This window comes from Ostrinia furnacalis, unplaced genomic scaffold (assembly GCF_004193835.3).
Source record: "Ostrinia furnacalis isolate ACB-3 unplaced genomic scaffold, ASM419383v2 OfSCF1743, whole genome shotgun sequence".
Taxonomy (NCBI): domain Eukaryota; kingdom Metazoa; phylum Arthropoda; class Insecta; order Lepidoptera; family Crambidae; genus Ostrinia; species Ostrinia furnacalis.
In genome coordinates this window covers 789,620-861,357 of record NW_021131982.1, presented here as the reverse complement: position 1 = coordinate 861,357, position 71,738 = coordinate 789,620, and the positions used below count along the sequence as shown (strand labels likewise).

General features: G+C 38.4%; 2 protein-coding genes and 1 long non-coding RNA gene across 4 annotated transcripts; 1 reads left to right on the top strand and 2 right to left on the bottom strand.

Annotated features, from left to right (window-relative positions):
• Nucleotides 1-13,723: 13,723 nt before the first annotated feature.
• LOC114353570 (uncharacterized) lies at nt 13,724-14,632 on the top strand. Its single transcript, XR_003655941.1, has 3 exons — nt 13,724-13,991; nt 14,285-14,400; nt 14,530-14,632. It is a non-coding gene; the product is annotated as an uncharacterized LOC114353570 (long non-coding RNA).
• Nucleotides 14,633-25,581: 10,949 nt separating this feature from the next.
• LOC114353555 (protein prickle-like) lies at nt 25,582-46,488 on the bottom strand. 2 transcript variants are annotated; one of them, XM_028305604.1, is made up of 3 exons: nt 46,264-46,488; nt 27,010-28,202; nt 25,582-25,970 (listed from the first exon to the last, which is right to left on the bottom strand). In XM_028305604.1, the coding sequence occupies exons 1-2, from the start codon at nt 46,453-46,455 to the stop codon at nt 27,165-27,167; spliced, it is 1,230 nt and encodes a 409-aa protein (XP_028161405.1). In that variant the 5' UTR covers nt 46,456-46,488; the 3' UTR covers nt 25,582-25,970; nt 27,010-27,164. The 2 variants fall into 2 exon arrangements, with proteins under 2 accessions (XP_028161405.1, XP_028161406.1); XM_028305605.1 differs by having other exon boundaries at nt 25,582-25,974; nt 27,014-28,202.
• Nucleotides 40,169-42,572, bottom strand: LOC114353554 (uncharacterized). The gene is made up of 2 exons (XM_028305603.1): nt 40,430-42,572; nt 40,169-40,348 (listed from the first exon to the last, which is right to left on the bottom strand). Exons 1-2 carry the CDS (start codon nt 42,544-42,546, stop codon nt 40,291-40,293), a joined length of 2,175 nt encoding a protein of 724 aa, XP_028161404.1. The 5' UTR covers nt 42,547-42,572; the 3' UTR covers nt 40,169-40,290.
• Nucleotides 46,489-71,738: the final 25,250 nt, after the last annotated feature.

The following is a 71,738-nucleotide window of genomic DNA, read 5'->3' as shown; positions in this document are numbered from 1 at the left end:
ACAAAAGTAAAGAAGGTCCCGTAGTTCATATAAAATCAAAATTATCTTGATTGTATAGACTAATTGAATTAGTACTTACAAATCGTCAAATGTTCTTAAGAGCTTATACATGTCTCATTCTTTTGCCATTCATTCTCAATTTACCTACCTATAATATTTTTTATGCATAACAAGGCAGGTTTTTGACTACAATCGCACCTGGTGTTAAGTGGGATGCAGTCTAGGATGGTACATATCTGCCCTGTAAGTGCCTATCACTCTCGCCTTGAAAAGGCCCGGATTATTAACCAGTTTTAGTGTAGTTTTAGCTTGTTAACCGATCGTAGCAGCAGTTTTAGCGACGAGCGCACATTTCTCTAAACCCGAAGCTCGCTCGGCAATTTCTCTAGAAGCAGGCGCAGTTAGCGCCGTGGGAGCCATTGTGCGCTTGTCGGAAGGCTTGCTATCTGCCATTTAAATAATCTCACTGTCACACTGGTTTTAATCAAGACGAAATTCATTTAGACGACGCGATGATTGCGGACAAATTGTGATTCTTTTGCTCGTGTATTTCCCATTTCCCAGTAATGTTTTTCCTGCTTTTCCTGGGTTTGTTGATGATGGTCAGCTCACGCACACGATGTGTCGTTTGCGAATTTATTTCTGTTACCTATGCATTATGTTTGTTTACCTTCATTATTTTTTATCATTTTATTGTTCAACCATCTTGCTCGGGTCAAAATCGAGAAAAAATACGTTGGTATCAGTGTGTGAAAATAACGTCCTTCTGTTTTCACATAGGGAAAAGTTAAAAAATTTAAGGCGATTTATATAATATCCATGTGTCTCTACATTACCTTATTATAGTTCTTGTTTCTCTACTTTTTTCCGTGTTCTAGTAGTTCTTTGAATTTTGTACGAGTACCTCGGACCTGAGTGGGGTAGAGAAGTAGGCTTGGATAATTATTATTTTCTGATTAAAGATGTTGAATTTCCTGAACTTCAACTGAAAATAGTAGGTACATATCTAACTTGTATTGTATCTAAAATAAATAACAACTTTGACTGGTAGGCACTACCACTCCTAACGTTCATTCAAAATTACCTCCAATCTTCTAGCTTTCATTTAGTCAAAATGATGAAAGAAAAGTGTTTCCATCGTTACTTTCGATGCGAGAATCAATTGTCTGCCGCCATTAGCGATACCATCGAGACGAATGCAAACGTTTTGTTTGTCCATATCGTCCACGGCATCTCTACATCTATTCATAATATATCTGCTAGTCTGCCTGTCGCACTTTCACTGAAATCTGATTGTTTTTCAGAATTCGGTCGAGCGAATTCTTCGGACGTTACATCAGCGTAGACTTAAATCTTGTCTTACATTCTTTTGCTGACTAACGATCCAACGAACGTGTACGTCCTGAATTTATGAAGCTAGGAATGAAACTTGAGAGATTTTTCAGTTAAGATACTCGATAATAAAGGCAGTGCTCTGATGCTACGGCCTCATAAAATCATACGAGTGTCATAATTTAATTCTGAAGGGAAAATAACATTATAGGTAGGAAGAGTATAATAAACAGTCTAGACAGATTGTTGTCGCATAGTTGCTGTTCACTCAAGTCAAAGTGGACTCTGGTTCATTATGATCATCATTTCAGCCATAGGAGGTCCATTGCTGAACATAGCATCCCCTAATGATTTCCATAAACAGGGTGTCCACTGCAAATGTTCGAAAAAATTCCCTGACTTTTCCCTGACTTTCCCTGACATTTTTTTNCAAACCTGAAAAAAAAAATGCCTCGATAGTCAAGATCAAAGGTCTTTCTAGAGCATAAATTAATTAAATCCCTCATTTTACAATCACTGGGAAATTTCGGGAGACAAACAGTGTTTTGGTAGACAAAATCTCAATGTTTCCCTGACTTTCCAGGTGACCCCTCTATTTCACTGACTTTCCCTGACTGCTATGAGCTTCCCTGACTTTTCCCTGACTTTCCCTGACTTTCCAGAATGTGGACACCCTGATAAATCTCGTTACTTTCGTACTCTGGTTATTTGGGGAAATCTTTGGAAGCCTACGCATCAGAAGAGAGTTTACCTAATCTGCACACAACTAACCCAAGGTATCTATTGATGAGTTAATTTCAACTGAGAATGCTTGAACCTGCATCTTTGGTGAGGTGCAGCAGGCATCCCCGCGGGATCGAGTGATATTTCGGTATCGCGTGACCGCGTACTTCCGTGACTGTGTGAGTCTGATGTTTATCGCATGTCAATTATTGGCGATGGTCAGCTAGGAGCAGGGCTTTCGCGTGGCACCGTGACTCACTTTGATCTCACTGTCTTTGGGACGCAGGGGTTAATCATTTTGTATTTGGTGGGTACCAATAAAGGCATTGCAATAGTAAACTATAATGAGGGTAGAATCTTTTTTGTACGCACATTTTAAGTTTGTAAGGTAATTCGTCAGTCCTGTGTAGTTTTCCATACGTTACGATTAAAAGTAACAGTGTTTATTTAAGTTTTAGTGTGCTAAGTCTCTCTAGTTTCGACTTTTTGGTGCTTTTTTGTGGGTTCATGTGATATTAAAATCACGTAGTATATTTTCGGTCGCCATTTACTTTCAATAGTTTCGAGTATCAATGGTAAGTCTGGTATTTATGATAAATATTTCTGAAACGTATCAAAACACGCTAAATAAGGGTTCAATAGAATTCCACAGTAGTGTTTACCTAGCCCGCAATTGTTCGGTAAACATAAACACAACAAGTGCGGTTGTTTACACACGCGGTCACCGATTGTCGCCGCTCGATTCAACTGGTCAGCTACGGTCATTCAAACACAACTATTGTATACTACCTACTATATCTAATCGTTGAAATTGATATTTGTTTTTACTGCTATGAAAAAGGCATAATTTTAAATTTTTAGCTAGAGAAATGAGATGAGACTTTACTAAGATTTATGTGATATTTAAACAGTTTGTTAATTGCTAATTAGCCACCTCCAAAAAGCTATTAGAAAGATGTTAAACATAAATTCGGAGTGTTGTTCGTTTCCTAGTCTACAACTTCGAAAGCTGCCAAATTAGTAACATTATTGTTTTTAGTTCATAAGCAATCCTATCGTTTTGGCTTATCATACACGCCAGTTTAAATGCGAAAATTATGCAAAGATGGGCCCAATATGGCCGGCTGCTGACCGGCAGCCGAGTCTAGCTATATCTTAATTAGATCACTAAAGGTCAGGCTAGGAGTTAATTTCGCTTTTGTACCCATCCCGCCACCGCATTCTGATTCAATGCGGTAGATTCCTAATCTAATCTAAACTGCATCTATTTTTACACTTTTTATTCCATTTCCAGATGGATAGGATTGGAAAATTGAGACACTTGTTTATTTAAAAACGTAACGTTAGTTAAAGTATTAGGATTTTTGCAGTTCAAATGAATAAGTATGTACTTGTATTTATAAAACCATTTTTTTCAAAGTTTTTTCTTTCGATTTCATTTGCTAGTTGAGAACTTGAGAGGCAGATAGGTTTTCTTGTCATTAATTTAGTCGATTTGGAATCATTTTCTGCAATGTTTTCAGTTTTAACAGTGAAGTGCTTTATAATATTTTATTTACGTAAGTATTTATGTCAAAAAATTCCTCAACTCCATTGCAAGTTTAAATGCAAACTACCCGACGCGTGGGCCGCGGGTAGACGTACAAGGTGCGGTGACGACACAGCGGGGCTACTGTAGACTACGTCAGTATCGGCATTATCTGTCTCTCTTACTCATGCTGAAAGAAAAGTAGAAAGAAAAGCGACAGAAAGACCAAAAATTTGTGAAAACTATTTTGGCAAATGTGATGTTTAATTGGTAACTCTATATGTGTTATAGAATGCTGTTTTCCTAACAATAAAATAAAAATGTACCCAGCTAGCTCGTAGAGCTATGAGTAAAAGACGCCGCGTGACGTTTACGACTGTCTGCACGTGTGTAACAAGTGTCAATGAAACATTATTATGTAGGTACTTAAAAGTTAGTTAAGTTAAGTGCATAGGATTTTTCATGTGTGCAAGTGTTTGAATGCATGGTAGCGCTTTACTTATGGAAATGTCATTATGGAAATCGACTGCTATCAGTGCCTTAATATCATTACAATTGTAGAGGAACCGGTTTTTTACTTGACCATTTTGATACTAAATATTTGTCAATTTTCCTTTGTGTAAATGAGACGCCAGTAAAAATGATCTAGTTTCCTCCGCCCATTTAGGTGGTTTCAGACAATGGCCCTAGACTAGACGTCACGCTAATGAGGTCAAGCGTTTATAGACGACATTGGTCACTTCCCTCGTCTCGTTTGAACACGGTGTCGATAACGCGTGTCTGTATGACACGGTAAACATTGCTTTATTTTCGCTGCCACAATTCCTTGTTACAAGAACTGAAAATGGATTCTTTGAACCTAAACAAATAAAGATCAAATGTACGCAACCATAACGCACCATTCGGACGATTACTTCACGTTGTACTCGCAGACAATATGCCGAAATGACGTAGTCCTACAAACACGAGGGGCAGGCCATTTACCAGTTACCAAATCGAGCATTTCCCCAATTTTCTCGTGCCAAATGTGTAGTGATTCATAGATGGAAGCGACTTGGGTAAATCGCCGCATCCTACTTATCGCAATTGCGGTAATGGCGGACCTTCCCGCGCAAAAGTGACGTTGACGAGTGGCCAAGATGGCGTCACGTAAGCGGCGGAAAATTGCTTGTTACGGGAAAAACGGGCGGAACAGCTGTTTTATGCGTGTCTAGCGACTAGGGATATTATTCTTTCAGTTTTTCAGAACTGAAGTTGTATAATGATATGAATACAGACATCATCATAACTCCGATTATGAAATTGAATGAAGGTACCCACATCGGGATTTATATTGTGTGCTATATTGGCACAGAATTAGGTTAGTTAAGTATAGGCGGCAAATAGTTTTATGTTTAGGCAAATAAGGTAAATTCCCAGTATAGTGTCATTATTAAGTTGTGCAAGTATTGCATTAGATGGATGTGGAGCGGCGATGACGTCACTTCCTCTAAATGCAGGAAACGTGTGGGAGACGCCGGCCGGTTCCTAGCGCCGCCCCGCAGGGCTGCCGCATACCTATCCTATATCTTAGGTCTCTGTAGCTTACTGTCTAAGATTATCTTATTATCTAAGATTTTAACGGTCAATGTGTCAAAGGTGAAAGTAATATTCTTATGAATTTCATAAATCTTTGAATTGCTCCAAAATTATTTTTTTATCGCGCATGCAACTTTTTAATTGCGTTTGCTGTCGAAATCGTCTTAATAATGAACATTCTGACTTAGCTGTGATTTTTGCTAAACTGTTTCGTCTGTCAATTTGCCAAAATCGATTTCTCTGTAATAAAACAAGATACCGCCATGATTACCTTATGCCCGGCGCCGGCGCACGCTGGCCGGCCCACTTGTATTCGGGTCGAGTGGAACTAACGCGGGAATGGCTTCATCAGCTGGTGTGGATCAAACACGCGAATAAATTACACTTCTTGAGATATCAAAAACATGTATGATGTATGAGGTGTCACTCATCGGCCGTCGATCCTTAATGTATCAGCAGTTTTTTGTTGAGCTTGTCTTTTGTTTTACTTTTATATTCCGTGTGGCCATTGTCGGCGACCTTCTTCGCTATTCCTATTCGATTTTGCAAAGAAATACCGAAATATTCATCTTCATATCACGCTGAGCGAGTCTAGAGCAATACAGTCCAAATGACCATAGCCGTGGGAAACAATTTTGTTACTTACCTGCAAACCTTTTAAAAACAGGAGTAAAATGATATTAGTCAAAAGTTTTTTTTTTTACAAAAAATGGCTTAAACAAATTCACAGGTTCCCACACAGTACAATGGCATTACCCAATTGCCAATAGACAAGGAACCGCAGGTGTTAAAGTATTGTTTATGAAAAACAAAAATAAAGGACATTGCGGACACGAGTATTTTCGCACGGGGGTGTTCATTGATGAGTCTAAGTTGTAAAATCCTTTGTGCAGATTTATGAATGGGTTCGTTATAATGAATGGGTGTATTTCATCAATGGTGTTCGGACGTTGCCGTTTGGTATTCATTGTCCGTCTGTTACTATTTCCTTGCTTTGTCCATGAATGCGTTAACATAATTATGTCATCGAGCGCGAATGACACTGGAGCCGCCGAATCGTGTTTAATTTAATGAATTAATAACTTATTGTGGCATTTATTATCCTTATTTGCATTTAATATGTGGCCTAGGGGTAACAACTAACATCTTCAGGTTCGTAATCGGTCCAACTCAAACAATATAGAATCTATGCTTAATTAAGTTTAAATCTAGTTTTAGCTCCTACCTCTATCTAGATAATAAAATTCAAATGATGTTGCAAATCGAATTATTGTTGAAAAAATAATACATTTCATGGATCATTTACATTGTTCATGATTTCGATATTGATCCCACCGTTTTCTTCTTATTTTCAATGTTATACTTTTCAAATAATAGGTATTCTGTGTTTCTTCATACAATTCGAGTTGCTTATGAAACAAATTATGTAAATTCGTCCAAACCTAGTTGCTGTGTTGCCACTGGGTCAATATGGCCCAGTAACTATTGTTGAGTTTAGGTACCACAATGTTTTGTTCTTGCTTTTGTCAAAAATATGTCGTGAGTCAGGGATGGTACCTACCTACTTTCTTTCTGCTAGAAATTTGAACTATTTTTTCTAAGAATGATAGGACTATGTTATATTCTACATGCCATTTTTATAGCCCTAATTGTTTCCTCAGTAGAAATTAAAATGTAAAAAAAACTCGTTTTACAATCTGTACAGCCATTACTTTGTATTCAAAACTTGCAGGTGTTAGAAGAGATATGAAGACAAAAGATCTTTAAATTACCTTCATTTATCCTAAACAGATGTTGATCTTAGTTTGTTATCTATTTACAGGTGTTTTGGATTATCTTTTCGGTTCTAACTTAACAAAGACAGACACTATGACCCTCATTATTTTATATGTAAAATAAATGAATGGAAAAGATTTTGAAATTCAAGGTAGTTTAGTTTATCCCGAATTATCTACCAGCCGTGGGATGTTTCGTATGCATTAATTAAATGTGTTTTATTTCTACGGAAAAGTGCTTTGGGTATAATTATGTACCACGCTGAAGATATTTATAAAGAAGATATTAATTCAGTGCTGCAACGAAACATAACATAATGTGCTTAGGGAAGACATGGAGGACAAAAGTTTAGTAGCTATTATTTTAATTGTAACGGTATCTTTGTTGAACCTTAACCTCATCTGATAGTAAGTGATAGGTCTAAGAGCACTTTTACTCAGTAAATATTTATTTATTTATTTATTTTTTAGACATTCTGTCTCTATCTAAATATATAAAAGGAGAAACTGACTGACTGACTGACAGATCAACGCACTGCCTAAACGGCTAAACGTAGGCACTTGAAATTTGGAAGGGACGTAGCTTAGGTACCGTAGAGGTGCACTAAGAAAGGAATTCCCGAAATTCCCACGGGAACGGGAATTAGCGGGAAAAACGGGATTCACGCGTACGAAGTCGCGGGCGGCCGCTAGTAAATCTATAAGGCTGAACTCGTTACCTGCGCCCGCGCTTATCTAAAGCCTCCTTTGTGCTACGCCACGTGCGTGTCCGCTAGGTGGCGCTCGCTGATAAAGGTACAGTTAGACAAACCGAGGCAATTACAAAATGGGCATAGATTAAAGCATTTACTTTGATAAGTAGAGACATTATTAGTTAAGTCGTGGGAATTTTGATGGATTTTGTGCCGTTTTTCAGGAAGATCATTTAATTCAGTTTTTCATTAAGACAAGTATAAACGTACTTAGGCAGCTATGCCAAATTGAAGATTGAATTGGTTATGTCTACGTTTTGATATTTATTAATAACTAACAGCCATTATGGATCTTTCATGATATTTCCTGAATGGTAAAAATGAAACGGCTGAAAGTTTCCTTGAGCTTTCACTGAAAATAACTACTCAGCAACAACGTTTGGTCAAAGTATACTTAGTCGTTATTTGTTGAAAACGTTTTAGATCAATCTACCTACCTACAACTTAAATTTTTCCTTTTCAAAGCAAAGTTGCTTGTTGTTCAAACGTTTTTAAATAAATTTTTGACACTAAACTTTTATTACTTGAAAGCTTTTGAACAAAACCAAGCCTCTGCCTCGCCAATTAGTCTGTATCAGCCTTTTGTTTATGCTCGCGTCGGACTGGCCGATAAGATAGCAGGCCCGTGGGAAAACTGCCTTCTCACGGAGGTACAGGCACAAGGTACGAGGTACTGCCCCGCAGGGCGCGCGGATGATTCACTTATGACATAAGTAGATAATAAAAGAAAACTCGTGGAAATGGACCTTGCTTCGATACGACTTGATTTAAATGGGACTATTAGAGTAGTAGTAGTTTCATTCCCATCAGAAGATTGGAAAACTTTTATAGCGATCTTATCTATAAGGCTTTTAAGACGATATTTCGCAATATTGTGAAATACAGTATAAGTACTAAAAGTAATCATACCTAGTAAGAAACACATTTACCTACTTTGAGCTTTACATACACATCCAACCAACCAACATCAGAAGTTTATAAAAAAACCGGACTTATGTCTTTGTCCCAAATATATAAATACAATACATGTATACTTGTACGTAAAATACTAGCAAAGTATATTCATACACAAATATCCTTCAATATTAAATCACAATTTTCAAAACGTTCCCTACGAAAACCCAATGACATCCAATTGTTAAGACCCCGAACAAACTATGGTAAGAAAAATGTATTGTATGAAGGGGCGAAACTGTATAACAAATTACCTAATGACATCAAAGGCACAAAATCATTCCTATCGTTCAAAAAAAAGGTTAAACTTTATTTCATGAGCCAATTCTCGGAGTTTAATTAAATCTGTTAAAATGATAATTTAATAATACTAAAAATGGTCGAAGCAAATAAAATCAAAATAACTTAAAAAAAAAAAAGTGACTTAAGTACAACATTCTCATAGAAACTAGAATACGATACGTAATTGGACCTGTCGTTACGAATTATAACTACTGTTTTCTTAGTGTACCCACGAATGGCCAATATATTAATACCTACTCGAGTGACTGCTATTGTACGCGTCTGCTTCGTGCAAAAAATATTAAAATGTAAACAAATAAAATTGTATAAACTTTAAATAATCTATAGTTTTAAGGTTAATTTTGTATTTCTCTTGTAAGTGAATGTAATTCTTTTAGAGAAATAAATGTCTTAAACCATAAACCATACCTACTTAATTTTTAGCTTTTAGAACATCATAAGCTAGTACTAAGGTAAGTACTCGAAAGATTTGTAAAGTTTTCGACGAAGTTAAGCATTCCGTAACTGTTACTTCTTGCGATTAAGGTTTCTTTAAACGTAATCGGTGTTGGTCAGCTACTAGGGTATGTGTTACGAAATGATACATAGATTATAGTGTAATGACAGTCGAGTGAGTAAGGCCGCGATAAGGGCCTCGTAATTGCAAATATTGTCACTCACTTGCGTCACTGATCCGTTTTCCTCGTGATTAGGATATACGCAATGCTGTAGTGCAACTCGGTTTGCTAATACTTAGGTGTATATAAATATGTACTTACATTAGAGAGCTGAAGAAAATGATTGTAACTAATGTTTTGTTTAAAGAGACTGTGGAAGTTCGTTCGTTCGTTTCAGAAAAATGACGTCCATTGCTGACATAAAGGCCTCCAAAGGATTTCCTTAACCACCGTGACAGTGGTATAATGTAAAAACTTTTCACAATAGGCGTTTTTTACAGTAATCTGTGCATGAAAGAGAAACAAACATACCTACAACTTCAACAAATTTTACGTGTACGGTACATACCTACTCAAGACTTAGAATACAAATAGAAATCTCAAAAACTCTAGGTACCATTTAACATACAATGTAAACCAGGAAGATGCGTCTACGCATGTTATTATTGGCTAACGATGTAGGATGTACTCCAGCCAGTTCCAGTTGGCGAGAGCAGTTCCCTGAACCGATTACCTAGTTGCGCCGGAGCGGAGGATGCGCCGGCGATCAGCACAATTGAATTATTATTTATATATTACATAATAACATTCACCAGGAATTTTCCAATCTACTGCTATGGAAATCCATGAGGAATTCTTCATTTGGCAATGGACAGTCCTTAGGTTGAAAAAACAATAAAAAAATGCGATTTCCCTCTGAAATTTGTTTAGCATAAATCTTATGTCTTGAATGCATTGTATTGATGCTTTATTACTTACATATGAAAATGTGTCAAAATATTGTTGGTGTTGTTGTTAAATTGTTATTGTATTAACAAAATAATGACCAATCGGAATATTGGTGACGAATAACCACTGATATTAACGTCAATATTTACTTATTTCATAAACTCAGTTTAAGGGAAAATGCACCGCCAACTTATTAGGAAGTAGGACTTTCGACCCTGGATCCAATTCTTCGTTGTCTAGTGACGTACTTTGAGGTATTCAAGAAACACAAATAAGGTAATTCAAATAAGTGATTCTTCAGGGGTTTTTATTAGATAAGTAAGTGGGTGTTGCATGAACGATTAGTAGAAGTAGCGTGTATTGAGTCAGTGTGCAAATAAATTGTCTAATCTATGTACCTATTTAGTCACTCAGAGTTATTTAGCTTTTTCACGAGGCTTCTCCTGAATGGTTTTCAGTCTTTCCCTGAAAGTCATATTGCGCGTGCGTCTCTCGTTCAAGCATGATTTAATTTCCTATTTCACTCCCTTCAAGTTTTATTTTCTTTCTAATCTTCATAAACTATAACTGCTAAAGAAATAGACCGACAGAGAAAATACCTTTAGATGGATTTTTCCCTAATGAAATTCAATTTACTCGTGTCCACTTACTTCAAATGTATTGACCGATTTTTCCTGTAGTTGTTTACAGGATGTGGCGCATCAGGCGCGATGATGCCTGCTCCCAGCGGCGCCTCGGCGCACGCGCAGGTCCTGATTGTATGATTGCCACGTTATTGCATGATTGCCGGCGTCATGTAACATCCTTATCACTGACAGGTGACGCATCTGGACCCGTGGCTATTGATCGAGTTCGCGGGAGTAGCGTCCTCAATGCTGAGGGTCATGTCACTATATTGCGAGTCTGTTTAATTGGACCTGTGGGAGGCGAGGCCGTGCGAAGATTCTAGCAGAGCTGCGAAGTAGCGAATATTCTTCCAAAATGGTGGGTAGATACAATTTCCATGTTCTTAACCAACCTGTCTTTCTTTTACATAAAATCGACGGTGAGTGGGAGATCCTAGGATAGGCGAAGTGGAAAGAACACTGAGTTGTGATTTCAGCTTGTTCATAACAATGCAGACGTCTCCTGGTCTATAAGAAAGATAAATCCGATTTTTTTAGATGGAGTTGGAGGATATTGATTGAGCTACGTGGCGATTATGACCCAGAATGTACACATCCCTTACGAAAGAAGACCGACACCATAGACCAAAAGTAGCGACTTAAGTAGTTAAGTACCATTTTAATTAGCCACCATTTATTCTTATCCTAGCCCAAGAGCCGCAGCTTCCAGCGACATCTGTGTCCGAAAGCGGCAATTACCCGCAGATGCGCCGGCGCCGCGCGCGCGATTATATTTGCCATTTCAGCGCGCCCGCCCCCGCGCGTGTCATTGTAGCAAGATGCACTTACGAACTGCAATTAGGCTAATTTTCGCTCTAGAATTCGTTGTTAAGATGTTTAGCTAGAGTATGCAAGTTCATGCCTAATTATTTAATTTGAACCTATGAAATCCGAAGCAGATGCTATCCATCTATGATGAGGCTTGTCCAGAAGATGCAATTATCTTTTTTTTTCTTTATTAGGAAAACATACAGCTTATATTGTATGTAATACAGGGAGGTAGCATAAAAATAATAGGTCTTACACAAGCCTACGAATCTTGTTAAAATTTTAATAAAGTGAGTTTATTATTTATTTAGTCTAGAAATAAACAATATGGCGTATTACGATCGTGTTTGAAATCTATTAAACCCGGACTACGCGGAAGAAATAATCAGGTCATGATGAATCAATCCGCGTCACTCGAGTTCTTCTCACCCACAATTTTTATTTCAAGACGTCACGCCAAAAATGGCTGCCAAGACTCACCTGCATTTTTGAGTCACGCTGGCGCAAAAGTTTTTCCCGCTAAAACTGCAGAGTTTCCCGCGATCTGTCAAAATGTTTCTGATTCATTTCCGAACGTCCTTGCCGGTGCAACACGCGTGGTCGTACAGAGTTCTATCTGAGTACATTGAGTGGTGCAGTTAGGACTGTGTGTCATTAAACGGGTGACACGTTCGGAATTCGCGACACTATGCGTGGTATGCGGACTTTGGTCTGTCCGGTGCGAGAGAACTTTAGGGAAATGTATGCAGGTGACTTGTAATGTAACGCCTTGTTGTCTTGGCTCTTGTCTTAATTTATACTCCTAATAAATAAGTAAACTAAGAGTAAAATATGTAAGTGGTGGACCGACGACATCATAAAAGTAGCAGGAAAGCGCTAGATGCAGGCCGCTATACCAACCGGGCACCAAGGAAAGCATTGTAGGAGGCCTATGTTCAGCAGTGGACGTCCTATGGCTGAGATGATGATGATGATCATGATGAAATAAGTAAATAAATACATGTTACGTAAAAAAACACACGATGCATACGAATTACGATCAATGTAAATTGAATAATTAAATCATTTTGCGGATTGTACATTCTGCTCTATGGTCCACACTGGAGAAGAAGTTTTTTCTCAATTTTTTGTATAGTGGGTAAAACAATTATTTGAGAATGAATTTCAGATAGATAGACTTACGAGTTTAATAGAAGAGCCAGTCTTCTTCTTCTTCTACTGCTATAAAATAACATACCTACATCAGTGTATTTTTTTCTTGTGCGATACATTCGAATAGGCTTGTCATAAATTTTTAACCTAAATCCTGGTTTATTATTGTGCTGTAAATTATGTAACAAAGACGCGATAAATATGTATGATTTTAGCTTGAATCATCGATCGCGCAACGAATGATATTATTGTTGAATTATTCCCAGAATGTTTGTATTAATCTACGCACAATTCTAATCCTTATAGCCTTAGATTACGTGCTATTGAAGTAATTGTTTGATAATGCAGTTAACAAAGTAAGCGAAACAAAGAAAAAAGTGTTAAATCGATATCGATGTGCAGCCCTTAGAGGTAACTCGAGCCCTTGTGGTCACCACTCGGTGTATGAATAGCATTCGGCTCAAAAATCAGAACCCAGAGCTGTTATATCAGGAAATGGAAATGTACACTGGTTCATCACTTTTTATTAAATTTAAAAATGGAACTGATGTTCTCTTGAAGCTGTATAATTTTTATTTCCTTTGCCTAAAAAAACTTCGTAATTATAAAAGTTTGAGTTAGATTTTTATTTTGTAAATAATTATTTATTTAATTAACTGATTTGTTTAAAATTCAAATTAAAAAAACATTAGGTTGGTAAAATTTGTTAAAACTGTAAAAGTAAATGAGATCGTAAATTAAAAAGCAAAAAACCATAGACACATGCGGGCTCGTAGATATTTGAAAATCGAAGGTAGCGTCCAAAAGAACTTTACGAATTTTGTGCTACGAAGACGCTTGCGTACGCTCATTTTATTTTCCAAAAACTTTGATCGTGTGAAATGTCCTGCCGTTTTCCAAGTAGTGTTTTTGTTGTTGTGTTTTGTAGGTCGATGAGTCGTCGCGATGATAGGTGTGACGAGTAATGTACCGATGCAGCCGGGTTTGTGAAATACTTGTCGCTAGTAGGCGCCGCGGTCATTGCGGCGTATTCGGGCACCGATCGAGTTTGCTGAGGAATTTTGGAGCAAGTAAAGGTAAGGGAACTTTTATTTTGTTACAAGATATTAAGAAATTATTCTTTGTGAGCAGTAAAAAGTATAGCTTTTTGCAGTGTCGAATTTATTTTTCACCAAACGTACCTATTAAGAAAATTAAAACACCAGCAAGTTTTCACGGTACATTTCAGAAGTCAATTAGTTGCATAGGTCCTAGTAGATGGGTGCTAGTAAAATAGTGTATGTATCGGTAAAATTGGATTGCATTTTCCCTGAAGGTAGCTTATTCAAAAGTGAAGTTGTTTTTAAAATTGTATTTTTCCAAATTCTAGGTGAATCGTTTGGATCTTGAAGGTGACTGCCACCTGCGTCGTAGTGTAGCTGCGTTTCTATAAGAAGAGAAATCGTGAAATTGCATTGAAAAGCAGCCGTCGTTATCTGTATTTTGGTAAGTTTTTTTTTGTCTATAGATGTAGATAGTATTTTGATATTCGTATGCGGGTAAAGTAAACTAATGTGTTTATTCTTCAAGTTAGTGAATTTGGGTTGTTTCAAAATTGCATATTTTCTATCCCAGGTGAAATGTTGCAACTTGAAGCCACTTGCCGCCGGGTGTCGAAGCGGAGCTGCGCTTTTAAAAGAAAGGAAATCGCAGCGAAAAGCAGTCGAAGATATCCTGAACTCAGGTAAGTCTTTAACAGCTTTTACCTACTTTTTTCTTTAAATTTTTGGATTTTTATTCTCGTTGTTGATTTTACGGTACTTTGTCAGAAATTATATCTACCCACTTAAAGGTAGGCTGTTTATTTGTTACATTTGTGGCCAATTACAAATCTTGGGTATGAACGAGTCTCAAATCTTCGCTATAATGTTTTTTATTGAATTTTTTCAATGCTATTTCTTTCGGTACCTTTCGATCATTTCAGCCGGAGTGACTTGATAGAAAATCAATTCAGATAATAATATGTAGTATAAGAATAATCTAGGAGGAAGTATCAAGTAATTTTAAGCTGTTTTTGCTGCGCCGCTGTGGTAGGCCCAGGCGCTGTGTAAGGCCATATACAAATCCAAATGTGTGTTAACGTATTAAGTCGCTCGACATTTCCAAAACGTATTTCTATCGATTACGGAATCGGCTCGGATCGTGATCGAGCGCGCGGTTACAGTTGCGGCGGTCACGCGCGCGGACAATCCATTACGCGCGCTCACCTGCGCGACGTGTCGCTACGGTATCGACTGGCGACAACACTATAGATAGCTTATCGATATTTCGGATGAGCTTTGTTTTACATAGGCGTAATAGAGGCAGATCAATCAGGGTCATTTGGCGAAAATCGTTCATTTTTCATCTCCACCCCACTGTCTTTTTGACTTGATTTGGCTAATTTCCGCGCAGTGTAAATGAGCCTTTACACTAATCGTCCCGTCTTCTTTCACATATTTATATAATTAGATTTGCTAAACATATGCTACTTGCATTTAACATTTTGAATTAAATTTGCTTTTTCTGAAACTTCTTCATACTAATTTTTCAGAATTACCTACATCATGACAATACACCTACTACCTTTAATCTTAAGAGTAATTTAAAACCATTATAAACGAAATTTTAGCACTGAACGTCTGAAATGTAAACTTTCAGACCCGAATTATGTAATTACCTACAAGCAAGTTTGAATCTTCACTCAATACAGTGTTTTAAGAAATCGTTCTTGCTAAGTGGTGAATGGTCATTGTCCGTAGATTGCAATCATTGGAGGTTTACATTTTGTAAAGTGACAAGTTATGTTCATGTTTTTTATTTAATTTAATTTTTTATTACCGTCTGCCGTCAACAATCGCATCTACGAGTACCTGTTCGTAGTAAAGACATCACTTATTCAATCATATTCAAAAGGGCTCTTGATAAGAAAGCTGAAAGAATAGATAGTTTGTTGATTACCTTTAATAAAGTTTTGGCAATTTAATTATTATTTTTTTAATTTCTTGATGATTCTGGGTTTAATTCCCAGGTGGGGTTCAAATATAGGGTGAAATCACTTTGGGCAACAACCGACTTCTGAAAACAGAAATAAGATTCCATGCTTTCATTCACTGACATCAGTGTTGTCATCTCAATTGAAGAAGTTTTTAAAACAATTTCAATACATTATCATAGGTAACCTATTAAGTTAGAGTGCCATTGATGTAGCATTATTAGCAATTAGCATTAGTTTCATAAACAGACCACAATATCGTTACAATGTGAAACTCTACCCTTATTTAAGACTATAATTAATTAAGCTCTAAGTTTTCGTAAAAATAACATTAGTTTTGTTTATGACTCGTTTAATAACCTACCCAATAACACATTTGAGTGTGCTACGTGTGCCTAATAAGCGGCCCCTGACCTCAGGGCCTTGATGTTTGTCGTTATTTGCTTGTTATTTCGAATAATTAACACTCATATATTTAGTAGGTATAATGAAAACCTTTCAGAGTACATATTGTAATAACTATAGACAATGTAGTTAAGTTTCAATCAATTGATCTTATAATAATCGCGTAAGATACCTTGATTTCCTAGTTTGGGACATCATATAGGCTGAAAGTATTTGATTTTCTAAAACAAAAGCTGATTTTTAAGCAATCCCATCTAATATTTCTTTGCTACAACAGGCTACAACCCATAAATCGCTTCTCAATTTTTACGAATCATCAGATCATTTGTTAGTCTCTTCCGGCCCCTCGATGGGATAGCGCGTCCACAACAGTCCTCCATTGCTTTCGGTCTTGAGCTTCGCATTTGATCTCGCTCCAACAACTACTGTAGGAGCCTATTTATTGCAAATAAAGAATTTGAATTTGAGCACGACCCTCTAATTACTGACTTTGTAAAACCCCACTTCAGTGGTCTACATGACTGCTCTCACGTAGCTACTCAACGCATAAGATTTTCATGGAAATCCCCGTCATTTATTTATAAGCACAACAGTAATGCACATATTGTAAATATTATCATTATGTTACTTAATGGTACATAATTAAATTTATTTTACATTAATTCTGTCTGCCGACATGTTAGGCATAAGATACAAGTTAGTGTGGTTATTTCCTTTACGTTGTTTTATGGCGCTATCATGAGGATTACTTCTTATGGTGTGTTTCAACCGCAAAAATTATACAATAAATAGTGCTCTGAAGCTGAAAATGAATTGCATTTTCAATATTTTCATGGAACATTAATACGTGGAAAAAGGGGTTTATTATTCATATTTATTTTTGTGTTTCAGAAAGCTGAAAACTTTACGTGTAGCTTACAATCATATTTTTCTAAAATAAATACATATGATTTGTTTTAGTTTTTCCTTTTGACGATTTTTATGAAAATACTTTTCATGGTAGACTTATATTTTTTATCAATGTTGTTTACATAATCTAACTTTGTATAACTTAAATAATCAAGATTAAAATAGTTATTTGGTTATTAGCTTTCGTGTCGGGAACGCTTGTGCTGCAGTAACTATAACTCAGCAAAGAAAGCGCTTTACCAACATTGTCGTAAATACGCCGTTCTTTAGTTTATGCGTACTTTATGGGGCCTCTTGGTTTTGTGGTATAAAGCGAGCTGGCTACAGTATTTTAGGGTTTGCATAATGGAGTTGGGTACAGAAGACCCGCATGATTGGGTTCGTTAGGAAGTACAATTCAAAGCAGTGCTTGTTTTATGATGACTAGATAACGAAAAGATAAATACGAGTGAATGTCCATGATTTTCTAACTATAATTCAAATAGTTTATTCAGTACATAGGCCCTTACTAGGGCTGTTCCGTCATCGTAACTTTTCGTTTAACTTTCATAATAATCGCGGGTATCGATGTCTCTGCATAAGTATCAATGTAGTGACAAAACGCAGTCAAACTAGGCTGCTTATGCGCTCCGTCCTTCGAGTTGGATTTTTATTGACAACTTGAGGGCAGTCACGCTTTGGAGGCCGCACCGGTCACATCGCCATCTTCAATTCGAATCTAACGGGCCCGTCGACGCGTGTGCTAGTCACCCTCCCATGTGATCTCAACTTACCTCATCATCTACACGCCCAAATGTGCTAGAAACCCAAGGAATTCCCAACTGCTGATGCCCATACTCGAGGTGGAACTGTCAACGATCTGCTCAAGGTACGTGAGTGCATAGTATTTTGTCATTGCGTACTGCTCGTACAGAACATCGATCCCTTTTTACCGGCAAGCCTTCTACGGTTTGATCCAGGTGTAGCAGGAAGCCACCAATCGCCTTTTAATCGTGGTGCGTTTGCTACAAGGGCACTTATACACGTCCCAAATATAGCTTGCCCTACCACCACTTCGGGACAACATATGGGCTGAAGCTGAGAAGAAGTGGCGGAAGAAACTCAGTCACCTTTGTCAGCCTCTTTTTCAATAAATACTTACAGTACTGTTTTTCCTTGTGCACGTAATTAATCTTTGACAAAGGTGTACTCTACTCTACCGTCCATTTCAGAAGACTGTATAGATGTTGTCAAAAGACTCCGATGGCTGATATTTGGCTTTATTATGCGCTATAGGCTTATCCATTGTTTATCTGACATTTAGCTAGCATAGTCTAGCCAGGCACAAAAAAGGTCTAGGTATCCACGAAATGTTTGTCAAATAATATTATCGTACTCGTGCCATAAAAATACACTAACACTAGAAGCAAGGTAATCGTAACATAATGGTTATTGTGGCATTGGCATTTCGTAGACGAAAGGTTTTTGATTTGTTTGTAATGGACCTAATATACTTATAGGGCAAAGAAAATCAAGTATAGAGATAAAATAATCAGGTTAGGTATGCTCCATAATTTCAATGGAAATCATTCTGATAACTTACTACCTTTGATGTATAGGTAATTTACGGCTTTTGGAAGCTTGTTTATGATGTTAACTAGTGAATTATCCAAGTTTGTGACCTCGGGCGCCGCAAATTCGTATTTTTTTTTTATTCTGGCTATTTACACCCTAGAGCCTAGAGAACTAGTTTTTTATAGTGCCCACTTATGGCACTTATACAGAAGACTATATTTACTACAAAATGAGAGTAGAATTGACTCTGTAGTCATATTAGTTTCCGAGAAGCCTTTAGTTTATAGGGTTCCTCAGTATGAGAGACCTATGTTAGCGTTACCTTTGGAAGTAGGAAGACTGATGGGGCAGTTTCCACGAGTAAGCCCGCAGGTGGGACTAGTGAGGGGGTGATCGGCTGCTAATTGCAGGTCCAATAAGCCACGGGTCAGGTGCGCGCCACCTGTGCGTCACGCACGCCTGCGCACGCCCTGCACCATTGCACATCAAGCTTAACTGTAGCATCTTATGTACTTGGAATAGATGTGGTTTTGCAACGAAAATGTAAAGTCTGATGTGCTGTATTGAAGAATGCTCGTAGACACTGTAACTTTGATTTGGGGGGGTTCGATTCGCTATAGAGACAGGTGTCACCATATTAGTAGTGACTCGTCATCGTACCTTGGTTGAGCTTTTATTAATTCCCATGCATATTGTTGCTCAAAGAAGCGTCAGATAGTGCTTATTAAATATGGATGCTTTACTGGTTTAAGCGCAGCGTGGACAATCAGATGTATGATTTAGGTTGCAGACAATAGTTGATTATTTTCGCTGAAAATTGAAAAGTTTTTTTTTAAAGGTCAGAGTTCTTAAGATCTTTTAATTCAGACCGCGTTATTTCTTTTCATCACATAACTTACTAACATTGGAACAATTTCCCTCATTTCGCGTTGCCCTAAAAACTTCAACGTTTAGTTTAGTTCGTGCCTGACTTAATAACCCCACATGTTAAACGCTTCAACCCTAAGCGGTGCATCAAGATAAGGCAGCTCTTCCAGGCCATTACATAGACCTGCAAGGGTTAACCCCTCTTTGACCGCGGACATTTTAATAAGTTAATTTAAGTATCGTGGATGGGTCATTCTACGAATGGTATTATGTTTTTTGAGAATATCGTATTCTTGTGAACACAAATAGTCAATTAATGGAACTCCAAGATTATATTGCAATTTGACTTTGTGATAATTTTTGCCATAACTAAAGCATTTATGATGCTTTGTAGAGCGGTGCATTTTGTAAAAAGCGCGTCAAACCAATGTAATGAGTTTTCCCCGTTAAGTTTTATATCGTAGCTACTAAGGGGGGTCGTAGCTACAGTACACGAAATAATAATAATAATATAATAATAATAAATCTTTGGACAATTTCACACAGCGCCAGCCAGCCCCAAAGTAAGCAACTTAATGCTTGTGTTATGGGTGCTAGCTTAACGGATATACTACTTATATACTTTTTTTTTAATTACATAAATATTATACATAGTCACACCCAGACCCGTCACAGAAATTAAAATTCATCATTTCAATTTCTGCCCGGCCGGGAATCGAACCCGGGACCTCTCGGCATAGTAGTCCGTTCTGAACCACTACACCAAACGGCCGACAAAAGCAAGCAACGCGATACAACTCCAAAGTTAGCGACCAAATAGTAGGTACTTACATAATAAATTATAATACAAATCCCATGATAGTTTTTTTTTGTAAAGGTCAACCATTTGCGTTATGGTAAACGATGCCTTGGCCTCATTTGTTGGCCTACACCAGTCTCAGGAAAGCTCGCCAACTACAGACGCTGAAATGCTAGTCTAGCCTTGAAAATGTTACCTAGTTTGTTTTATCTTACTGTATAATTTATTAGCATAGAATAGCGCTTTCCTATAGAATATCTAGAACAACGTATTTTACTATGTTTCGAAAAGATTACTTAATCAGGAACCTGATTTCTAGTTTCCAGTGGCTCTATATTTGAAAAACAAACTGAAAATGTGTGTATAACATCTCAGATCTTTCATTGCTTAGTACAAGTACAGAGAAACTAGATTTTTACCTTAAAATAATGTTGTGTAAATTCACAAGTGACCTAAGTATTCACAAAACCGTACTCGCTCTACCTTGTCGATAGTGACATTTTAAACCATAATTTTATCCCTTTTTCCTTAATTATAAAGTGTCAAAGTAGCCGTGCAGTGAGCGCAATACATTAATCACCCTCTAATATGGCTCTAATGGGTTAATAGCCCCGTATCAATAAGCGGGCCCAGTACTCACGCGACACGCGGTCATTTGTGTCACAGCATAAACATAGTTATTTACATTTTATTCAACTTCTTTTAAAACTATACTTAAGTGCTTACTAATCGTGTGCGGCCAATCTTTATTTATTTACTTATGTATAGTTTTCATCAATATAGTAAAGTAGTACGAGTACATTGAAGGTCTGAGATAGAATGGTAATTTTAGGTATTTTTGGATAGCTGTTCTTGTTTTGGAAAGCATTAAGACACCTCGGCGCTTCTTCGAGCTTTGGTTGTTTTCAGCAAAGTAGGTAATCAATTTACCCCTAGGTTTAAAATTGTATGCCTCTACCTACCTACCTACATACATAGATAGGAGTAAGAAAGTCGTAAGTGATTATTCTTATAATATTAGTTTCTATGTTGACATTAGTCCCTAAGTGCACGTAGGAAATTTTACTTTAATTACTTAAATTAATTACATGATACATAAACTTCATAAGTAATCGTTTGTAATTTCAATATTTATAAATATTAATTAATCAATTAATTACCTTTCAACGTTATTTATTTACATAACTAGCTTTCCGCCCGCGGCTTCGCCCGCGTGGAATTTTGTCTGTCACAGAAAAACTTTATCGCGCGCGTCCCTGTTTCAAAAACCGGGATAAAAACTATCCTATGTTCTTTCCCGGGACTCAAACTATCTCTATGCCAAATTTCATCAAAATCGGTTGCGAGGTTTAAGCGGGAAAGCGTAACAGACAGACAGACAGACAGACAGAGTTACTTTCGCATTTATAATATTATAGTTGGGATATAGTTGGGATAGTTGGGATGAGGTTCGTTTATAAATACGAACGTAACCCTAACTTGACAGCGCGAAAGGGTTGGATTGAAAGTTTCGGCGCGGGCGCATTTCAAGGGCATTAGTAATGGCGGGGTTGGCGGTTAAGCCACATGCAGATACGCCTGTCATTTTAATTCGTTTATTGCCCGCAGTGGCACTGAAAGGGTTAATTACCGGTTCAACCTAGCATTCACCCCGTTCGGAGTTTTGTACAACATTGTTAGTAAAGGGTGGTATTAAGTTGTTGACATGTCAAATCTATGGGTAAGATTAAATAGTTATTTTTTGTAGAGCATTAGTTACATAGATTTCTGATCGTTTTGCACCAGAAAGGGGTGCATGAGAGTACCAGCTTAGTGATAATTAGACTAAAATTAACATTAAGTATCAGGGAAATACTTACTTATTCGTCTTTAACTTTTATTGTAGGTACGAGTATTAGTACCTACTCACTCATTAGATACATTATGTATAACATAAACCCCGATATAATTTTATTAATGCCATCGTTAGTGACCACGAAAATTTTTAAATAACGTCATAAAGTTTTACATATTAGGAATACTGGACTTTGGTCGCATCGTCAAGACGTCACTCTTAAAAAGGGCCTCCCGTAGATTTCTAGCAAGTAAGACATATTTATAAACAAGTTTCATGAAATTGGTTTCTGTAACCTATAAAGAAACAACAACTTTTATTTATCATTTGGTCCATGTAAGATGAGCACGCAACCGCTAAAATGAATGAGATCTAGATTGTCTGACATTTTATTAACGATAAGAAATAATATACGACATCTTTCGCAATTTCCATAGTTTTTCTTCATAAACAACCTCTTAGACACAAAACCTATAACTCGTTAAAATTAAGCCCATAAAACTACAAAATTGCAATAACGGTAATAAGAAGTAGTTTTTCAGCAGCTACAATTGCGTCTAGCCGTCTCGATGGAGCGATTTGGCATGAGACGGGTTGACGCCTCGTTCGTAGGCTGTTTGTCTTCGGGCTTAATGTGGAGGGGATGAGGGATTGAAGTCTGTTGTTACAAAAAGGCAGGGTCAGTAAACTTTGCAGCACTTCCTGGAGTTTTAGTGCTCGTTTTCGCGAGCTAACTTTGCGAAGCTCATTTCTGCTACGCTTCGCCGTAAAAATGTTATGATCGATGCACCAATTAAAAACACCATTGTAATTTACCGCTACAAAAAGTTTTTGAAGGCAACCTGTTAAAATATAGAAGAGTACATTTTTAATGGGAATACAGAAAGCACGTGTCTTTGAAACGAAAAATTTTCATTAATGTATGATCGTGAGAAGTGCAAGCTCGTAGGCGCCCATTGTGGCTAACGAACATCGCGTCATGGTGGCTGCCTTAGGGGACCATGTGGAACTTCGCTATTTCTACTTGCATTTTTCACTAATTAAAACTTAAATTGTTGCACACGCATTAAGTTTAAGCTTCTTCGGACAGTTAGTTTCTCAGCTCCATAAAGTTATATGGGACGATCAGATCAGTGTAGGGCGTCGTGTATAGTGTCTGGAATTTGAATCCCATTGCACCATTTATTTTTATTAGTGTTAGACAACCAGTCTTGTTTTAAAACGGTATTTCTTCTACTGGGATTCGGAATTAAATCGAGAAGACACGTGCCATTCTTTTCTCTTTAGAAAGTCGTATTATCCGCGTATTGAAGGAAAACACCCTTACTACTATTACCTAGCTATTTCTTAAGGATGAACGTGAAATGTCTTATTTCCATCCGACTGGCCGCAAAGTCGTTTGTCTGCAAAGTTTAACGGCGATACTTTCTTTGCGGAACTTTCAGCCGATTGGAAGTCGTTTTATGGACTTGTTTTGCATGCCAGTCGACGATATTTTTCATGATGCGTTTTATATTGAGTTTGTATTGGGATTCAGTGCTTTTGTGGTTACTGGGCTGCCGCCAAATTAAATTGCTAGTATGTAAGATGGATATCGATTAGACATGGCTCCAGTCCATTGCTACAATTCAGTATCTTGATTGTTTTTTGTTTTTAACTATTGTTTATTATCTGACCGGCTCGATATTCGGTAGACTTACCTATTTGAGAATAAATGTACCTATACAATATGTATTATGCTTTTTGTTTGTTCTGTAGGTATGTTTAATTCGATTTATTAGGTCTTCTTTCTGGAAATCATGTTTCTGCTTTACAATCCAGCAGTAAATATTTATTTTGATGAAGTGTGTCGTCTCTGGCAGTACTTGAGCCATTGTGCGCGGTTCCCACATGTCGATATGGACAGACTGCTTTCACTGATAGTGGACAGACGAAACTGTAGATAAGGGGCTTATCTTTTGTTTCTATTGTTGATTTATGGATTCCTTCTACAATAAATAAGTGGGTAGAGTCATATTCAGATACGTATTTTCAAGAATAATAAGTACACATGGTATCGAAACCAGTGAAATTTCTCACGGAAAATGTATAATTTTCAAATATAAACATTGTCAATTAATTTTCATCGTGTATTTTTATCATTAATATCAGAAATAAGTCATTAAGTAAACAAAATTAGTTTCTTCTTGATAGATTAGGTATTTTTGATATTATCATGTTGGTAGTTGTAACAATAACGGTTGTGTCGTGTTACACGGAATCGAACCGTAGTAGCAAGATAGTAAATGTTACTGAAAACCTCTTAACTACCTACGTAGATAGTAAATAAATGAAAAAAACATGTATTAAAACATTTTATTCATCTCTCGATACAAATAACTTACAAAACTTACATTAATACAAATTATTTGTACAAAAATCAGATTAATTTCTTTACATTACATTTTTTACTTTGAAATATTTTTGGGATATTTAATTTTAAGTGCCTTACATTCTTCATTTAGTTTGTGATTACTTAATATTATTTCAAAGGAACCGCCAGCGGCTCGGTGATTTTCTGTTAATATTTTGTGCCAAACAACGGGCGTGACACGTCACACTTAATCGCCCACTGTTTGACAGACGCTAAATATTATGTTGCGTAAATATTAATATAATTGGATTCATGATACTTCTAATAAATATGAATGAGTATTGTCATTGGCTTTAATTTAGCTGCTACAAGAAATAAATATTGAGCAATCAATTAATTAACGGTACACTATTCACAACTTTCTTTAGAATAACGTGATTATTATTGCATAAATAACTTCAATGGGGATGTTGCCTGGGTCAAAAAGCAAGAGTTTTAATTAGTCCGTCAGTTAACTTATCAAAAAATACTCTACACGTATTTTTCACTTTTTCAAACTAATGAAAATTTAAAGAGATAAAGCGCCCCAAAGTTCATAAGAAGAGGCCCGTGACGTCAACGCTTGCTTAAAAATGCCGCACGTTGTGACGTCGTGCGCAACTTCAACGCACCATAACTATGTAATTATTTGTTAGATTGACAAATAAAAATATATGTGTCCAATATTTTTTGATATTAAACATTACGGACTAAAAAAATTTTTTTAGGCAACTAGCCTATTACGTAAGGCAATCTTAAAACTAACATATTTACATTTAGTATCAAAATCTGAACACGCTCAATAAAGTGTTATACAAAATAATACGATATACATTTGTACTTAGTTCCATTTACAGAATTTACTTAGATATTTTACCATCCTTATACAAACTTATCTAGCAGTTACATCTAAGTGGCAAAGTGGGATATGTCTTAAAATTAACTTTTTAACAAGATATGAGTTATAGTTACAAAAGCATACGATATGTGGATTAATTTACGCATATATTAAACTCCCGAATAAGTTAAAGCTGACGTTTATAATACAGACACTAACTTTAAGCCCCACGTGAACTGAATAAAAAGAAGCAAAGCCATTCGGCGTGAAAGGTGTATCGATGAATGACGCATGTGGCAAGTTTAGACGCGATTACGCCCAAATTATAATCAAACTGCAAACAAATTTGTCGAAACCGCACGCTTTGATAGCGGGCCTTTGTGCGTCCGCGCACACCTGGCGCCGCGCGCTCACACCCCTCGGCCGAACCCACCAGTTGGCCGATTAACCCTTAAATGCATGATTTTTTATTTAGTTATGAAAAAAATATTTCAATTAGATTTTTAGTCACAGATAGGGGGAAAAATAATAAAAAAAATCTTAGTACGAAAAAAATGTATATTTTTGAAAAATAACAGTATGTAGCCAAATGTCTACACCATGCGTTTTTATGCCATAAAATTGTTCTATGGAGGCAGCTCTTGCTGCTTTAAATGATGGTGCAGTCTCAGAAGATGATGAAAATTTAAATGATGATAACATCGATTATTACCCAAACGTACGAGATTTATTGCATGATCGGGATGAGGAGTCCATAGATCATAATCTACCCTTGGAACATAACGAAGACCCTGGAACATAACCCTCCCATAGTCTATGAAGAGGAGCATATATTAGATCAGATCTTCGTTATGTTCCAGGGTCTTCCAAGGGTAGATTATGATCTATGGACTCCTCATCCAGATCATGCAATAAATCCCGTACGTTTGGGTAATAATCGATGTTATCATCATCTAAATTTTCATCAACTTCTGAGACTGCACCATCATTTAAAACAGCAAGAGCTGCGTCAATTTCCTTTTCAGATAGCGAGCCAAACATGCTGAAAAGAAAAGCCAAATAAGCAAACCATAGAACAATTTTATGGCATAAACGCATGGTGTAGACATTTGGCAACATACACAAAAACCAAGTCGAAGGCACATTCGGGATAGATTACCAAAAAAATAAGTTATAATTATGAATTGTTACATTATTTCTAACACGTATGTATTTTTTTCCAATCGTTTTAGCAATTAATTCTTACTGAATCCGAAATTCAAATACCACAAATTTTAATACTACCAATTTTTTCTCTTTCGCAATCGCTACGTCAAATATCAGTTAATTTTTTTTCAAATCTACCTTCATTTGCGGTTTTTTTATTTGTATTCGGATGTTTTCTATGATATTAGCGTACGTTCAGAAACGCTTATAAAATGTGTTACTTTTTATAATTAAAAAAGTATTTCGTAGACATATGGCAACACTATGCATTTAAGGGTTAAAGCGATCTTTCTACATTGGAAGACGATTCGCGGTTAAAATTACGGTCTTAAAGTACTATGGCGTTTAGGGGCTAACCTATCAAAGAGTCAGTCTTTTAATCGGAGGTTGCTGTCACTAGGAGAGGTTGTGAGGCACTAGGAGGACCCAGGATCACGAGATGATGCAGTTCTTGTCGTTTTGCGCGTTCTTTCTCTGCCGCTCGCGGCGCGCGCACGCGACCGCGTCGTTGGGGACGTACGATATTCGGACTCCACCGTATGCTCTTCTCGTCGGTAGGGTATATGATTCTGCTGAAGACGACGACGAGGAGCACGTGCTGCAGTAGCTGCTGGCGTCGTCGTCTCGGACCTTCTCTCTTCTCACCGGCTCGTCCGGCTCGAAGGCCTCGTTGTCGTCTCCGCAAAATCTCACAGTTCTTCCGCCTCTGGCTTTCCTCGGAGATTTTCCATCTACTAAAGTCAACTCCGGCATCGATGACGAGTGGCCGGGAGTCACCACCGCCTGGGCTTCAACAGGATGAGGAGGTTTCCAGTCTTCTGGCGATTCCTCCTCTCTGTGTTCCTCCGAAGTCGGAGTCGGTTGTATTTGGTGTTCTGTCATAGATTGTTCTAGTCGCAAGTCTGCTAGCGCTCGATCTAGACTTAGGCAAGCGTGGGGCGGAGGCGGTGGGTGTGGTGGGGGTGATTCCGGCGCTAACGAGCAGCTGGGTTCAGAATCGGCGTCTATGTGTGGCGAGGGTTGTCTTTCAGGGGTTCGGGGCGGCGATTTGGGCGACGGGACTCGCCTCGGTCGAGGGACACGCGAGGGTCTCGGTCCCGGGCCGGAGGAGTCCGACGGCGTCGGCGGTTCTCCCTTCGAGCAAGCAATGGAGCAGAATATGGCTCCTTTGCGTGGGAGGAAGGGGCGGCCGAGGAGGCTGGCGCGGCAGGTGTGACAGGCGAAGCAGCGCTCGGTGGCGTGCCAGTGCTGGCCCTCGTGCGACATCTGGCCCTGGTCCACGCCCACGGGCTCGCCGCAGGCGTCGCAGTACTCGGCGAAGCAGGCGTCGAAGCAGGGCAGGCAGAAGGGCCGCGCCTCGCGCATGATGTAGCGCTGGCCGCCCAGCTGCCGCGCGCACTCGGCGCACGCGAAGTGCTTCATGTGCCACGCGCGGCCCTCCGCCTCCGTGCACTCGTCTGCTAGTATTATCTGTGGACAAGGATAGTCTGTTAGTCGAAGTAGCTAGGTTTTAGAAGGTTCAGCTGTCGGAACATTCAACAGGAAAGTTTGTAGCTGAATGCTTAGTCAAGCGTCATTCCGTTGAACATACTGTGATTACCTACATTGGAAGGGTAAATAATTGTGGTATACGCAAGTGTCTGAAAGAAAAACATACAAAAAAGAGAAATGAAGAGTTTTAATAACAACCATTTCTATTTATTGTGATAATAACGCAACCCAATTCAATGATTTCTCTGAGCTCGTGTGTTAACCTCGTGACGTGCAACACAATGCATGTCCATTACCTCACCTGAAATCATGACAAAGTAGCGTTAAACCTGCATGAATACAATTATAATTTCTCGTAACAAAATTACGAAAATGGGACGGTTTGTTAACCTGTGCCGAGTCAGTGGCCTTAGCAAAACGTTATTAAATCACGAAATCGGAACTATCTCTTCGACGCGGCGGCGGACGCGCCATCAATCATCAGCTCACTCCAATTAACCACCCTGACCGACTCTAATTAATTAGCTGGATAAACAAGCTTAATTAGACATTATTATTCATCGCTGTTATCATTTCCATAGCCCGCATGAGACGGCCAGTCCAGTTGATGTTCAATTATTCCAGTTTATTTTTGCAAACATACTAAAGTTTTATCCAGTGTCCATGACGGTGTTTGTCTGTCTCTATTTTTTTCTGCAACTTAATTTTTTAATTTTCATGCAATCCTATGTATTGTCAATTATGAAAAATCTAAAACGTTAAAATAACGGTATCGTTGTGGCCAATGAGATGCTGTCATAGTGACATTGACAATACGTCAATGTCACGCTAGCATCAAACGTCAGAATAGAGGGACGCGCGGAGACGACTCCGCGCGCTTTTGTGCTAAGTAATGAATTGTATCTAAAATAAGGCAATATAATGTGAAATAGATCGACCGGCCTCTAATAGTATATTTTCAGAACTTCGCAAAGTTAGACCTTAAAGCTTTTCTAAGCTATGTTCAATAGAACAATATTTTTAGTGCTTTTGTATCTTGAAGATTAGTATGTTTTTTTGTTGATAATTTGACAAACATTTATGTTCGTATACCTAGTTGTTGCAATTCACGAAGGCGAGTGAGCTCTACATGTGTGATGGATCGCTACTGTTCGTTTTTCGAAAGTTTTCGAAAGTTTTGATAGACATCGTTATGTGCATGTACACGTACACACACAAGTAAATCTCACTCGCCTTCGTGAGTTGCAAGACCACCGTGAGTTGTATACTACCAAGTCTGCGCATCTACATGAGTAGTCTGTTCTCCCCGGGCTGTGGCATTGGCGAAGCTTACATAGGTTGGGTGCTGTCGACCCCAGGAAAGTTGTCCAAGAGACAATGCCTGACGCGCTCCCACGGGCCCGCTAATGGCCGGCGTTATTAATATTTCAAAACGGTATTCTGTGTCAAGCAATGCAAGTGATGGACTGAACTTATTGTACTTGATTAATTTTACGTTTCCCAAAATGTGGAAAAATCTTTATTGGGGCGTTTTTTGGGATATTTTCTTAATTATTTCTGAGCTTGGTAGTGGGTGTGAAATACCTAGTACTAAATGATACCGACTGAAGAGTCACATCTTCATTATTATGATGATTATAGCGATATTTTAGGTATAACGATATGATTGTACGAGTTTTTTTGTGGTAGGATTTGTAAGTGGAGTAATAATAATAATAANAAGTCTTCTTCTTTTCGTCTTTTTGCTGGACTCGTCGAACTCCTTGAGTGGTCGTCCAGGTGTAGAATCTTTCGACGTGGAAGACTGAACTTTATGAACAGAAACATGTAACACTATGGCTCCGGGAATCCACTCAGTTTTGTTTTTCATGAAGCGTTCCCTGTTTTGCCGTATTTCGTCCATTGAAATGAAATTGAAATGCGACTGATGCTATTCTTCAACTCTCTCAGCGAATTTTCGTGATCCCAATACATCACATTTTGAGAATATAAATTAAAAATCATGCTATTCTGGTCACTTTTCCAATGTTTTAATCATTAATCAAAAAACTTGATTTTTTATTAATCTGAAAAAATAAAATTGTTGTGCAAAAGTGTGCAAACTGAAACTGGTATATATGAATACTAGAGGGTTACAGCTACAATATATATAAATTCCAGACTGGGGTCAAGTGGGGGCATACAACTTCTAGTCTTCCAAACATAAAATTTTGAGAAAAATATAAAGGTCAACATTTCGCCATAGTTTTTAAAACTATGTGCATTATTATGCACCTTATTGTACAGAAAATAAAAAGTACTTACCCTTATCTTCAAAATCCATCACACAAATATTTGGTCACCATAGTAAAAAATAATGTCAGGTGTTGTCGAAAGTCGAGCAAAATTAGGAATTAAAAATTACACTATCCTCATATCCTCACTTATCATGTTAATTACTCACGACTAGGTAATTAACAAAGTAAAAAATTGTGGAATCCTTAATGTCTGGGATGTTGTTTATCGTTTTTTATAAACGATAATCGGAAATTCAACAATGACTTTTGTCCAGCTAGCTTGTTCTACACGAATCACAGTGCGTCGTTGCTTAGGTTAGTGTCCGAAGACAGTTTTTATATTTACGATTTTAATTGTTTTTTTATTTAGTTAATTAGTACTTTAATTACAATTATCAGGTTTATTAAGTACGTATTCACGGACATTATAATTTATTATGTCAATAAATCATGCGTGTAATATTTAACGCGGTTATGCAATTGAATAAGTAATATCATAAGTAATTCATTTATGTGAAGGTCGAGCTAAATTATACCGAATTTTATTAAAATAAACGATTTTCCTCGTGTGTAGATTTCGCATTTTTTCCTAAATTACGAAATATTAGTTGTAGATGATATGGATATCGAACCCGTAGCCCGGACGCTTCAGACTTCCTAAAAGCTGGGGTCACGGGGCTCTCACTGCGCCATGAGAGCGGCGCTATCACGCTCATTATCCCTCTTGCGCAATACTATTGTGTCTGAACGAATGTTTGTCAAGACACCGGCTCTCAACATTTCTGTGCCCTCTAACCTACCTTAGGCTAAGTTTCCAACAAGGCAGAGCGAAGCAGAGAAGTCGGATTTCATTATTTCCACTTCTCTTCTCCGCTCCGCTCATCAGCTCCTCTTCACGCCGCCGCGCTGCCACGGCTGTCAAGTTCTATAGAAAAATTGACGGCCCGATACTTCTCCGCTTTGCTCCGCTTCGAAACCGTTCCGGCCGCGGCAGCGTAAAAAAGGCCTACCAACTATTCTTACTGTTCCACAGGAACGTGTCGTAAAAAGCGTCTACGGGAGAAATATTATGCGAACATCAGGCCTCCCAAACCCGTCTGGCCAATATGGGAAGATTAAGCTGGACAATAACCTGATGATATTGACTTCTACCCCTGCCGAAGCTTTTCGCCTCTACCCGTCTCTATTATACATATCGATGCCGATGAGATCACGGAAGCCCATTGGCACGAAGCTCGCATTCGAATCTCGGATTAATCGTTTTTAATGATTCTCATTAGCAGTACTCAGTACATACATATTGATATTTCTTGTACCATTTTACAGCTATACCAATTACAATATGAATAATGATACAAAATGGGAATGTTTTAAATTGTACCAATAAATTATTAGTTTAATTAATCCGTATTAATGATATTTAAATTGGTTGAAAAGGCAAGAGCGTGTTAAACGCTTTGATGTAGAGTCTATTCTGTTTTGACGATATTGGCTTACTTTTATTTGCAAATTCATTCACCATAATTGTAGTGGAATATGATGTTTTTAGGAGAAACATATTCCTTGGAGTCTTGCTAGAGGTTACTTATTGCTTAGAATGGTGATCTATAAGAACCCCCCTGCCATGTTGAGAATCACTGTCTGAAACTCTCATTTGTGCTTTTCCTTTAGCAAATAGTTTTCCACGTTCCTGTGACATTTGACTTTAATGGCGTTTTTATTATTTATTTAATTGCTCTCATTCATTTTACATTTGTAATGGTTTACGTTATCAGTGCTTGTGACATCGTTTGTTATACACAATCCAAGTAAGATGATTTGTGTAAAGTTGGTTTTAATGTGTTCCTGGCAAAGTGTTTTTCTTATATTTAACCTCATGGCTATGTATCCAGGTTTAATTATAAATATGTACTGTCTTTCTTAGCATTTAAAACTTACTAGTATGTACCTACCTAAGTGAAGCTAATGCCTAACACACATGTTATGGTTCTCATCACTCGAACTTTGTTTCTTTTTAGGTCTGAATTTAAATAACCTAGCTATTTAACTTTTTTATTGATTGGCTAACCTTAACTAACCTACTATTTGTACAGTTGGGCACAATGTGTAATTAAATTGAAATGATAAAGTTCATTATGTACTCCTTTAAGGTAGGTATTTGCGGTTTACTCATTACGTTCATGTTTCAAAACATAATAGCGTAATTTACCGGCGCCTCGGATTGACGTCAATAAGTATTGAGAATGCTTCCTCGAAGTTTTCACTTAAATGCGTAGTTTTTTAATTAAGTTGTTTTATGATACGGCTTTATGTCACACGGCTATACCTAAATTAAACTGTACTTTAAGTTAATACTTCGTTGTAGGTACCTATTCTATTTATATTTAATTCTTATAACGGTTTAATCACATTTTAATAACAACTTGGTTTTGCCCACGGCACCCGCGAGAATATCGGATCTTTCAAAACCCAGGAACTATCCTCATGAACCACTCGATCTATTAGTGAAAACCGCATGAAAATCCGTTCAGTAATTGGTTAAGTTTATCGCAAACAGACGAGATGGAGGATTTATTAGGAGTTATTATTCGTTTCAGCCGAAAGACGTCCACTGCTGGACAAAGGCCTCCCCCAAGGATTTCCACAAAGACCGGTCCTGCGCCGCTTGCATCCAGGTACTTCCCGCGACCTTCACCAGATCGTCGGTCCACCTAGTGGGAGGCCTGCCCACGCTACGTCTTCCAGCTCGTGGTCGCCACTCAAGAACTTTCCTGCCCCAGCGGCCATCAGCTCTTCGAGCTATGTGCCCCGCCCACTGCCACTTGATTTTAGCGATACTGCGGGCTATGTCAGTCACTCTGGTTCTCCTACGGATCTCCTCATTTCTGATTCGATCACGCAGGGAAACTCCGAGCATAGCACGCTCCATCGCTCTTTGGGTGACCTTGAGCCTTCTTATGAGGCCCATAGTAAGCGACCACGTCTCAGAGCCATACACCATCACTGGCAACACACACTGGTCAAATACTTTTGACTTTTGACGGCACAAGGAGTTATTATTATTATTTACGTTAAAACTTAACTAGGCACGAGTGGTCAGCAATAGGGATGTGGCTGATACAACATCCTCCGTCCACGCGAGCTAAGGACGATTGCGCAACGCCACGTGATCGCGGAATGCGCGTGAATCATGCGCGAGAGTCTGTGCTATGCCGTAACTATAAGGGCCGTGGCGTAATCTGTGCCAGTAGGCTACTTGGAACCAGGTGCAAAGGTATAGGAGAACTAATGTAGGCTAATAATTTGTTTATTACTGAGTCAAGAGTCTAATCGGTAGAGCCGTATCGATAAATTCAATTTATTTGTTTATTATTAAGATATTTTATTCAGGGCATTTAGACACGTCATAATATACATAGGTACTACGGTACGACATATTAACAACATCTTTTAATGCAAGAAATTGAAAGTAACTTTTGTTGAAGGTATTTTTTATTTTGTTACGATTTTTAAGAACAAGAAATCTAACTCTTCAATACCAATTTCATTGCAGTCACCTTAAGAAATATTTAGTAATTAGATTATGTAGAATATTACCTTACGATAGTTTAGTAGTATAAGTAGTAGTATAGGCGCTACGCTACTTTACATCACTACAAGCCGGGCCTTCCCTACCTTCTTACTTCATAACTCAACCCCAACGTTGCCGGGATGTATTTCACCTTTCACCGGACAGTTGCAGCGCACTGCAGGCACGCTGCATTTCCCGGGGCAGTCCGCATTGCCGCTAAAACCTTGACATTTGCCCAATGAAAGGCCTCTGTCATATGCTAATGAGCTTTTAAACATAGGGTAATATTTTTCACCAGGGTTAGTGCAATTGAGTCAGCATGTTTGTTAAGTGAAATAAAGAAAATAATACTAGAGCGCATTACGATAATCATGATTCATAAATAACAAACTTTGTTGACGTCATATCTTAAGTATAAACAAACAATAGCCACTCCAAAATATACCACAATTAAATGATAAATATTTATTACGTTTTCGTCATTACATAAAACAAATGTTTAGTTAGATGAAACACATTTCGTTTGCTTATTTCTCAATCACGGAAGAGATCGGATCAACCAGCTAGTCTATACCGTCTAGACCAGTGTTACTCAAAGTCTACTGGATTCAAGGGGTAGGTATACAAAGAGAAAATTATATTGGAGATCTTTGGGATGAAATGGGGAACCACCATCAAACCTAAGGGGTCCTAAAGCTGAAAAACGAATTAACTATTCGGATCTTTCGTTCCCACCACGACAAAGTAGAGTTAGACCGCCAATAACCACTCCAGTGAAGGCTAAGTTTGTGTACCTAGGGTTTCTGATTTCTCGACTTATTTTTTTTCTCGAGTTTCGAGAATTCTCGAGGCCAAAGTCTCGAGGCCAAAGTCTCGAGTTTTCTCGGGTCTCGAGTCTTTTAATGAAAACTGTTGAAATCGGTTGAAATTTAATAAAAACAGGTTTTTTTTAAATCTAATATACCTATACTCTTATGCACAACAATCAATATTATAATTTAGTACCACTTATTTTGGTAAAAAAAGGACAAAAAATAAAATCTTCTTTCATAATAAATTTTTACTAATAATCATATCAAAAGTCATAAAGTCACTTGTTTTCTAAAGAACACAAGTCCAAACAGCAAAATTACGATAAATAGTTTTTTTTATGAACAAAAAAAAACTTTTTAGTAAATTTTTCTCACGGATATAAACTTTACGAGGAGGCACGAGTACCTAACCTAACGTCTGTTAGGTAAGGTAACTGTCTAGTTAACAATTTTTTCAGTCTTTAAATCAGTCAGAGTTAAACATACATAATAAATATAATATCATACTCGTTGGTGAACATTATTACTTAGTTTCGATTGAGATCATTACTTGCAAATCAAATCAGNTAGTTATGCACTTATTAATACACTTTCTATTTCTTTTCTTAATTTCCCAAGAAGCAGTGATGAGTAATGAAAAAATCGGCTTATTTTAACAGTATAATTTCATAAAATAAAAGGAGTCAAATCCAGCTGATTACTGTATGAGACCAATAAATCCTGCTGACCTAAGGTTTTTATTGAAGACGTCAGCTTAGCATGGATTTCAATAATTTTAATGGTGCCTAAGTTTTTTGCGGAGCTGCTTCTTCTCAGCACTGGCTCATTTATTGTCCCGAAGCAGTGGTAGAATCGATCGAATCAGAAATGAGGAGATCCGTAGGAGAACCAGAGTGACTGACATAGCCCGCAGAATCGTTAAAATCAAGTGGCAGTGGGCGGGGCACATAGCTCGAAGGGCTGATGGCCGCTGGGGCAGGAAAGTTCTTGAGTGGCGACCACGAGCCGGAAGACGTAGCGTGGGCAGGCCTCCCACTAGGTGGACCGACGATCTGGTGAAGGTCGCGGGAGGTGCCTGGATGCGGCGCGGACCGGTCTTTGTGGAAATCCTTGGGGGAGGCCTTTGTCCAGCAGTCTTGGGGGAGGACGTCTTTCGGCTGAAACGAAATCGCGCGTACCACGATTGAAACATGCTTTGTGGATTTAAACACGATTAACGTCTGTAATAAANACTTTTCCTTGTCTTGGCCCCGACTTCCGTAGCCGGGGCCCCCGGCCCCCCTCCGTTGGGGGGTTACGGGTTGCCCGACAGGCCCGCCGAGTTGACGCAACCTGCCGCGCCGGTGAGGAGTCAGCCGCCCGCGTGACAGAACACGCGGACGTTGCCCGGGATGCACCACGGGGAGGTCCCTCACCATCGCACCCCTGAGTTGCACCACCTTATATTAACCGTAACAATGACAATAACCGATGCTTTTTGTATGGAGTTTGACAGATTTTTGACGTTTGTCAAAGTTAAAATAAGATGGTGCAACTCAGCCTTAATTGCCTAGCCAGAAGAGCATGGTAATTAAAGAGCCAGCAAAAATTGAAAAAATATTTTAATTTTTGCGTAAGCATCCGAAAAAGTATATTTGTGTTCGGTTGCTTCGAACCAAAGGCGCAAATCCTAAAAGCTTAAATATTATGTAATCATTAGCAAAGTGACTGGAATCATAGTACGTAGGTAGTATACAATTAATTTATTATTAAGACCTATGCGTCACATATTCAAATTACCTTTGCAGTTTGCGTTAATTAGCTTTACAAATATTACCCTTTTTTAGTTATGATGACGTACCCATTAACGCATACCTAATCATAACAAATTAGCAATGATTAGATAAGATAATTATGCACTTATTAATACACTTTCTATTTATTTTCTTAATTTCCCAAGAAGCAGTGATGAGTAATGAAAAAATCGTCGTATTTTTACAAGCTTTTTATTACTTTCACATGTCTGGTGTCTGTCGTCAAATCTTGCAACTTAAAATTGACCCACTTCCCGGTTTCCTATTGAGCTGAAATTTTGCATACATGTGTAAGTCCGATGACAATGCAATATTATGGTACCATTGAGCTGGTCTGATGATGGAGTCGGGAGGTGGCCATAGGANTCCGGTAAATTTTTTCTCGTCTCGAATGAAGCCAAATTTCTCGAGTTTTCTCGAGTTCGAGAAAGCTCGAGCAGAAACCCTATGTGTACCACATGTTGCAACCAATTGAAGTCCACAGCTGGACCAAGGCCTCCCCCAAGGATTTCCAGAATGACCGGACCTGTGCCGCCCGCATCTAGGTATCTCCTGCGACCCTCACCAGATCGTCGGTCCACCTAGTGAGGGGCCTGCGCACATTACGTCTTCCGGCCCGTGGTCGCCATTCGAGAACTTTTCTGCCTCAGCGGCCGTCAGCTCTGCGAGCTATGTGCCCCGCCCTCTGCCACTGCCAGCAACTGGCCTCTATGAGACCCAAAAGTTTGAGGAACCTTGGTCTAGCCAGACTAGACTTCTGTTATGTCTCTAGCTCTACCTAGTGCAAGTGGGGTGGCAACGAGATGCATCGATTGCATTGTCTCGCTATCAGACTTGCTCGGGATAATCGTGCGATATCTCGAGAAGAACTTTGATTGCTATTTGTCGCGTCATGTTATATTCTTATCGTCTCCATGATTCAGGGGTTAGAGTTAGTCTTCCGTTAGGAGGTTCTGGATTAGATTCCTTGGCACAAAAAGTATAAAATCACTGTGAATTGGTTCCCAATTTTCCCTTGTCCAAGCAATTGGATTTATTTATTTTATCTATATATAGGTACTACATTTAAATAACGGTGTAATCAGCAATTTTATTTGTATCACACTGTTTGATTAGTGGCCAGTCAGGTGTCGTTGTAACGTTTCTTAAGTTCTTATTTTTATTATTATTTTGCGAAAAACCTACAGCGCATAAAAAAGTCGGCGACTCTTTTTAATAAATAATAAATAAATAATAAATAAATATCCTTAGACATTTTACACTGCGCTTCTAGTCCCAAACTAAGCAAAGCTTGTACTATGGGTACTAGACAACGGATATAAACATACTTAAATACTTTTTTTTTGTAAATACATACTTATTATACATAGAAAACACCCAGTCCAATACAAACAAATATGTTCATGCACACAAATGTTTGTACTGTACGGGAATCGAACCCGCTACCTCCGGAATAGTAGTCCGTTTCGAACCACTACACCAAACGGCCGACGTCGTTTTCGTCGCGGAATATTTTTCATCGAGTTTCCCAGTCGATGCTACATCGTAATTTACGCGATAGTATCGATGCAACAACGTTGCTCGCTAATTCCATATCTAATAAACTAAATAAGCGCAATTCTCACGAGTAATTGGACGGGTCGCGTGTCTGCTGGATACTAAATCTGTTGTTAAAGATAAAACATGTTTTTACATTACTTAAATTATGGATGTCGTATCGAGGACGCTCATACAGGGTGTGTAGAAAAAATGAACAGGTATTGACAATAGATAAAACTGAAACTGATGCAATAGAGACAGGTTACGAAGGCAAATTAAGCTCTTGTTGTCTTTTTATAATTGATATAATTCTAATTTTTGACTCGATATTTTTGACTAAAAGGATAGTCATTTGAAGATCAAATGAAAAATTATTGAAAAAAGTTATAAGTAGGTGCATAATTTTTACCTACTTACGGGTAAGCACACACGAGTAACTTTCGGATAAGTAGAGTTAATTAAATAATTCAGAAATGTTTTAGTGGATTTAGCATTTGACATTGTACATTCCAGACTCATGCGAGCCTTCCTATTATTATGCTAATGAGCAATTTCCCCGCCCTTCGTCATCGAAGGCGGGCGGCCGATTGCCGATCAGGCATGCCACAGTGCCTGAAACTGTAGTGACCATGAAATTAGTCGAGATATCTTACGCACTTTAAAATATTTAGTACAATTGAGTACGTATTTGTGGAATACATTTCTTTACTTCTTTTATGTTGTATGAATAACCTATTTGATGTTTGAGTTACAGAGTTGAAATTTTAAAAAACCAGGCATCTATAAAACTTAAGTAATCTGTGGGTCTAGACAAAGTGCAAATTATAATCGCAAACCAGTCGCAAAGTGGTCGAAAAGCCCCTTTTTTGTATGGAGTTTTGACGGATTCGATTTGCGTTTTGTCTAGGGGGCCTGGCGCAGCGCATAAAAAGTTTTTACACTGCACCGCGTTGCGTCGTTATCAATTCTAGAAAGGATATATTTTAGTAGTGTAATTTTTTGTTTTTGTTTTTTAAGGTATTGGAAATAAGAATAAGTAGGTACTTATTAACATTCAAAAGGCTACGCAATTCTTGGTTCTACGAGTATCTCTATCCCAACAAAACCAAAAATCATAGACTCTACAATTACAGCGCAGATGTTATTAACTGTGTGGGCCATGAAAAAGCTCTAGTGGATATCGTGTGCCCAAAACTTTACCTAGCCAGTCCAATGCCTTACAGCCTAGACTGCCGCAGAGACCTAAGTCACGCGGCCCTAAAAAGCTCACACAACGAAATAAGGCATAGAGGTCCCGCTCCTAATTACCCGACTGCGCCAGAAGGAGGTTATGTTTCTTACTTATATTAACCGGCAGACAGTGGTGACTGAGTTTGTTGCGGCGCTTCTTCTCAGCACTTGCCAAATGTTGGTTTCGAAGCGCTGGTAGGGCAAAAAGATTATGAGACATGTAGAGGCTCCTTAAGAGCAAAATGACGATTTGTGAACCGTCGTCGTCGTGACGGTTAAGAAAAAGTCAGGGCTTCGTCGGACTGGTTTATTGTCTTAAAACCAATATATAAAACTTTACAATTTCATGAGAAAATTACCGTCCATTGTTCGTCGTCTGTCAAAAGTCAAGTCCAGAAAAACGTCGTCCCANACCTTAGCGAACCTTACAATATAATAAACGAAATCAACGAAATGCAAATTACACATCATTCAACTTAATCGATGACTTTCTCTAGAAAGGAAACAAATCTGGACACCGCTTGCTAGTGCTAGCGCCATCTAGCGGTGAGCGATACAGGCGAACACCACGGTGCCGGAGTAGTATTATGAATGTGGTTGAACCGTCGTCGTCGTGACGGTTAAGAAAAAGTCAGGGCTTCGTCGGACTGGTTTATTGTCTTAAAACCAATATATAAAACTTTACCATTTCATGAGAAAATTACCGTCGATTGTTCGTCCTCTGTCAAAATGTCAAGTCAAGAAAAAACGTCGTCCCGTTTATCGTCAGCCAGTCCTAGTCTATGTCTTTGACCATGCAGGCTGGACGCCGCGACATCCCCACCTCCAGTATCAGCAAGCTGATACTCAAGATTGGGAGCCGACGTCCAGTCTGCACAGCTTAGTCGCTGGTCGAGTGTAAAGTCCATGTCCTGTCTGTACGTCTGCTACGCGTACCTGGCGATCCTTGCCAGGGTGCACCCTGACCACCCTGCCACGCGGCCATTGGGCCCTTGGTAGTTGGTCGTCAGCGACAATGACAATGTCGCCTACTGCCAAGGGTCGGCTGTCAGCCTTAAACCATTTGTCCCGACGTGTCAAGGTAGGCAGGTACTCCCTGACCCAGCGCTTCCAAGTCAAGTCTGCCAGTCTCTGCGACTCCCGCCAGGAACGCCGTAACATGTCTCCGTCAGTAAATTGTCCAAAGGGTCGGTCGATGAAGTTAGTGTCTGTAAATAAAAAGTCATTAGGAGTAAGAGCAGGTGAGTCATCGCAGCCTAAAGGAATGTATGTTAGCGGCCGGCTATTAACGAAGTACTCCGCTTCCGCCAACAAGGTCAACAACGTCTGCTCACTGGGGACCCTCTCTTTTAAGGTAGTGCGAAGCGCGGTCTTGATGCTTCGCACCAACCTCTCCCAGCAGCCCCCCATGTGAGGAGCATTTGGCGGGATAAACTTCCATTCCATGTTTCTAACTGAACCAAAACGTAGCAGCTCCCCTCGGTCCATCGACATCACAGCCTGCTTGAGCTCTTTGTCAGCCCCTCGAAATGTTGTGGCGTTGTCACTATACATGACCGCCGGACAGCCGCGTCTTGCAATAAAGCGCCGGAGACTGAGAATAGCGGAGCTGGTCGTCAGGTCACTGACCAGGTCAACATACACTGCCCGGACGGTCATGCAAGTGTACAGGACTCCCCACCGTTTCTCGTGTCTGCGGCCTATCTTAATCAGCATAGGACCAAAATAATCAATGCCCGTATGAGTAAACGGTCGGCCAACTCTGTTCACTCTACAATCGGGCAGCTGTCCCATAAGCGGGGCAACAGACTTTGCCCTGTTTATTCGGCATATAAGGCAGTCATAAAACGTCTTCTTCACCGCGTTTCGTCCATTGACGATCCAGAACTGCTTCCTGATTTCCTGGAGTATCCTTTCTCTTCCTGAATGGGCAGAGTCTTCGTGATATCGTTGAAGAAGCAGCTTGGTAAAATAGTCCGAAGGATGCAGAATCACTGGATGTCTGGCATCATAATGAACGTTTGCCGCATCAATCCTTCCCCCAACCCTGAGCAGGTCATGCGAATCAAGAAAGGGATTAAGCTGGCGCAAAGAGCTGGAACTGTCAACATGTCCGTGTCTCTTCAGATGATTTATGTCTACGGCGAAAGATCTCCTTTGACTCTCTTTCACACACCACTCTTCTGCAGTTGTCACTTCTAAGGCAGAAAGTTCAGTGCGAGTCCAGTCAGGCTTTTTAGTCTTGAAGTTGTCTATCGCTCTAAAAAACCAAGCAGTGCTGCGTACAAAACGCCAATACTTGGAGAACCTTTTGACGTCCGGTAATTCTATGACAGGATTAGCAGCGGTAAATAAAACAGCTTTTACCTCTTTGTCATCGGCATCAATGAAGTCCGTATCAAAGTCTCTGCCGACATCGTCAGGCCACTGTTCGTCAGGCATTGTCAAGAAGGTCGGGCCTTGAATCCATTTTTCACTGTGGACCGTGGTCGAATCTCTTGTGGCGCTGTCAGCTGCATTAAGATGCGAAGGGACCCACCTCCACTGAGTCACTTCGGTCAGGTCGGTGACTTCGCTGACTCGGTGTGCGACAAAAGGCTTGAACCTTCCCGAATCTGAGTTGAGCCAGCTCAAAACAGTCTTGGAGTCCGACCACAGCGTTAGCTTAGAAAGGGGAACCATCTCACATTGTCGTAGGTGTTGAGACATTCGCGCCCCCATGACAGCAGCTTGTAGCTCCAGTCGTGGAATACTCATTACTTTCAGGGGGGCAACCCTAGCTCTCGCCATCAAAAAAGCGACATGCCAGGTGCCATCCTTCTTACGCGAGCGGAGGTAAGCGACACTAGCGAAGGCTCTGGAACTAGCATCACAGAATATGTGCAATTCAGCCAGGTTGTCAAAATCTTCTGTCAATATCCACCTGGGAATCGTAATATTGGCAGCCGAGTTGAGTTCCGATAACCATGTCTGCCACGCTGCGTAGTGACTTACCTCAACTTCGTCGTCCCATCCTATCTTGCTGCGCCAAATATCCTGAAACAGTATACGCGCTTGGATAATCACGTGCAGTAGAAAGCCTAAAGGGTCAAACACAGACATGACCACCTTCAAAACATCCCTCTTAGTAGGCCACCACTTGAACCGTCGTCGTCGTGACGGTTAAGAAAAAGTCAGGGCTTCGTCGGACTGGTTTATTGTCTTAAAACCAATATATAAAACTTTACAATTTCATGAGAAAATTACCGTCCATTGTTCGTCGTCTGTCAAAAGTCAAGTCCAGAAAAACGTCGTCCCATTTATCGTCAGCCAGTCCTAGTCTATGTCTTTGACCATGCAGGCTGGACGCCGCGACAATTTGTAAGAACTATTTATTAGTCTAAACAAATAAAGAAATTTTGACTTTTTTTTTACTTTTTTACTACTTTAGCCTAGAATTAAGAAAGTACCTACTTGTGTATTTGTTAGAAAAATAATGATGCTTAGCTCAAATAGTAAGCGTTCCTATAGAGCTCGTCTACTTAAATACTACGTCTACTTGTATTCACTGTAATTCACCACAACTCTATAGCTATAGCGCGACGATAAAACGCAGAGCTTTGAAACGCCCTAGGAACTTGGAAAATCTTTATTTCTTTGATTTACATGAGACAAAGCAGACTTGCTAGTCCTTACTAAGTTGTGTAATTCAGCTCATTTATTAAAAGGCATTCAGCCTTAATAATATTTGAAACGCGTGAAGGACATTAATTATTTTTACGAGATTAGAATTGGGGTTTATTTAATTTCTAAGGTGACTTATTTAGACATGTTTCATGGTTAATTACTTCTTGCATGTTGTTTCTACTTAGCTTTTATGATTTATGAACTAAAGATAATTTCATGAAAGTACACTTTGCGTATTCGTAATTTCGTATACAGCGTTGATTTATGTCCCGTTTCCTGATTTTACGGTTAGGTAATAGGTAAAGGTTTATAGAGATTTAGATGTAATTTGTTGTTTTATTTAGTTACAGATTGACTTGTTATTTTATCAGTAGAATGATTTTAAACCACCGACGCTAATAAATAAGGTGGCGGTCATTATTCTTAATTAATCTCGATTTAAATTGCAAAAACTTTTAACTGCTTATGACAATGTTCCTCAAATTCCAGTGTCCGTGTGTAGCATTTTTTCGGCCGCGTCCGCGACTCGCATGTCGATGTGTAGCCGTCGATAAGTCTTTACGGCCGTGTGTCACGCGACCTGATATCTTATTTGTCTGCTGCTGATCTATTTATAATAGCTGTTTAGGCTCTCTGACAGGGTTAGAAAGTAGTTTTTTAATTCATTTGAAGTTGTAATTAAATTTACATACTGCTAATCAATTTAGCAAGCTGTTCCGCTGTGTGGTTCCTTTTTTTCGTCCATAGTTATCTACTGAGAAACAACAAGTGGAAATCTTTAACATTCGGTTAAGACTGAAGGAAGTTTTGCTCATATCATCAAATTAATAAACAATACACTTAAAAGTACGCATATTAGTTCTTTTTAAGCATTTATTACATGTAGGTATAGTATAATGTAGAGACGACTGTAAATGGAGAGAGAGCTCTGGAATCTCACTATATCCGCCCCTAAGGTTATTTTACCAGAATCATAAAATAAATAAACATCAGTTAGTATTTATGTACTTTTATAACGAGGCACATGTTATCCGGGAAATTTGAATAATATCATGCAAAAAGGGTGCCGTCAATTTGCGGAATTCCTTCCCGCAACCGTTGGATTCCTACCCCTCGAATTGCGTACTTCAGTTCTTAATCTTTCCGCCGACTGTCCAAATTGGCGGACAATCACGAACCGACCAAAAGCGTTTATTGTTTGGTCAGTAAGGCTTGATTTGCTGCGACCACTTTTTGGCATTTCGTTGTTGCTGTACAAAAACCCCCATAACCGTTTTCTCGGTCTATTTAGGCCTTCGAGACCCCGCACACATTTTACTTCTTTACTGAACTGTGCATTTTTAAGTATTTTTTCCATCGAGGAAAAATGTCTTATATTTTTGTCGCTAGTTTCAATAAGTACCTACTAAAATTCTCATAAACATGTGCAATGCAATTTACCTAATCTTAATTTTGATTAGGTAAATTGCATTGCACAATCTAACAACAGCCTAACCATTTTATGTAAGCTTCATTCACTTCACGTGTAGCAGTAGAAGGCAAGACATACTCGTACCTACTCTCTAATCTGTGGTAGAGACCCCTTTTACTTTAACCAGAAGCAGGCAGCTTGTATTGGACTACATTTTCCAAAGTTGATTGCAACCTCAATCAGTTCAAATAAAAATATCTTTTCCAAAGTGTGCGGCTCTTATCGGAGTTAACCCCGCCGCTTGATTTATGCCGGACAGCGGGGTCGCCGGCCGGAGTAACGAGCCCCGGGGGTTGAAGGGTTCAGTTTTTGGGTTAGCCAGTAACCTGCATTGCTCTTTCCTTTTAGTTTTTAGCATCTTTGAAATTAAGCTTCGCGTGCCCAGACATAATATTAAATAGCATTTAACAATAATATCATCTTCGTATCGTACTGTTTATCTGGTTCATTTTTACGATTGTGATCCAGAATTTGTTAATTCCTAAAACCATAAATGAGGTCTTAATTGAAAGGAAAAGAGACTGGCAATTGTAGATGTCAGATCTTGATATCATCTTTCTGTATGGAATAGGCACAGTCAGCCTGTATCTAATATTTCTCCTGCTGGCGGTGGGATGTTCGATGTAATTTCCGAGGGTAGCTCTCCTGGCGATGTGCTTCCATTTCCGACGGTTAGAGGCGTCACGTCGCGAGTAGTGAGTACACTGGACATGGTGGACTCAGTGGCCGTTTTCTCCTAATATTGATTGATAAACGCTTGATAATTGCATGCGCCATGTGCTTTTCAACTGTACAAAGTAGCGTGAAGTACTCTTTAACCCCTTCACGCTCTTCGCTGGCGCGAAGCCACCCCTGCCGATGCTATCTCTTTCCGCCCGGATATTAGCGCGCGTGCGCAAGTGTTCGCGATCGCCGGCGCAGCTTGATTTACGTGCTTGATCCTAAATTATAGTTTTTTGGCACAATAAGCGGTAAAATGCAACGGATAAAGGTGTCTGATAAAGAATTTGATACAGCTTTCGATTGGCGGCAGCTGGCAAATGATATACAACTTTGTAAAGCTCCGAGAAACCATTGATATTACGAGGATTTTTTGCAAAAAATCGTGATATTGTAACGGAAGTCTTTCTATAGCTGCGTAACTTTTCCACTTACCTTGCGTATCGAGTTTCGATTAGCCTTCCCGATAGTCAGTTTCAGGGAATCAAAAGTGCTGCTAAAAGTACCTACTTGATATCGACAGGAGATTTGGTGTAACGCGTAAGTACCTACATGTGTACATCTGCATCAGTAGTAGAGTCATCAGTGTGTCCTTACCACGTCACAAGCGGAGAAGCTTCAGCGGCCGTCCTTTCAGAAGTACATCAGGTCCACGAGCAGCTCCTGGCACGCGGCGCACACGAAGCAGCCGGGGTGTCAGCGCGCCGCTGGCCGACATAGACTACTCATATTATAGGCATGGGTAGAGTCATAAATGTCCTTACCTCATCACAAGCGGAGCAGCGCGGCTTCAGCGTCTCGGCGTGGTGGCGGCCGCAGTACAGGCGGCCGTCCTTCCAGAAGTACACCAGGTCGACCAGCAGCTCCTGGCACGCGGCGCACACGAAGCAGTCGGGGTGCCAGCGCGGGCTGACATAGACTACTCATAGTATAGGCACAGGTAGAGTCGTAAATGTCCTTACCTCATCACAAGCGGAGCAGCGCGGCTTCAGCGTCTCGGCGTGGTGGCGGCCGCAGTACAGGCGGCCGTCCTTCCAGAAGTACACCAGGTCGACCAGCAGCTCCTGGCACGCGGCACACACGAAGCAGCCGGGGTGCCATCGCGCTGCAGCACCCGCGCGTGCCGCCGACACGCACATGTCGCCCGCCGACATCGACTCCTCACACTGGGGACGAAAGGGTTAACTTAGTTTCTCGTTGGTAACAATATGGAAGACTATTTGAGTGATTAATAGTTTTATTAATAGCTGCATGAAACAAAGTAAAAAGGGCCTGAAGTTTTCCAAAAATGCAGCCAATTTTGGATAACTTAACCATTCATCAAAATAATTTCATCAGAAGAAAAAGTTGTAAAGCTGGTAACTAATGAGAGTAGGTCGTCATATTGCCCTTTTTCAGTGACTTTGTAAAAGGATGATTTTTATTAATGAACCAGTTAATTTATTCTAGAATCCTAGTGGTTTTGTGACTGTGGAACATGGAACTCATTAAACACAAAAAGTTTCATATTTCGTATGTATTTATTCCCTTCATACTGTAACGGTTATCTATAATTTGTTGATGATTTATTGGTATCGAGTCAGACACGCACGTCTGAGAGCCACCGGCATCGATCAGCATTAAACAAATTATACTTTAAATCAATTTCCCTACTTGGCCCGGCAACTAATTCTATTCCTTTGGCTGTCTGACCTTGTGAGGTCGCGCCCTGAAGGTCGCCGATTGTTCCTAATAAGGACAAGGGTTTATTAAACGGTCCAGGTGGGTTTCCGACCTATTGACTGGTGGTTCATCAATCAAAGTTAATTACTCTATAGACTTCTGTCACAGTAGATAAATCAAACAGTACGGAAGCTTCATACAAACGCTCGAAATCAGACTCACGCACACAGACGCACGCTTTACACGAGCTCTAAGCGAACCTCGCAGTCCATCCGTCGCGAGTGTCGCGCGCGTTGTGTTTTTAATAATAATTTTATTGCATGCACCACAGTAGATATATGAGCTAAAGCAGTACGGAAGCTTAGCCCNAGTAGGCCTTTTCACACCTGTCCTAAGCTCTTCAGTAACATTGAGAAGGTTCAACTTGAAGACGAAGTTGTCATCCTCGGGCAGCCATCTGACACCTAGAACTCTCTCTACTAACTCGTCCTTACTGTCTGTAATGACTTTAACTGCTGACGCAGAAAGTCTGTCTTGAGGGATATGCTTCAAAAGAGTTGTCGAGTTTGATACAAAGTTTCGTATGTGAAAACCTCCTGCAGCGTGAATCTCGATGACGTCATTCACTAGCTTTATCAACTCGCCCTCGTCGTTCAGTGAGTAGATGAAATCGTCAACGTAGTGATGATCGATGATGGCACGGCAGGCGTGAGGATGTGTCAGTTCATATCTACGTGCATTCAGGTTCTTGACAAACTGTGACGATGAAGGAGAACACACGGCGCCAAAGGTCATGACATTCATAATGTACTCTCCGTCCTCCCACAATAGACGTTGTGCTTGTCTGTCCTCAGGTCGTATCATAACTCGATGAAACATCTCTTGGATGTCGCCAGTGACCGCCACCTTGCCTTTTCGAAACCCTAAAAGCACACTCGGTAGTGAAGTCAGAAGGTCCGGTCCAGTCAAAAGAAAGTCATTCAATGACTTCCCTTCTGACTTCGCTGCACAGTCGAAAACGAGGCGCAACTTAGGTTTGTTTGGGTTGTCGACAGCAAAGTGAGGGAGCCACCAGCTTTTGTCAGTCCGCTTCGAAACCTCGTCGGGGTCTATTTTGGACACATAGCCCTTGTTCACATTGTCGATAAATCTGTCTCGGTATTTATCCGCAAAGTCATCGGACTTACGCATTTTGATCTGGATATTTCTAAAACGTTTCCTCGCTTGCGGTAGACTGTCAGGAAGCACGGGGTCGTCGGTCCTCCATAACAGCCCCGTCTCGTACCGGCCCTCAGGAAGCAGCCGCGTCGTGCGCTCCATTATTTCCAGCGCCAGCTGATCCTCCTCCTTGGTAGCGTGCATAGTTGCAACGACGTTCTGTACTATGGTAGCGAACTCGATGAGGTGATTTATGTCATCATGACGTATGAATTTGGTTTGATTTATTTTTGTCAACATGTTCTCTATGATGTATTCTGGTCTACCAAATCGAATTTTCAGTGTCTTAATAATTTTGTCCAAATTAGTAGCGCTAATGAGTAAAGCGGACACCGACTCGCGTGCACTCCCCTTCAAACACCTTGAAAGTCTGGCAATATTTTCATCATCCGAGTAGTCGCAGAGTCGGGTGGTCGAAATGAACTTACTGTAAAACAGTGGCCATTCTTCTGGGTCGCCTGAGAACTGTGGCAGCTCCGTGGAGCATGTCTGTCTTGCCAACAGCTTAGTCATTTTCTCCTCTAGGCGACTTGTATGAAAGGTAGAATGATGTGGCATAACTGGCGTGGGTGAATGATGACGCTCGACGTGATTAGAATCGGTATGAAAAGTCTGGGTACCTCTGGTTCTTGTTGCCGTCAAAGAAGTGCGTGACTGGGCACGAGATAGATTGCACGCGAGGTACTCTTCGTCTTGCAGCGCCTGCCTCTGTATAGCTAGCTTTTCCTCCAGCAAGCGATTGGCGATAGCGGCTCGTTCCTCCGCGGCTTCAAGCTCTATCTGTAGTAGTCGTTGTCGTCTCACAGTCGACGCAGTGCTCGTGGTAGAGCGGGCGGACGGGCTCGGCGAAGGCGGGCGGCTGTTCCGAATGGACTGTCTGTCGTCGTGCCCATCCTTGTCTGGAACGGCTGCCGTCGTAGTCATAGCCGCGGCCCTTGACCTACTGCGTGTTTCCATATCTTGATTCTGTTTATGCTCGAAGGACCACTTGAACCGTCGTCGTCGTGACGGTTAAGAAAAAGTCAGGGCTTCGTCGGACTGGTTTATTGTCTTAAAACCAATATATAAAACTTTACAATTTCATGAGAAAATTACCGTCGATTGTTCGTCCTCTGTCAAAAAGTCAAGTCCAGAAAAAACGTCGTCCCGTTTATCGTCAGCCAGTCCTAGTCTATGTCTTTGACCATGCAGGCTGGACGCCGCGACACTTACCTTAGAGAAATTGCAATAAAAATCATCGTTTTCATGAATAGTGTTCAACCCGACGTATATTTTTTCAATAAGCAGTTGTAGTATTGTTCTCTAGAGTTAATAATAGCTCATACTTTTAAACTTTTAATGAATGAAGATCGCTCTCGTTATGCTAATTAAGTATGTCAAAGTTTCCCAAGATAAACGGAAGGCGTGTGGAGTTGTATCCTGCATTCAATTACTGCTATGAGGGCGACATTCAACTTTGTTGTGTACAAAGTCAAAGTACTTTGGAATCTTTTAAAAGTAATTCGAGTGCTATTATAAATAATAATGACTGGTCATGCTGATTCACAGGTTACATTTGCTGATTTATTGTGTCTTTTTTTTAAAGATTATTAGTAACGTAAGTATCGGGAAAATTAGTAATTTTCAGTGCAATACAAATTACTAATTTTCCTGTTAGCCCCTCGTGGTAATTGAGCCTTTAAAGCATTGAGCATAAAGTATTGAGAAAAAGGATGCAATCCATTTTCAATTTGCATAATTCCAACCCACCATATAATATTACCAAACCAACTTAAGCATAGATTCTGTGTGATGTCCTGTCCTTGAGCTTTTATTTTATTTTATTTATTTGGAAAACAAAACAGATTACATTATTTACATGGTTTCTTTTGAAATTGTACCAATCAAAAGCCTAAATCTTTGCTAACTTGTATTAAATAGTGCAGTACTTCATTTTGTTGCATATTTATGTTTCATGTAGCAAAAGATGACTAAAATAATTGTTGCTATATTGAAAGCATTTAATGCAGGTAAAAGTAATTTTTCGTCATCAAACTAAAAGCTCCAAAATAAGCACACCGCTATAACAACTCCGTCATTCGCTATAAACATTTACATAAACTGTTACAATTTTCGACGTTTTAAAACTGAGATGTAAAACATTTTTTATGCTTGTTTTACTAGAGTTTTTGCGTAGGTTTTTGTTTTAAATAATGTTACGCCTACAATGGGAGAGTTATAATACGCTTGAGTGGACTTAATACAATCGAGTGTCATTTGTTTTAACAATGCATCCCAAAGAAGGAACTTTATTGACTATAGAATGCATGTAATTTAACTGCTCAGTTTACTCTTGTTTTTTTTCCTTCCATTATTATGTGCCCCTGTCATGTCTATGTAATTGCCTGTATTTGTGTGATGTCCATTGTAATAAATGAATCTTTCTTTCTTTTTTCTTTCTTTATTTTGCTGCAAGCGATAAAGTGTAATTAGAGCAGAACAAAGAGTAGCAATAAGGTAGTAATTATCGAATTCCGTGGACATAAGATGCAAGTTTCGTAAATCAGGGGTAAATTTATTGGTTTCAGTGAGCAGTTCAGCGACATTACTTACCTGAAATTATGCATATTTTATGTTAAAGTTAAATTAAAAGTTTTTCTTCAGTAACTTCAGTACTTAAGCCCGGAAATCGCAGCGTGGGACGTCCACCAACAAGGTGGACCGACGACATCATAAAGGTAGCAGGAAAGCGCTGGACGCAGGCCGCTACCAATCGATCAACATGGAAATCATTGGGGGAGGCTTATGTTCAGCAGTAGACGTCCTATGGCTGAAATGATGATGATGATGACTGAAGCCCTTTTTCAGGGCGCTTATGTATGTCCTAAATATAGCTTGCCCTACCACCACTTCGGGACAACATATTTATTATGAGCTGGTGCTGAAACGAAATGGCGGAAGAAACTCAATCACCTTTGTCAGTCTCTTTTAACTGTTTACATATCATATTCGTCTATTACTACTTAACATTTATGCTATGCGTAGTCTTCTGAATCGCTTAGCCTTTGGAAGACAGCAAGAGTTACTATGAACGTGACCTAAAGGCGGATTTATATTTATCAGACGTGATGTGTCGTGACGCATCAGAATGGGATCGGCATGCATTTAGTACGTATACGGGACTATTCCCACCTCTCGTTCCCACCACTGTAACTCCTGTGTAGCCAGGATCTACAGCTTGACCGCCACAAAAACCCAACCAATGAAGGTCAAGTTTGTCCCGGGAGAAAGTTAAACTGTTATTGGATCCGCAACGAAATTAGTCAGAAGAACATAGGAGGAGTTCGTAATTAAGGTTCGACTTCCCTCCATTGCAAAGCGGATGACAGGTGACAAGTCATGTCATGACATGTCAGAAGCCATCACGACAAGATACAAAACTCTATAGATCTAGCACTTAACTTAGTCAGTACCTGAGGTATGGGAGCGGCACGAGAGGGTGTTTTTGTAGACGTCAAACGTCAGCGAGACTTCAGATTTGTATGCTCTGTCACGTCAAAATAATAAATAATTAAATAATCTATACTTATAATAAATCTGTAGAGAGGTCAATTCTGTACATGAAATATATTTTCAAAATAACTATCAGGAGATGATTAGTGATCGATACTGATGCCAAAAATGCAATCAGTAAAATTTTTGTCTGTCTGTCTGTCTGTCTGTCTGTCTGTCTGTCTGTCTGTCTGTCTGTCTGTCTGTCTGTCTGTATGTTCCTTATAGAAACAAAAACTACTCGACGGATTTTAACGAAACTTGGTACAATTATTCTTCATACTCCTGGGCAGGTTATAGTATACTTAGGAATTCCCACGGGAACGGGAATTAGCGGGAAAATCCTTTTGTTTGAAAAATCTAAACCGCTTAAGTTAGACGCTTGAAATTTGGCATGCAGGTACCTCAGTAAACTTAAAGCTTAGTTATAACAGGATATTGTAAAATTCCCACGGGAACGGGAGTTAGCGGGAAAAAACATTTGTATGAAAAATCTAAACCACGTAAGTATAGATGAAGGGGATAAAACGGGATCCACGCGTACGAAGTCGCGGGCGGCCGCTAGTAATAAATAAATATCCTTAGACATTTTACACTGCGCTTCTAGTCCCAAACTAAGCAAAGCTTGTACTATGGGTACTAGACAACGGATATAAACATACTTAAATACTTTTTTTTTTGTAAATACATACTTATTATACATAGAAAGCACCCAGTCCAATACAAACAAATATGTTCATGCACACAAATGTTTGTACTGTGCGGGAATCGAACCCGCTACCTCCGGAATAGTAGTCCGTTTCGAACCACTACACCAAACGGCCGACAAATTCAAAATGTGTCAATGCCACCCCTCCCGTGCCGATCCCGTACCTTAGGCATTGACTGAGTTAACCTATAGTTTAAATGTTACCATAAAATGTATGTATGTGTTAGGAATTGGAATAGAAAAGGAATAAATGATACCCAGGCTCAGGGAAAGGAAAGCGATATAATAAAAGGATTAAAGAAAGATACAGGATAGTTACAGGATATAGGAGAGACAGCAAGCTGACAAGTTGACATAAATAGCAAAATATAAAAGTATAAACTATAAACTATCAAAAGAGGCCGTTCGTAACAGTATGAAAATCAATACCGTTCCGATGCGCCACGACAATATACTTCAGACAATTAAGGCGATTAGAGTCCTCAATGACCTTGGGCGTTTGACCTTCACGCCGCGCGAAACACCCGCGCACCCCGCAAGAAAACTCCGATTTGACACCGATCAAAATTACACGGGCATAGGTAGATACAGAATAGAAGCTCTTTTTTCATGACATTACTGCCTATTATTTTAAACTTGAATTGATGAACCTTGATGTCGGTGTCATTTAACTCAGGCGTAAAGGTATTTAATCAAAATAACACAATCCATGAACATTTTGTACGGGATATTTTTTTTTTCGTAAATTTTCTAATGTTTTTGTCGGTTCAGCCGTTCTCGAAATTTGAACATGTAATATGTAGGTAACTTCGGGTGGAATCTTGCAAGCTGAATTTGTTAGACCAACCTCCTGACGACAACTGCAGGTATTGGAACACATAGTAGTATTGTCTATGGTTTAAAAAAGCAAATGTTTCTTCTTTTGTCTATTGTCATTCTCTTTGTGTCACTTATGAAGAATAAACNAGAGAAGACGCAGAACGAAATTATAAGAGAGAATCACGAGGGAGGGAAAGAAGGACTGTTTAACCGGATTAATAAAGGAGATGATGAACTTGTTAAGATGATAGAAGAGGAAAACGTAGAAAGAATGAACGAGACAAGACCAGAGTTAAGAGAAAAGGCAAGAGAATGTGTGGAGACAATTCAAGATGGAAGTGTTAGAGTTTATAACAAGAAAAGAAAGAAAGCTAGAACATACGAGAAAGATGGTTATAAGATGCTTTAATGTAAAGTTTTGAAATGAAACAGTCCGAGGGCGGACTGTACGCAGGATGGCCGAGTGTGGGAGTGTGAAACGGAACGCAAGGGAGTGAGTGAGACGGAATGAATGAGTGAGGAAGGAAGAACGACGGGATTTAAACAGAAGACGATTAGTATTAAGACGGTTCTAAGACGTTCCTATTTTTTGTGGTTTATCCTGGAGTAAATACAAATACAGCTGAAGAAATACAACCTGGGTTTCAATTCCTACATAAAACTTTACAATTTCATGAGAAAATTACCGTCCATTGTTCGTCCTCTGTCAAAAGTCAAGTCAAGAAAAACGTCGTCCCGTTTATCGTCAGCCAGTCCTAGTCTATGTCTTTGACCATGCAGGCTGGACGCCGCGACAATAAGATTCAATTCAATTATTACGTAACAACTTAATGCTTCGAGTACGGAGATTCCAGACACAATTGATTTTCAATTGTTATGGACCACGATCGTGGTTCATAACGACTGGACGTATTAAGACAGAAAGTCGCTTAAGTAGACTGAATAAATCAATAACCGACTTGGTATTACATGGATTTCACAACTTTTTACCGAAGAACAATTGAGTTGCGAGACTTAGTTTTTTTGACAAGTATTGTTTTTGATGGGATAAACTATACAAGATATTGAAAAACTGGTTACTGATCCTGAAAGTGCTTCATGAACTCTTTCTTACAGAATAAACTGGATTTATCTGAAAATTCAATGTTTCCATCTTCTATACTAATTGTATGCCAGACCAACATTAAATATTACAAGTGTATTTTTTTATTCAATAATAAACTTTTAAAATAAACTTGTAAATTGTATTCATATTGAAAATTATTCATGGAAAACATTGGTTTTAGGCTTTACTTGCTATAATATTGTCAAGAGATGAGTGTCATGACTGTGGTAGTACTAAATGTATGGAAGAAGGAAACATTGAATTTTTGGATAGATCCAGTTTATTCTGTAACCTATTATTGATACCATTGCACAGTGATTCGTGTAGAACAANAATCGATCAAGACAACAAAATGGAGGCTAAATGCGTAGTTAAAGATACAAATACTAAAATAAAAAACTTTATCAAAATTCTAACAACGCCATGGGTCGTTTTATTAGGAACCAAATTATGAAAAGTGTTTCTATCACCGCCCTTATTTAAAATTGTATTTAAGCCACAAAAATACAGCAAGAGGGCTATATTGAGGGTTTATTAAGGAAACTAAAGTACGAATTAATATTGTTATGCAAAAACATGTTGGTATACTCATTTTAAATGTGTTAAAATCGCTAATTAATAACAAGGTGCACCTTAAGAGCGTTGTAGCAAAAAGTTGGCGTTCGAATTTTAGGTTTTTATTGCTTGACGTCGCGTAGTGAGTGCACAAACTGCATTTATCTGTACAATTTCAACGCTGCGTTGACTAAACGATCTTAATCCGTAGTTGTATCGTACCTAAGACAGTACATCATACATAATAATAAAGAAATAATGTATAATTTACCTATTAGATTTTTTCTCAGATCAGACTTTTAGCAAAATGAAGTTACGTAATTAATGTAATTTTTACACTAGTAAATCCCGCGACAAGTTTTTAATCTTTAAATTGAGTAAAGTAATAAGTTGATGGGTTTGAAAGAATTTATGTTTTATTTTATTCTTTTTACAGCATCGAAAGCTTGTTTATGAAAAATATTTACTATTTAAATTTTACTTTTGACTTTTTAGTTTTTATGATGCGGGATGGAAAAATTAAAATTTATTCTGATTTTGTGACGTTTCCGCACATAAATATGGATAGGTTAAATAAATAGAATGAAATGTATGAAAACGAGCGTGCCATATTTTAAACGTTATCTATAAATCTGTGTCCATCAAAGAGCTCGTAACTAANAAATCGATGTCCCGTATTTATTTTTTTAATCCACAACAAAGAGACGTAGGAAAAATTCAAACGTGTCAAATGTAGTCCTTGAACTGTTGTATAACATATATTTTTTTCAACTATTTCTGTCCAGCAGTAAAAGAGGAGTAGGCTTTACAAAATGACCATTTCACGCGGATTGAGGACACTAATCGCCTTAAGTATTTTTGTGCCTGAAAAGTTTATAAATTTGGAGAATAATGTCCGTGGGGACCTATTATAAGCCTAGACTGTCCCAAAAAGAAAAACAGTCCTCATTTTGGAGGGCTTTGTAATGGCAATGAACAAAAATGTTGATGAAACATTCTATTGGTATTGTACACAAAAATATAAATTTAATTGTAGCAGTACGGCAATAACAACGCTTCAGCAAGGAGCCGAGGAACATTTGTTGAAAAGTTGTACGACCAAACACAACCATGCACCGGAGCCGAGCAAGGTAGATGAAATTAAATAAAAACGTCTATTATCGACTTTCGATATTTTGATCGTTCGATATTCTGAAGTTACAGTTGTTGCATGAAAATGAAGATGCCCTTTGCAGTTGTTCTAAAGGCATTCAGAGAGAGAGAGAGAGATAATCTGCCACACTCAAATTGGTAATTATGATTTGAGGAATATTGTCCCTTTACATCCGAGCTCATCAATCGTGAGTTTTGTTTTAGAAAAACTCGACACCACACCCAAAACCACTTTTCCGAAAGCAATCGTCTTCACTCATATATTTAGCCTAAGTACTACAACATACGTATTTTATTCATTTTAGGGATCACTAAATCGATCTCGAATTGAAATATCTTTCCCGCAATAGGCCTCCTATAGAGCAGATCTCTGCGTAATGAACTAATTTAAGATTTCCACGATTCGATGTTAAGGTTCAGCCAAACCAACGCGTGCAGCTTGCGTGCGCGATGGCGATGGCGATCAGATGTCATGTATGAATTGTAGCAGTTCACATCAACGCGTCCTGTCATTGGTCGCGGCGATCAATGTACGCGCAGTAATCGCTATCGCCATCGCGTACGCGATTTGCACGCGTTGGTTTGGCCGAACCTTTACAAATGAGTTAACCGAATAACTCTACAGTTCAAGGTAACGTCTTGATTTCATCTGGCCGCCACAAATCTTCCGTTTGTTTGTATGACACGCGATTGAGGTACGAGTATCGCCGTAATTGAGGAAGTGAATCTGCAACCGATCGGAGTAAGTGCGGCTAATGTTAGTTTGGAGGTGAGTGTAAAATATTTGTAATGAATATTACGGTTTATTTTTATTTTGCCATTCGCTGAAGAAACATCGCTGAATAAAGCTGGATGCGACAAGCTGAAGGCAGGATAAAACAGTTCACAACGGGTACCGATGTTAGTTTGGAGGATTGAGAATGTAAAATATTTTTAAATTATCACTCCACGGGATTTTACAACAAAACTTAGAGTAAAAAATGCAACATAATAGTTTAAAATATTTGTAAAGAATGTTACGATTTATTTGTTAGGTGATTTTTATTTCGCAGATCGCTGACGAAAAAGAAAAATACGATAAGACGAAGATAGGGTATACAATAGGGGAGGATCTTGTATGTACAGTCGCGGAATGAAAAGGTTCGTCACCTTAGTGTCGGTTTTCGCTTGCACTAGGTACTGTAAGAGTCAAACCTGCCAACATAACAGTGCAAGAAACAGTGCTGCTAACATTTAAATAAATATGACGTTTGCTAACGAATAAGGTTTTGCTTGTTTATTTTTCTATCCCATCAGTGCAATGCAATGATGACATTGGCCAATTGACAATAGTTTTTTTTATTTAAAAGAAATTATAATGGCAGGTTGAACCAACAAGAAGGTTTTAGTTTATCATTCATAATCTTCTTGACAAGATAATATCGTCAAACAACTTTGATCTGAATAATTTTGAACTTTACTGACGAACAGTTAAAGATTATTTTCTCTAACTCAAGATTATTCTGTAACATAGTTTCAAAAGGTAATATGTGCTCGCGATTCGTTGAAGGAATCAATTTGAAAACTGACGAACCTTTTCATTCCGTGACTNGAAAATTCAAACGTCACAAATGTAGTCCTTGAACTGTTGTATAACATATATTTTTTTCAACTATTTCTGTCCAGCAGTAAAAGAGGAGTAGGCTTTACAAAATGCCCATTTGACGCGGTTTGAGGACTCTAATCGCCTTAATGTAAAACCAGCTTTACGTTTCAAAGCAATTTTACAGGCACTAGGCTACGCAACCACATATGAACAGTATGAACACGCACTTACAGTTGCCAAATTAAAGGTACATACACACATAATTACACCATATTCTTAATATCACCTCCTGACCTTTCGAGGAAATTGAATCGCCCAATTAAAAGTTTTGGGGTCCGTTCAAATGGAGAATTAAACACTGGTATTTACTGGTAGACTTCAGTTTTTTATGATTTATTTCAATTAGATATGTACCTACTTTTCCTTCGGTTTATTATAAAATACATAGTAGAGCTAACTAAGTATGTAAAATGTACATAAACATCATTGATTTTAGATAGAGACACTCATTTATATCCACATAGGCTCTTTAATACTTTTATTACAAGTGAAGCAGCGAAGTCGCAAATTTTATAACTCATTTTCTAGCTTGATAATATCAAGTTGATATACTAGTCCATCCTCAGACAGATACACCAAAATATACAACAGCATTTATAAATACGCGTGAACTTCCTACAACCACAGATATCTACAACGTGGTCTGGCGATCATTGAGACTCAGTGTTACCGGTGAAAAAAAATAAACATTCTGAAGAGGATTTATTGGGCTAAATAATTGATCCGACGAAATCTAGTTTGGAGAAGTTTTTGATATAAAAATAGTGTTTTTGTCATACGTATTAAATACTATTTTCGCTTGAACATTATGCTATAAGGAGAGAAAACCTCTTCTTTTGTATGAACATGAAAGTGACATTTCTATATTGACTGAGTTTCTTGCGCTGCTTCTTCTTAGCACTGGCCCGTTTATTGTCCCGAAGCAGTGGTAGGGTAATTTAATACTGGGATGTGCAAAAGTGATTTTTAAAAGCTTAATAAAGAAAGTCCAACTCTGATCTTGACTTTTATGTTACACAAGGAAAATCCAAAAGACAAGAAACTAAAAAGCAATTACGAAAGTAAACCAAAAGTTACAATGATTAGCAGGAATTTAATCAGAAATCAATTATTGACAGAGACTCCCTGTTGATGATAGGATCTAAAAATAAATTCCTTCCAAGTTCCAACCTTTCCTTTCTTAAATACTTTACTAAATGAGATTTGGTTTTCGAAAGCAGAATGATGAATAAAATATGACTGAAATGATGATGATAATGATGAAATCGAATCGACCTCTCTGTATCATCATGTACGGGTTACCTACGCCATATCGAATGACAAATGATCGAAAATCAAAATATCGAATACGTTTCATCGAACGATCAAAATATCGAACGATCAAAATATCGAATGCTCAAAATATCGAACGTTCAGAATATCGAACGATAAAAATATCGAACGATCAAAATATCGAAAGTCGATATAGACGTTTTTATTTAATTCATCTACCTTGCTCGGCTCCGGTGCATGGTTGTGTTTGATTGTACAGTTTTGTTTTGCCAGTTAATGTGTGCCTTAAGGCGATTAGAGTCCTCAATGACCTTGAGCGTTTGACCTTCACGCTTCGCACAACACCCGCGCACCCCGCACGAAAACTCCGATTTGACACCGATCAAAAATACACGGGCATAGGTAGGTACAGAATAGAAGCTCTTTCTTCATATATTACTGCCTATTATTTTAAACTTGAATTGATGAACCTTGATGTCGATGTCATTCAACCCAGGCGCAAGTGATCGCCCGAAATGTTCTAAACTAGCGCACCGTATAGTAAGGTATTTATATTTAACAAAAATTACAAATCCATGAACATTTTGTATGGGATAATATTTTTTATTTTATTTTATTTAGCTTACAATGTATGTTGTGTGTAAACNCTACCTACTTCAATTCTCAAAGGCAAACAGGGTCTGATGATGGAGCTGGAATGTGGCCGTAGGGGTAGGCTAGTTTCTTAAAAAAACACTTTTTGTCCGTCAATTACACTATCAAAAAATATTGGACACGGGATATTTTTATTTGTCAACAAACAAGTAATTACGAAGTTATGATGCGATGAAATTCCGCTTTATCTCTTTAAATTTTCATAAGTTTAAAAATGTGAAAAATATATTTAAAGTATTTTTTGGTAAGTTGACCGACGGACTAATTCAAACTCTTGCTTTACCCAGGAAACATCCCTATTCTTCGAAATTATTACGAGCTACATAACGAAAAATCTTTGCTACTACGCCGCAGCAAATTCCGCATCATAAATAAAAAAATAAATTAAAAGAAAAAACCTTTTTTTTTAAACAAGTTTTTGTATGCTAATAATTTTAGTTTCATGACATGCTCCCAAAATTCATCATCTTATAAGAGGATTTCAGTTTTTATCGACGAAACTTTTTAGGGTTCCGTAGCCAAAATGGCAAAAACGGAACCCTTATAGTTTTAGGGTTCCGTAGCCAAAATGGCAAAAACGGAACCCTTATAGTTTCGTCATGTCCGTCTGTCCGTCTGTCCGTCTGTCCGTCTGTCCGTCTGTCCGTCTGTCCGTCTGTCCGTCTGTCACAGCCGATTTACTCGGAAACTATAAGTACTACAGTGATGAAATTTGATGGGAATATGTGTTGTATGAACCGCTACAAAATTATGACACTAAATAGTAAAAAAAAGAATTGGGGGTGGGGCCCCCCATACATGTAACTGAGGGATGAAAATTTTTTTTATCGTCAAACAACTTTGATCTGAATAATTTTGAACTTTACTGACGAACAGTTAAAGATTATTTTCTCTAACTCAAGATTATTCTGTAACATAGTTTCAAAAGGTAATATGTGCTCGCGATTCGTTGAAGGAATCAATTTGAAAACTGACGAACCTTTTCATTCCGTGACTGTACACACAATAGAGAGGCCTATTTTTAGGAGACATCTATAGGTTGATGATGGTGATGATTCATTTTAACTGGTTTAATGTATAATTTGCAAAATAATTTCTCTAGGGTCTACTTTAGGCCGTTAAAAATTTTGGACTCATTTGTGAGCCTATTTGAAAACAAATAACAATCTTATTGTAATTTCAACCTATCTAACTTTTGATATTGAAAGTACAATGGAGCAAATGTAAAAAAGAAAAATGAAAGTCTTAAGTGTTTAATTTATGTTTATAATTCATCAACAATTTCCTCCTAGTAAAATTATAGCCGCTTTATTTGTCTACCAGCTGTATTTCAGTTGTCGCCCTTGTTAAACAGCCGCGTGAGAGACAAGATGGCTTCTGGAAACTGCTATCGATTTCAATATTATGAACTGAACACATTAAATGTAATGGTACTAGGAGTGAAATTAATTAAGTACCTACCTTTTGTAAACGAAACTGACAGATACGACTTACTGCGTTTTCTTTTACTACCTCTGTCTGTGCGTAACTTACGTAACATTTTAAAGCCATTTTCAGCAAAAGATAGAGTGATTCAAGATGAAGGTATAATACATATTACCCGTGCGAAGCCGGGGTGGGTAGCTAAGTTTATTATAACGAAAATATTCCCACCTTTCGTCTCTACAATAGGAATTTCTTAAAATTAGAGCTACAGCTTTTACCGCCTATGAAATCAAACTACTTTACAGAATGTCTTAAAATTATTATATTGCCGGGATTGCTACCACGTAGGTACCTTCATTTTATTATTATGTTAATAATAATTATTATGTTAGTGACCATGAAAGTTTAAAACAATATACAGAATGTCTGTGTTAACACTAACTAACAAAATGACGAAAATGACGATTTGCATGAACTATTTATTAGTCTAAACAAATAAAGAAATTTTGACTTTGACTTTGAACAAGTTTAACTTTCATGAGACCTGCAACGAAATTAATCACAAGAAACGACAAGAACTTGAAGTTAGAGATCGGTTTCCTTCCTGCTAACATGACAGATGGTAAACAGGGGTAAAAATAAACCTTTTGGAAAGATATTATAGACCACCATTCAGCGCGATTTATATTGGTAGGACTTGCCATGTGAGTTGTCATAACTTTTTTCATTTAAGAAACTGAGTCTGAGAATGAGTTAGATCGATTAAATCTCAAGTTTTTTTTCTTAAAATGAGATGAGAGACAAATAAGTTATCGAACAAAACCTAAACCGAAAAATCGCTAAGACTAAACTGGACCGCAAAGAAAAAGGATCCGTTAGAAAATCTTCTATATGTTCAAAATCTGACCTAGCTTTATTTGTTTTGTATCATTACTTAGGTATACATAGACAAAAGCAATATACAGATGATGCATCTTTGCGTCAATGACCTTATAATTACACTTTCAAAAAGATAGTATGAGTAAGCAACAAAAAAGAAACGACAGTACTAAATCACACTGACAAATCACATCCAAGATTTAAGCTTATGTAAAATAAAACTTTATTTCTTTAATTCATTCTAGTTTACAACCCAATTACGTTTTAATTTTGGCGTGACATCAAAAGAGTTTGTAATCCTCATCATCTAATAGATACTAGGACATAATTTCTATCGTTGAATGACAACCGTGCATCATCATTTCGTTTTGCATGTTTCCCTGAACTTTTTCTTAGTGTTAATTAGTTATCGAGTGCTAGAAAAACTTCAAAAGATTGTGTTGACAGTTTAGTCACCGTTCTGGCACTAAAAAACTTGTGTTTGATGCATTATTTGTTATACATGATTTTAAGCTTTTAAATGCATCTAAATTGTAAATAAGGTTTTGAAGTTTCACGCAATCGTCGTTATTACATAAAAAATGTAGATAAATGATAGTGTTTTTACGCCAAATTCATGTAATCTGAATAAAGAAAAATTTAATGAAATAAAAAAATGAGATTATTTGATAATATTATGAGGTATGACTTAGGGAAATAACAAAATCTTCAGTGTTTGAGAATGATCCCATTGTTCAAACTCAAATTCTTTTATTTAGGTCGTCTTCAAGGCACTTGTGCAAACCCCAAATATAGCTCGCTCTACCAATTACTTTGGAAAACACATCGACAAAGAAATGTCGAAAGTAACTCAGTAGGTAGGTAACCATTGTTAGGCTTTTTTTAGGTAAGAAACTCAATTTACCTTAGGCAAGTACTGGGGTCACGAAAATACCTAATCTTTTAGAAACATTTGAAACGATTTCCACATTTTGAATTAAATACGATTACAAAACAAAATAATTTAATGAAATTTGAAAGAAAGTGTGGGACTGGCAGACTCGTGATCCGAGGAACGCGGGTTTGAACCCCCCCAAAAGCATATCACGAGGAGTTAACAGGACAAATTACTAATATTCTCAAAAAAATCAAAAATGAAGGATTCACGCGTATTCCTTGTAGATGCCAACTTGGGGTAGGTATCGCGCACAGATCTGTGAAAGTCAGAACTCAGAGGGTAGGAAGTGTGTAGGAAGCTGCGCCAAAGTTGCCCAAGCGATTTGCAGGTTAAGTACGAATTCAATTAAAGCGACATAAGCGGAACAGTGAAGGTGTTGAACTGACCGAGGATGCTTACCACGAGGGGTTAACGGGACAAATTACTAATATTCTCAAAAAAATCAAAAATGAAGGATTCACGCGTATTCCTTGTAGATGCCAACGTGGGGTATCGCGCACAGATCTGTGAAGGTCAGGACTCGGAGGGTAGGAAGTGTTATCGTATCTGGCATCGGCTGGCCCTTGTCCTGAGTGCCGAATCTTTGATATTTCGCCACTCGAAGGGGCCTGTTTAAAATTACGTTATTCGGACTAAAAAGTTCGACTTTGTAAAGGTTAAGAATAGACTAGAAATAATGTTGTGGTAGGTACCTACTATAGCTTTTGCAAGCTTTTTTGTCAAATAAAGTTTTTCTTATTCTTTTTTGTTCATAAGGTACAATTTTGATTTAATAACCCATTTCAGTATAATTTTCAGGATGTTAGATATTACTAGCTTAGCTTACGATAGTTGCTGAAACTGAAATTTTTGGCTTATGCCCGTTTTCACCATCAGTCCCTTATTTTTAAGTGACCCCTATGAAAACAAAATTCCTATTATATGTTTACCATAGGGGTCACTTAAAATTTAGGGATTGATAGTGAAAATGGGCACTGATTTTTTGTAGTTTAAAACAATACTTGCTGGGTTGTTAACTATTATATTCACAATGAAACAGCAGCTTACGATATTCCTTTTCTCCCCGATACAGAAATAAAACCACAACATTTTTATTACCAGCTCCGGTACACGCGCAAAGGACTCCACAACTTCGAATTTGCATGGAAATAAAATAAAATCAGTTTTAGCATAGTCTATTAGCATCATTATCCGACATTATCCCTCCCCTTCGTTCCTTACGGCGGAGATAGAGACAAAAGTCCGGAAGACTATTCTAATTGCGATTCAGCCGACCATGATTCATGCGATCGTTTTGGTACTGCCTAAAAAAAGTTGATGAGATTCGAAGTTTTTTAAATATTTATAGGCAAAGGCATACGGTTTCGCGCCTGCAACGTTATCTGTGACAGCGGTGAAATGTGACACTATTTCGCGATCAATGATACATACAATGGCTTAAAAAACAAAAGAGTTTAAAAAAATGCATTCTAAATTATTCAAATTGTTTTTGTTGTTACAAAAAAACGTAGCTTGTTAGAGATTAGGCTGTTATTATTGTTCAAGCAACGACCACTTCATGAAAATTACCTATATGGAACTAAAAAAAAGAAGACACAAAATACCTGCTTAAGATTTCTGTTTCTTTCCTAGATAGTTCCTTAAACTTACCTACAATATTTAAAATATTAAATTGATCAAGATAAGCAGCGTTCGACAAAAGATTATTTTATGTGTTATAATCACACGCATGAATCTATTATTTCCTTTTAGAAAATTTCAGACGATCATTAATTTGAACTATGTGCGAGTAAATATAGTTTTAAAAATACACAATACAAAGTATATTGTCTACGACTACAAGCAGTACTTAATTTAGAGTGTTTGTACTCAATCAAGTTATTTGTAATTGCTGTCGACAAATCCCCCGCGAGTCGTTCCATCCAGACGTTCTTTCTTGTCCAAGCAGCGGGACTATTCTGTAACACCGTTTACTTAAACTCAAGTCTCTCTGACACTGTCGCTCATGCTTTGACAGAAAGGGATAGGAAAGCATTCGAAACTAATCTTCAAGTTGTTGGGAATAGCCCCGCAGATCCTTAAATATTAGTCCAAACAGCAGGTCTATTCTCAACACCGTTTACTTATTGTTTAGTCTCGGCTCTCGGGTCTATCTATCACTGTTGCTCATCCTTTCCCAGAGAGAGATGGAAGCATTCGAAACGTATCTTCACGTTAGGAATAGCCCCTTAGATTCTTAAACATTGCTAATGATGTAGCTACAACGTTCGCGTTGTCTCGACAAGCCGGTCGCCGACCGAATTGATCCGACTCGAAATAGGTATAAGTTAAAATAACGCGAACTAAAGCTCTGCGCTGTAGGGTGACTGTGATTCAGGAAGGATTTAGCGGAAAGCGATCTTAGGAAAAAGATAGGAAAAAGATGTAACTGTATGTTATGCGTGTATATGTAATATGCGTTGACGAGTGAAAACCTCTGGAGTACCGAAAACAAAGTTTTTCAGGACAAAAAACCGTATCCTGAATATTGTTGTATGAAACCTTTTCTCGGTTTTTGATGTTTATTACGATACGAGATGTAAGCCAAGATTTTCCCTCTATTTTAGGTCTACAGTTTTATACCCTCATTCATAATAAAGCAAACAGCATAATAAACCTATTTTAACTATTGCACTGTTTTGTCACTTTTTTATCAAATGATGACCAAGTAGGAATGATATAAAACAGTGCAATAGTTAAAATAGGTTTATTAAGCTTAGCGTGTAAGCGTTATTATGAATAATGGTATTAGAGAAATTTAGAGGTTTTCCGCAAAAAAAAATCTTGAAAACACTGCTAAAGACCTCCTGAATTTTATTCAACTCCACAGTTATAAACTGTAAAAAATAAAAATATATTAATCTGAATTTACGGACGGAAAAGGAATCTTTTATTTTTATGGGTTAAGTGAGAAATCAAAACAGCTACTTATACCTACACCTAGTTTTTTCTCTTCTCCATAACATTTTGTTCACGTTCACCACAACATTGTCACCCCACTTCTGCTACTTACGGCTTTTTAAAATGCTATAATTAGGTCTTTTATTGTCCAAGATCAGTAACAACGTGACAGCGGTAATGCCCGCGGATTATGGGATTACGCGGTTACTCTCGTGGTGAACTTTAAGAAAACAAATGACGTAAGGTCGTTTAACGGTGTTATAAAGAATTTCAGCCAGCTATATCCTGCAGTAAAAATACCTCATTTTAAACAATGATGGCTTAGCGCTTAGCTCCGTCAGTGCCCGAGGTGAAACAAACTAAAACTCATTGACATGGGGACGCCACCATAGTTTAACTATGTAGTTTCCAACATGGCAAAAATAGGAACCAGCTACCCAGTATTGACGTTGGCGCCCCGCTGTCAATGTCACGGATAGGACAGTTCAGTATTTTGGAACGATATGATCATAATATTATTATGTCAATGTCACCACTCCCGTGAGGCTCCCATACATAAAGCACTAAGTTAAGCGCTATAGCAGGCCTGTTCATCTCCGCGAGTTTACATCAAAAACAAAACACGCACGATGGCCCACCTACAGGATACTATTCGACAAGGCCTCACATACGAGCGAACATTGACTCACGCCATTATACACATTCCATCATACACAAGAATACGCGTGCGTGAGTCACGCACGCGTATTCTTGTGTATGATGGAAGAAAATAAAGAAAATGGTGTACTAAATACTAAATAATAATAAAAACACAGAATGTACTTTTTTAAGTTGCCTTAAGACTCTGAGAGGTAAATAAGTAGTTAATATTATTCATGATAATTCATGCTAAATCATGTATTTCCTCCGCCATTTTCCGCAGTTTGGCACCTCACGTCACATCATTTTACCGAAGTCAGCCCTATAGCTTCGGCGCAGTGCCGATCACTGACGTTTGTCAACAAAATGGTGATTGACTCTTGAGACAGGCTAAATTACACCATTTATGTTAATGACATTGAGCATACATTTTTTTAAATACCTTCGCGAAGTAAAAGTTCTGTACGTAGTAGGTACTTATTATTATTCTGTGGCTATAGGTAGTAATGTTTAAGATTTTTCTTATCTTTGTTTTAATACAGTGACTAAAGAACAGCTTAACCAATTCTGAAAATTATTCCGTCAATACAAGGTGATTACATCATTTATTCATTCTAATATCAGGGGTTTTTTTAATCAATAGGTATACCAGAGATATAGGTATACCTACTTACTACTCAAAGTACGGTAAGTACTTAGTGATGTTTTTCGTTAAAAAAAGTGGAGTCACAGGTAGACTATTACTACACTGTTAAGTATTGTGCTTTCGTAGTTTGTATGCAGTGCACAATGCACATAGGTTAGCAAACCTACTTACCTGGCTAAAAAGATTTCTGTTTCGAAATTAAACTAATTTACGCTTTCAGGTTTAAGACAATAACGTGAAATCAAGTAAATGAAAAATCTTTGTCTTTATAACGATAGGTAGTTGGTCAGATATCGGACTTCAAGGCTGAGTTGCACCACATATTTTAACCAAGACAAAAAAACACCGGTTATGGTTATAAACCTGTTTTTTACAGAGTTTGACAGACTTTTGACGTTTGTAAAAGTTAAAGTAAGAGGTGCAACCCAGCTTAAGGGGTAAATCGTGTTTCTAACAAAGGTGAATCACCAGTGATATACAACTCTGTGAGATAGTTAACGCTAACTCACCGTAGAGGTATCGGCAGTTAAAATCATCGTTCGACTTTTATTGCTTACGACAATTTATAACCTTGCAATCCAACTATTTCTGACCTTTTTCGTTTAGCAAGAGGTATCTTCCAATTCGCATCATCATCATCTCAGCCATAGGACGTTCACTGCTGAACATATGCCTCCCCTAATGCTTTCTATGATGCCCGGTTAGTAGCGGCATCCAGCGCCTTCCTGCTACCTTTATGATGTCGTCGGTCCACCTTGTGGGTGGAAGTCCCACACTACGAATTCAGACACGGATAATAATCAATCATACAAGAATTTATCTAATAAGAAGAATTAATTACCTTACTTCCAAGGAGTTTAATTTTTGAATGTATACCTACTATGAAAGGGTTTTGTTGGTCTTTAACTTTCTCCTACTTTCTTCAGATTATCTTTGCGGGTCCAATGACAGTCAAAGCTGCTGTGTAATCTATTTACAGTTAGAGCATTAGAGAAGATTAATACAAGAGTAGGTAATGCCCGTTTTCACCATCAATTCCTAATTTTTAAAAGACCCCTATGGTAACACATAATAGGAATATTGTTTTCATAGGTGTCACTTAAAAATTACCTACTGGTTACAGAATCAGGAACGAGATGTGGGAAAAGCCCCTATCGTGTTCTTTGAGGTAATGTAGAGAGATTATGCCATCATTATCTTCACTAATTTAAACTTACATTACGGAGGAAATATTACTAAGGCTGAGTTGCACCACCTAACTTTGACCGTAACTATAACGATAACCGGCGTTTTTTGTATGGAGTTTGACAGATTTCTGACGTTTGTCTAAGCTAATGTAAGATGGTGCAACCCAGCCTAAGAGTTGCTGAGGCAAAAGTGGACACGTGCCTAACTCCAATAAATCCTAGTGATAGCCTAAGGGCACCAAACCCAAGCTGTAATATGATAATCTAACCATTACCCATTACTGTCAAACGATTGAATCAATCAGCCATCAATGCCTAACGAACGGCGACTCTTGCCAAAAGAAAGCCCGATAACGGCCATTTTGTTCCTCGTCCACGCAAAATGGCGGTAATGACGTCTCCGACCACAGACAATTTAACGTCCGCGAAGTTTTTATGCACGGCCGAGTATACTGGGACTTAATTTAATTATAATGCGAATGTTTATATGTTTTGTATGTAAACATAAACAGATTATTGCGTCCATCAAATGTTTTATAGTAAACGGATATGCTTGATGTAAAACTTTGGGTTATTAGGTCAATTATCCAGCTGTATTTATGTCGGGAAATGTCCGGGGACATCTTTAATGTAGTGCTGGAGTTGCAAACAATGTGACAGAAGTTTCGGTTAGTTTGTTTAAAGCCAGCTTTTGTTAGTTAACGGAGCTCATTTGGTTCTTTTATAGTTTTAAATACGACTTGTGACGGTTATATTACGGTAATTTTGTGGATAGTATAAAATACATAATTGTGTACTGAAGAGTTACTTATGTAGGGTAAAGTTTTACATAGAGTTATTTCTATGGGATTACGGCCCACCTTTTAATTTTATTCTAATGGAAAAAAATCCATAACGGTTAATTTTTCAGTTTAAAATTACCACAATCCGACCAAAGTTAGCCCTACTAAATTTCCTTCAAAGTGCGTACTGCGTACATCTGTATTAAATGTTTATTAAAAGTAGGTAGGTATAAGAAATAGTAGGAGCATAAAAAGTATTTTTTGAATCACAATCAAAGATTTTCGGACAAAAGACTTACGGACAAAGCCACCTAGACAAATTGACGTATTAAGTACATTATTATCTCAATGCCTAGACATTATGAAAAGAAAGTAAGTAGGTAAGGTATGTTTCCTCGCTAAATTCTGGTTTGTTTACAGAAGATTTCATTAGATCGCTTCTATCGTAGTCCATTAATATTATCATTATGGAATGTCTCTTTTGAAAACGGTAGCGATTTATTTCTTAATGGCCAGTTGAAGCCATAAAAATCGGTCATCCAAGAAAAAAATCTTTTAAAAAGCGAATAAAAACATCCGAAAGCGGTTCCTTTTTGAAAAAGCGAACGCGGCTAATTGCGGAAAAGGCATGCTCCCGATTAGGCGTATTGTGGTCGCTTCGGCGATATGGGTCAACATTGTCCAAACGCCCGCACTGTTATCGCCGTTTCGCAACTGATGCTGGCTGACGTGCGATGTGAATTACAATTTTTGAATTTCGAACGACCTGTCAAAACATTTTTTTTCGTTGCAACATTCTTTACGGCCATGTGTAGCATTGGTTTAGTTTAACTTTTTATTGCATGAATTTCAGCGATTGATGTTGTGCAGACGAAAATTTGTTACCTATAGCATCTTGTCGTGTTGAAACCATGACACAAAAACACAACACCATACAAAACTTACGGTTTAAGAGTAATACCTACATTTATTTCTCAAAACAGAAACATATTAATTTGCATTTTGAAACACTGTTTAAAAGTACTATTAATATTAAACTTCAGACGTTTGGGTATCTATAATTTTACAGTAATTAATACACAGACGGGTAGCTAACATGTATCAAAATATTTTTATTCGTAATAACTATAAAAATACACGAGAAGAAATCGCTGTAGACATGAAAGAGAAAGCAATTATCAATTAGATGTAACATTTAGTGTGGATACGATGATTTTTCTGTAACACGAAACATTTCCGCGTGTTAATGTTGTGTGTGAAAACATCGGGCCAAGCTCCGCCGTCAGGTTACGACACTAAGCCGTTAGATAAGAGGCAATTAGCAGATGTCTACTAATTAGCCAGTTTTGAAGAATGAACGCTTCTTCTAGGTGCTTCCCCGGTCAAAGGAACTTGCATTGAAAACGCCGGCTTTTCACATGTTAAAGCCTAGTATTTTTAGCTTATGAGTAATTATCAACTCGTGTTCTTGTTACATTACTTAACTGCTAGTAGAGTTAGTCCCAACACTGTTTATAAGTCCCTGAAAACAACTTGCGACAATAGACTCACGTGTCAACAAACCGAAAGAATCCAGGCAGCGACCGTTTAGACACATAATTTAATGCACGCTTTTATTTTGTCATTAACCTTCGAGGTGCTCCGGTTTCGAATCGGCAACGTTTTATTTTTGAAACACGGTTACGCGCATGATTAGCGTCCGAGTTTAGAAATCATTTAGCACCGACTGTCGCTGGTCGCGGCGACGCACGAACTCATCAATGGCACTGGCCGCACGACGCGATTAAAAAGTTACTCGTTAAAAAAATAAAGTCACGCGCGTGAAAAAAGTTGTGAATTTTGGCGGGAACGGCGCGCGGCTGGGCGCGGGCGGCGCTCTGAGTCGGTCGCGTCGACTGGCCCGCCTCACTGAAAAAGCTCCTTACGTTAAATACATAGCCGATGTGCATTCTATTTATAAAGTTAAGTTGGGCGTTAGAACGCGCGTGCACCCATCGCACGCGTCCACCGCCTATGTACATCATAATAGTTGATGTTATTGGGTCAGCTGACGAAACATGTGATAATTAGACCGCGATTAGTCTGTCCGCGGGTATGGAGCCCTTAAATATGCTTTTACACCTCGGCAATTTGAAATATGGGCCGTTGGAAGGGCTCCAAGAATAATAAAGGAAGTAAGTCTGCATCAATTTGATACGGATTTTATGATATTTTCTAAAATAACATATTTCGCTACTATAAAAACGGCGATAAATATCTATTCGACAAGGATGACTCGCTATTTATCATAGTAATCTGAATATTTGAGTTGATGTCTGCAATTTACGAGACAGAGCGGTGAACCAAAAAAGCGTACATAGAGTTTGTCGAACGTAAAATTTAATTTAAAAGCTTTTAACGTATAATGGGTATCATACCACTAATACATAAATTTTATTAGGATTTTAAAAGGGTTTTGCAGTGTATTTCACAATAGGTTACAGGTAAATTAAACTGAGGTACGAACACATTAAAATACCAATCTTATGACTCAACACATAAAAAATACGATTAAAAATAATCTAAAAATTTATAAAACAAAATGTATTGCTTTTTAAAACGTATCACTTATAGTTTGTGTGTTGAAGATTTTTTACAAAATATTTAGCGCTTTTCAAACGAGCGTTGTCTTGTCAAAATA

Excerpts from the sequence above, each read along its gene's own strand:
- LOC114353554 (XM_028305603.1), bottom strand. The coding sequence starts at position 42,546 with ATGTCTGTGTTTGACCCTTTAGGCTTTCTACTGCACGTGATTATCCAA. Across the intron at positions 40,349-40,429 it reads GACCAACTACCAAGGGCCCA|ACTTTACACTCGACCAGCGA; the intron begins ATGGCCGCGTGG and ends GACAGGACATGG.
- LOC114353555 (XM_028305604.1), bottom strand. The coding sequence starts at position 46,455 with ATGTCGGCGGGCGACATGTGCGTGTCGGCGGCACGCGCGGGTGCTGCA. Across the intron at positions 28,203-46,263 it reads GCTGCTCCGCTTGTGATGAG|ATAATACTAGCAGACGAGTG; the intron begins GTAAGGACATTT and ends CCTTGTCCACAG.